The following is a 71,383-nucleotide window of genomic DNA, read 5'->3' as shown; positions in this document are numbered from 1 at the left end:
CGTGATGGCCTAGTTATCGAAGATCCTTATCTAATTTCCTTTTCACAGGAACAAGAAACGGTTGACTTTCGTTTCTGTTTGCCTGCTCGACGACAATGGACAATGTTCCGGCAGGTCGTGACAACCAACACCCTGTCAATCAAGTTTCCAATACGGAATGCTTGAAATGTCCAATATGCGCACCGAGATGGGTACAGACACACCCTAAATTGGCGCACTTAAGTTTCGTTTCCCAAAAAATTCTAGGCACTGCATTATATAACCCTGACCCAGTCTTTTCCCCTGCAGTCACTGATACAGTCCCTGAGGAACAATGGATCTTCGTGAGTAACCTAAACCCCTAATGTATCTGACTAAATATAAATTGTGTGAAGTAGGCTAGGCTACAGTAACAATAACCAATGCATAAATGTGGCATACAATTTTCATGTAATTATATTTGCTCATTGTACATCCTTGCTTTTTTTAACAGTTACCATTATTGCGGTCACAGCAGCAGCAGGTGAGACATTTGCCATGCTATTTAAAAATCGACTCCGTGACAATTAAAAAGGTAATATTATCAATTACCCTGTGTTAATTTCATTTCAAACTAAAAACTGATGATAAGACAATATGAAATTTCATAGAAATACCAATATTGTGGATAGCCTAGTTTAAGTAGGCTAAGCTACCAGCAAAATGCCAATTCAACCCTTGGTTACAGGTGCATAATAAAAAGCATAGCTAGCTACACATGTTAAATCATTTGCCGTTTTCACATCTAATTTTGAGAGATTCCATTTTTTGTTAACATTTTACCCAATAACTTCAATATGCTACTTAGCCAACTGTAGTAAGCTACAATTTAAATGTTTATTTTTTATTTTTACTTTTAAGGGGGAGCGGTGGTCTTGGCTCCAGTTGCCCTAGGAGCTGTAGGGTTTACCGCCGCTGGCATCGCCGCAAACTCTATTGCAGCCGGCATGATGGCATCGGCAGCCACTGCAAGCGGCGGTGGTGTGTTGGCTGGAAGCACCGTTGCCGTTCTGCAGTCGGCAGGTAATGACAGTCACATTTTCATGTGTTTAAATATCATATTTAAAAATCAGTTTACATAATTGTGTTGTGTCCAATACAGTGGCAACCTTACAGAACCATATTGTCAATTAATTGCTATTAGAGTCACAGAATCAATAGGAATATGATCTTGTGATAATCCCCAACTATACTTTGATCATCTCTCTTTATGATCTATTTCTTCCACCTTTATTTTGCACATTAGATCATTGAAGACCTCTTATTTTTAGACAAGACAAGGCTGATACCCTGGTGCCTGAGGTACATTCTGTTTTGAATGCCACAGTGACCGATGTATGTTGTGTTGTTTCCCACTAGGTGCAGCAGGGTTAGCTGGGTCTACAACCGCAGTGGTGGCTGGTGTTGGAGGAGCAGTGGGATGGCTCACCGCTACAGCAGCTGCACTTATCTGGTGATCCAAATATTGATGATTGATAGCTGTCTTGGGACAGCTCTCTTGTCAAAGACAATTTTAATCACAAAGATCACCTCTTTAAATATATATATATTTTTAATCCTTTGTTTAGGGATACATATAAACACTAGATAAGACGGTGAAGGAATGCTTTGTGTTTAGGAAATTGTTATATTGAAGTTCATATCTGCAATATTGTGTGCAATGAAGGCAAATTATGACTGACTTGTTCTGTTTGGACATCTTGCTCAGCTGCACTTTCAAGCCCAGGGCTTTTTTATACCTTTTTACTTTTTCATATTTCAGTTTAATACCTTCTTTATCTCAATCAAAGGTCAGGTGTTGCCAGATATAATGTAAACATCTGTCTGGTGTCTTTGTCTCCACATACACTATGTGTCAGCTAGGGATGGAAATTAGTTTAGTCTCTGCAACATGATGTTTTCCAATTGAGTTGAGTAGGCGGCTTTCTTAAAATCTGTACCTCACTGGTCTGTTGTACAGTGCAGTGGTGTAAAGTACTTAAGTAAAAATACTACTTAAGAACTTTTTTGGAGTATCTGTAATTTACTATTTATATTTTTGCCAACTTGTACTTTTACTTCACTACATTCCTAAAGAAAATAATGTACTTTTTACATTTTCCCTGATACCAAAAGTACTTGTTACATTTTGACAGGAAAATGGCCCAATTCACACACTTATCAAGAGAACCTCCCTGGTCATCCCTACTGCCTCTGATCTGGCGGACTCACTAAACACAAATGCTTAATTTAATATATAGAATTTGAAATGGTTTGTAGTCTTACTTTTGATACTTAAGTACATTTTAGCAATTCCATTTACTTTTGATACTAAATTATATTTAAAACCAAATACTTTTAATCAAGTAGTATTTTACTTGTTGACTTTCACTTGAGTCATTTTCTATTAAGGTATCTTTACTTTTACTCAAGTATGACAATGGAGTACTTTTCCACCACTGGTTCAGTGTCTATGGTTGCATTGGTTTGTCCTTCTTTAGGTTTTAATGGCAGACTACACCAATTGCCGTATTGCAGTCACCAACTGTACAATCCATTGTACTTTGTGATACGGTAATACAAAATTGGGGTATAGGAAATTTACCCTGCCAACTATTAGCCCTCACTAAAAAAACACCACCCCCTTCCACCATTTAACCCCATCTAATCCTACAGCAGACCAACTGTCTAGGGGGACCGAAAACTTACACTCAACACCCCCTGCTATTTTTCTACAGTAAAACCTCGCAATCCCAAGTACTTCTCTGCCTGGATTTTTAATTTAAAGACCCTTTCTCCCTTCGGTCTCAACGTAGACATTGCTCTGAAGCCATTCTTGGGATTATTGTGTTTTTGCTATCCATTGTAGATGTTTCTTGGCCTATGTAGCCAAATTGTATCTATGATCAAATATTATCCATTCATGCTTTTTTATATGTTCTATTTATGTCTGTAAATCAACCAATGAAATCAAGCTTGGTTCAAATCAAGCCACCATGATTACAGACACCTCTGTGTCTCCTTTCAAAGGATATAAATTAGTGGCCTGCAGTGTTTGTCATTATACCCTGATGAATACAGCTTGTCTGTCACACATTGGTTAGAAAATGATCGCATCTGACCTAGAGTGTGAGTCGATCCTTTTCAAGTGTTCTACTCCGCTAGCCATCAACTTGCGTAAACAGGTGTTGTTTATTTTGCCTCTAGTAGGGTGAACAGGCCATAGTTTGGGTGGCGGAGGTCCTTGATGATCTTCTTGGCCTTCCTGATGATTTGGGCTGACCACACTACCCTGTGGAGAACCCTGCGCTTGTGGACGGTGTAATTGACGTACCAGGCGGTGATACAGCCCGACATGATGCTCTCAATGGTGCATCTGTAGAAGTTTGTGAGGGTCTTAGTGGCCAAGCCAAATTTCTTCCGCCTCCTGAGGTTGAAGAGGCCCTGTTGCGCCTTTTTCACCACATTGTCCAGTAGCTACAGCGCATTTGGAAAGTATTCAGACCCCTTCCCTTTTTCCAAAATGTTTTACGTTACAGCCTTATTCTAAAATCGATGAAATACATATTTTTCCTCAACCTACACACAATACCCGATAATAACAAAGCGAAAAGAGGTTTAGAAAATGTTGCCAATTTATTACAAATTAAATTAAAAATACCTTATTTACATAAGTATTCAGACACTTTGCTATGATACTCGAAAGTGAGCTCAGGTGCATCCTGTTTCCATTGATCTTCCTTGAGATGTTTTGACAACTTGATTGGAGTCCACCTGTGGTAAATTCAATTGATTGGAAATTATTTGGAAAGGGACACACCAGTCTATATAAGGTCCCACAGTTGACAGTATATGTGAGAGCAAAAGCCAAGCCATGAGGTCAAAGGAATTGTCCATAGACCTCAGAGACAGGATTGTGTCGAGGCACAGATAAACCCTTTTTTTTGCTGCCTAAACAATGACTGTGCTGTGTACAGCGGCACTTAAGGAGGGGAGTCAATTTGTAAAAAATAAAAGAAACAATGCTATATCTGTGCGCTGACTAGGCTTACTAATGTCCTATTCAGTTTGAGAGGGAGATTGTGGGGTTTTTATAAGGTTTTTTGACATGCTTAACTAACTATAAGCTAGTAGGGCTTCTTATGCATTAAAGTTTGAATTACTGACTCTTGTGAACCTGCATTTTCCATTGTTCTCACTTTTACCAGTGCTCAGGGCCTAACCATGAATATCAGCCTGAAATGTGTGTGTGTTAAAGAGAGCGCTGTACTGTGTGAAATATGTGTGTGTATGCCACAAATGTATCAGTCTGAAATGTGTGTGTGTGTGTGCTGGAAGTAACAGTTAGCTCAGATAAGAAGCTGGGAAGCTGTAGTTAGCCTTGAGCGAGAACAGTGGACAATGTATACAGGTGCAGATATCTCAGACAGTGTTATAAAACTGTCTGACCCCAGTCTCTGGGGTGAAGGAGCGTAATCTACACAGCAACAGCGAAAGGACACCAGAAAGCGCAAAGAAGCTGGGACCAGCTTATGTGCCAACATCAACGATAGGCTGGGTGAGTCTAAACCACGCCCAGTCTCTACTCTGACAGGCCGGCTCGGAAGCGGGAACTATCTCTGTCACGAGTATAATATACTATCTTTGTCAGAAACAAATCAGTTCCTTGTTCCACCCTGCGGGGTGGTGCAGTGAACCCGTATATACGAAAAATGTATTTGCCATTTATTAACTTTTGAATTAAACAATTATTTTAACCAAGTTCAGGTGTGGTATTGTTCCTATCTCAGTTGAACTTTCGCAACCCTAACAAGAGCGTGAAGATGAGGAGGACCGGAGGTATTTACATTTTTTATTTTATTCCACATTAGCTGCTGTCAAGGCAGCAGTTAATCCTCCTGGGGTCCAAAGCTTGCTACTGATTTAATAGATTTTAATTCAAATTAAATGGACATGATTATATAAAACCACGCTTTAGTCCGCAATGCTTTATGCTAGAAACAAGCTGACATGACTAAGATGTGACTCCGATGCATTTGCAATATCTTTGGTTTGTCTCTATGACATTCAGAGGCTGCGCTACAACCTTCTATAGCCGAAGAGCAGTGGGTTTACTGCCATTTTTTTAGGTGAGGGAGCACAAAATCTACAGACAGATTGAATATTGTAATGACCCGGCTGGGTCATTAAAGAGAAAAGAGACGGACTCCAGGTGTACAGGTTAGAACACAGGTTTATTCCTAAACTGGGCTATTGTTCAGGCCACAGCCCACGCCGCTAAATGCCGAACGTACACAATTATACATGTCGAGTTAAGGTCACTCTCATAGGAACAGATCAAGGCCCGAACAGAAGAGAAGAGATATGAGACACTCATCCCTCTTTATGCATTTCCAAATCCCGCGGGATTACCCATCATACCCCCCCAACCTTTCCATCTGTCCTGACATATTTAACCCCTGCTAGTAGCCATGAGAACCATAACACACCCACAAACACAGAACACAATACCGGGTCGTTACATAGCCCCCCCTTTCTAAACCCTAGCCCCTAGGGTTACACAACAAAATCCTTAAAACGACCCGGAGGTCGCATCAGTCTCTTGGGCCTCCCCGTGACTCTCACCGGTGAACCCCCAGAACACTCCTCTGCCCCAATGTCATTTCCAGCGCCCTCCGAAGAAGCAGCCCCCTCCCCAGGCTCAGGTTGCGCTAGAGTCTCCTCGTTAGATTGTTCCCGTGGGCTCACATCAGAGACCTCACTCCCATTCCCTACCGTTTTCCTCCCTCTGTAGGGTGCCAATCGATCCCGGTGGACCACCACCTTCCTGCTCCGTGGAGGGACCTCCACCCGGTACGTCACCTCCCCCACTCTCTCTATCACCAGACACGGCCCCACCCATGCACTGTCCAGCTTTGGGCACCGCCCCTTCTTGCGCGTGGGGTTGTGAAGCCACACACATTCTCCCGCTCCAAAGTGCCTCCCCCTAGCGCGCGAGTCGTAGTGGCGCTTTTGGCGCACCCCTGCGTTCTCGAGTTGCTCTCTTGCGAAGGTGTGAGCCGCTTCTAACCGGTTCTGCAGACGACACACATAGTTCGGGCCAGGCAAAACCCGGTCGTCACTATCAGGAGGGTGGCCAAACGTCAGTTCGGCTGGGGTGCGCAACTCACGACCTAACATTAGTAGTGCTGGGGAGCACGCAGTCGATTCTTGAACAGCCGACCTACACGCCATAAGAATAAACGGTAAGTGGGTGTCCCAATCTCTCTGGTGTTTTGAGGTAACGATGGCCAGCTGCTGTGCTAATGTTCTGTTGAATCTTTCCACCAGCCCATCACTCTGGGGGTGAAGCGGAGTAGTGCGCGTCTTCTCCGCGCCTAACCGTCTACACAACTCTGTGAACACCCGTGACTCGAAGTTTCTCCCCTGGTCGCTGTGAATAGACTGTGGCACCCCAAACCGACTGATTATTCCCCCCACCAACGCATCAGCTACTGTCCCCGCCTCCTGGTCTGGGAGAGCGTAAGCCTCCGGCCACTTGGTGAAGTAGTCCATAGCGGTTAGAATCCACCTGTTAACGCTGTCTGTGGTTGGAAACGGCCCTACTATGTCTACCCCCAGTCTCTCCATGGGCTCCCCTACTGGGGATTGTTGTAGGAGGGCGTGTGACTGACCTGGAGGTCCTTTTTTAGCAGCACACTCGTCGCACTGCCTACAAAAGTCCTCAACATCCCTCCTGTGCCTGGCCCAATAGAAGCCTTTACGCATGCGCTTTAACGTTTTGGAGACCCCAAAATGCCCTGCGCCTACTCCCCCATGAAGCTGCTGTAACACGCTCCCCTGCAGCCTTTTGGGCACCACTACCTGCCACGTAATTTCTCCAGTCGCTGGCTTTTTCCACCCCCTCTGGAGCACTCCCTCAGCCACTCTAAGGACTGTGAATTTAGCCCACAGTCCTTTGGTGACTGGTGATAGAGGGGCTACGTCCCCCCACGGCGGTCGTCTTCTCTCTTCCACCCACCGCAGCACAGGACGCAGCTCTGCGTCCTCCTCCTGGCGACGCCTCCACTCCCCAACGTCCACAGCCTCAAGCTCCCGGCACTCTGTCACACTCAGCTGACTCACCGTGGCGGTGACTCCCTCCTCCCTGCACAGTTCTCTCTCTCGCTCCACCCGTTTGGCGCAGTACCCACAGCCATCCTCAGCACATGGGCGGCGGGACAAGGCGTCTGCATTGCTGTGGCGAAGGCCGGCTCTGTGCTCCACCTGGAAGTCGTAGGGTTGTAGCTCCTCCAGCCAGCGGGCAATCTGACCCTCTGGCTCCTTGAAGGAGAGAAGCCACTGCAGGGCGGAGTGATCCGTCCGGACCACAAACGGCAGGCCCCCCAGGTAGTACTTGAAATGGCGTACTGCTGCCACGACAGCCAAAAGCTCTCTCCTTGTCACGCAGTAGCGTTTTTCAGCCTTATCAAAAGTTCTGCTGTAATAAGCTACTACGTGTTCCCCATCAGGACCACGCTGAGCCAGCACAGCCCCCAAACCCTCATTGCTTGCGTCGGTGTCCAGGATGAACGGACGGTTCGGGTCTGGTGAGGCCAGGACAGGGGCCTCCATCAGGGCCCGTTTGAGGGCCTCAAACGCCCGCTGGTGCTCTTCGGTCCACTGAAAAACAGTGTCCTCCTTGAGTAGCTGGTTCAAAGGAGCCGCTACCCCCGCAAACCCCTTCACAAACCTACGATAGTAGGATGCCAGCCCCAGGAAGCTCTTAACCTCTTTTTTCCCCCCTGGAACTGGCCACCCCCTCACAGCCTCTACTTTGTCTGGCATCGTGCTGATGCCCTCACCACCCAGCTGATGCCCCAGGAACGCCACCTCCCTTTGCATGAAATGGCACTTTCCCGGATGTAATTTTAGCCCCGCCCCCGAGATTCTCTCCAACACTCGCCTAATTGCCCCCAGTGCCCCCTCAAACGATGTGCCGTGCACCAATATGTCGTCTAGGTACACAACACACTCGTCTCTCGGAACCCCCGCCAGCACTCTGTCCATGAGCCTCTCAAAGGTGGCAGGAGCATTACAGAGCCCGAAGCACAGCACCTTGAACTGCCAATGGCCCCTATCTGTGGAGAAGGCCGTTTTTTCACGTGCCCCTGGCGAGAGGGGCACCTGCCAGTAGCCACTGCGCAGATCAAGGGAGGAGAACCACGAGGACCCTCTCACGTGGTCTAGCGACTCATCAATCCTCGGTAGGGGATAAGAGTCTTTAGTGGTGACAGAATTTAGGCCCCTGTAGTCAACACAAAACCTAAGTTTACCCCCTTTCTTAGGCACCATGACGACCGGCGCGGACCATGGGCTATCTGATGGCTCAATGAAATCAGCCCGCAACATGTCAACAATAGCTGTGTCTGCTGCTTCCCTCCTGGCAAGGGGAATACGACGGGGCCGAATTTTAATGGGTCGGGCGTCCCCAGTGTCTATTTCGTGCTGAACTAGGTGCGTTTGTCCTACCTCATCTTCCCCCCAAGCGAAGCTATCTTTAAAGTCCAACAGCAGCTGCTTTAACTGTCTCTGTTGTCCCTCATCCAGACCCTGACAGTTCTTCAGCCACACAGCCTCGACGGCGTCGATAGCTTCCTCCTTCCCCCCGTCGGGCTGATGGGTTGAAGGGGCCAGTGTGTTTTGGGCTACTGGGCTGCCTGTGCTTGCACCATGATGGGGAGTGAAGGCCGTCGCCGCCGGAGACAGCTGCTGGGATGGCACAACGACCAAGGGAGCAGCCGGGATGACCGGTGGAGTTTCTGCAAGCTTGGAGGAAGACGGAGGGACAGCCCTGCCCCCTGCTGGCCCTCCCGAAGGCGACATTCCCACTGTGGGCCCCCCCGACAGCCTCAAAGTACCTGACGCTAAGTCCAACTGAGCCCCACAGTTTTTCAAAAAGTCCATTCCCAGTATACAGGGGTCCTGCACCGCTGCTACCCACACCGGACACCCCACAGTTCTCCCCCCCACAGTCACAGATAGCTGACACTTCCCTAACATGGGGGCTAGCTCCCCCGTGACAGTCCGTAGCTGGACAAGGGTCGGCTCCACCCGCACCCCAACAGGTAGTATGTCTGGTCTCACCAGGGTTACTATAGAGCCCGTGTCGACCAGGGCCAAACATTCCACCCCCTCTACCTTGACGATGACATTGCAGAAGTCCCCAACGGTGGTACGTCCCACCACAACTACCGGACTAGGAAACACGGCGGCAGCTACACCCTGGGGGAGCAGGTCCCCACCCTCTTGTCTGCGCTGCTGGGTACCTCCTTTGCTTACAGTGGGTTCGGGGGCGGGGGGGGTGGGCCCGCGCTGCCCCCTGCGCGAGAACCCGTTGTCGTTTCCCTGGTGACGGGGGAATCTGCCACACTCCCGCTGAATGTGGCCAGGTTGGCCACAACCCCAGCAGACAATAGGAGTTGAGCTGACACTGCGACGTTGCCTGGAGCCCCTCTCCATGACAAGCGAAGCAGTCTTGACTAGCCCGCCCAACTCGTCAACCCACTCTGGTTTTGTGACCCCTGGCACCCCAGCCACCGCTGCTCTCACCTCTGGTTGACTGGTGACTTCCACTCTCACTCCCTCACCCCAGATCAGCTCCCTCTTCCTGGCTATCTCCACTGCAGCCTGCAGAGATGGTGGGTCCGCCATCTGAACATGCTTACCCAGTTCGGTGGAAGAGAGCGCTCTAATAAAACTGTCCCGTGCCAGCTCGTCTTGCACCCCAATCGGCATAGTTGCATAAGCCCGCCTGGTCAGGCTCAGAATACCACTTGCCAACGCCTTTAATGATTCCCCCTGAAGTCTCTTTTTGTTACACAGTTCAATCCGCAGCATGTTGGGCTGCGCGTCGCTGCCGAAACGGCCCCCCAATGCCTCCACTAGCGCACCGTAGTCGCCCCTATCGTCCGGGGCTAGCGTTAGCAGGCATTCCGACGCCTCCTCCGCCAGGCTCAGGGCAAGCTGTACCGCTTTCGTCTCGTCAGACCACCTCCCGGCTCTAGCCAACAACTCGAATTGAGTGAAAAAAACTTCCCATTTACCTTGTCCATTGAACTTTGGTAGTTTAGCCGCTACCGTGGCTAATGGCAATAGGTCGCTGCCATCTCTGTTTACATAAGCAGGCCCAGCCATTTCCGCACCCGGTGACGTCGATATCCCCGTCGCCGTGACGTCTGCTCTCGAGCGATGTGAAGGAAAACCCGCCAGTTCTGCCATCTTGCTGACTGACAATTTAACTCCCGCCAAGTGGCTCTCAAGCCCCTCTACGGCAGTCGCCGCCTGACCCTCCCGACCGGGTACCCCCGAGCTCACAACGGACACTTTGTCCGACTCTTCCTTAATTTTCCGCCTCGCCCCAGGCATCATGACCGTAGATGCGAGTCACGCTAAAGCCAACCCGGCCTATACTGAACAGCTAACTCGCCTAGTCTCAATCCCTTAGTTCGAAAGCACTTCTGACACCAATGTAATGACCCGGCTGGGTCATTAAAGAGAAAAGAGACGGACTCCAGGTGTACAGGTTAGAACACAGGTTTATTCCTAAACTGGGCTATTGTTCAGGCCACAGCCCACGCCGCTAAATGCCGAACGTACACAATTATACATGTCGAGTTAAGGTCACTCTCATAGGAACAGATCAAGGCCCGAACAGAAGAGAAGAGATATGAGACACTCATCCCTCTTTATGCATTTCCAAATCCCGCGGGATTACCCATCATACCCCCCCAACCTTTCCATCTGTCCTGACATATTTAACCCCTGCTAGTAGCCATGAGAACCATAACACACCCACAAACACAGAACACAATACCGGGTCGTTACAATATCATTACAAATAGGTGCATAAAATGCATCCTCCAATTGCAAGGTCATGTCCCAAGAGGGCTTCCGAGTGGCACAGCGGTCTAAGGCACTGCATCGCAGTGCTAGAGGTGTCACTTCTGGTTCGATTCCAGGCTGCATCACAACCTGCTGTGATTGGGTGCACAATTTTCCGGGTTTGGCTGGTGTAGGCCGTCATTGTAAATAAGAATTTGTTCTTAACTGACTTGCCTAGTTAAATGAAGGTAAAATAATGTTATTATTAATACCCTCAAACACCAAGTTAGGCATACCTCATTTCAAAGCAGGCCATTACCACTGTCTATCGTGAATGATAATTATTCAGGTTTTACCGGTGACATTTCCAATCTGCATGTCATTTGATCTCAAATCAGTTTCATGGGAATATGCATTCAGATCTGGTTGAATAACTGTTTTGCAAGCGAATTAAGGCAGATGGAGATGACTATTAGCATTTCCTGTATTCTTATTTTGTTTCAATCAAATGTTACGTTCCCCAGCAAGAAAACCCAAAAATGTCACTCAAACAGAAGGGGGAATTAACAAAGAGTCACTGACAACAACCAAACCTAAACAGGTGGGGTTTTAGGAGGGGTTCTGAAAGACACTCATGGGGGTGTCCACTTAAAGTTACATAGCAACAACTGGGACGTAAAAGACACCCACCATGAGCGCCCACTAAGAGGCAAACAAAAGAAAAACCCACAGCAAACTTAAAGACAGGAAGTAAACCAAAAAGATGTGCAAAACAAAAACAGGGAAAATTAGACAAAGGAATCTTTTTCTAGAAATCAAATAGGGAGACAATTAAAGGTGTTCACCCTCCACATCTCTCAAAACTGGAGCACTGGGCCAGCCATTCTTAAATATCACCTGGGCCAGCACAGGTGAAACACCTTCTGACTAACGAGGTGACACCAAGCCGTGCGCCATACATGCTAACGTGCTAAAAGTCCAACCTCAAAACATAAATGGTAAAACCAAAACCTGTAACACAAAGCATAGTCTGCGTTGTTGAGTTTTGGCTGCATGAGGCAAAATATTTGACTATGCAGCTTCAGATAAGAAATGACTGAGAATGTATTTTTGGTGTAACATATTATAGGCCTACTATATTACAGTAGGCTTAGGTCTATATGCTATTACATCCGGATCTGCTATGTAAAATACTAATTAATCATTGTGTGATCTTGCAGGACATTGATTCAACTTTTTCTTGCAAGACATTGATTAAGCTTTTACTTTACTAAACCAGCATCATTGTGAGAAGTGATAATCTTCTATTTGTAATAATAATAATAAGTGATGAGTAGGACTATTAGATCTAGAATTCATTGAGGATCAGCTATTTCAGTTGTAACTGGTTCTGTTACGCTAAATTTTTTCAGTTGATAAACAATTTTAGCACTGTCTCAAACTTAGACAATCAAATCTAATTTTATTAGTCACATGGGCCGAATACAACAGGTGTAGACCTTACAGTGAAATGCTTACTTACGAGCCCCTAACCAACAGCACAGTTTTAAAAAATACGGATAAAAATAAAAGAGCAGCAGTAAAAAATTAAATAACAATATATACAGGGGGGTGCCGGTACAGAGTCAATGTGCGGGGGCACCGGTTAGTTGAGGTAGTATGTACATGTAGGTAGAGTTAATTAAAGTGACTATGGATAGATGACAACAGAGAGTGGCAGTGGTGTGGAGAGAGGGGGGGGCTTCCTCTGACAACGGCTGGTATAGAGGTCCTGGATGGCAGGAAGTTTGGCCCCAGTGATGTACTGGGCTATACGCACTACCCTCTGTAGTGCCTTGCGGTCAGAGGCTGAGAAGTTGCCATACCAGGCAGTGATGCAACCAGTCAGGATGCTCTCGATGGTGCAGCTATAGAACCTTTTGAGGATCTCAGGACCCATGCCTATTCCCTGAGGGGGAATAGGTTTTGTTGTGCCCGCTTCACTACTATCATGGTGTGCTTGGACCATGTTAGTTTGTTGGTGATGTGGACACCAAGGAACTTGATGCTCTCAACCTGCTCCACTGCAGCCCCGTCGATGAGAATGGGGCCGTGCTCGGTCCTCTTTTTCCTGTAGTCCACAATCATCTCCTTTGTCTTGATCACGTTGAGGGAGAGGTTGTTGTCCTGGTACAACACGGCCAGGTCTCTGACCTTCTCCCTATAGGCTGTCTCGTTGTTGTTGGTGATCAGGCCTACCACTGTTGTGTCATCGGCAAATTTAATGATGGTGTTGGAGTCGTGCCTGGCCGTGCAGTCATGAGTGAACAGGGAGTACAGGAGGGGGCTGAGCACGCACCCCCGAGGGGCTCCTATGTTGAGGATCAGCGTGGCGGATGTGTTGTTACCTACCCTTACCACCTGGGGGCGGCCCGTCAGGAAGTCCAGGATCCAGTTGCAGAAGGTGTTTAGTCCCAGGGTCCTTAGCTTATTGATGTGCTTTGAGGGCACTATGGTGTTGAACGCTGAGCTGTAGTCAATGAATAGTATTCTCACATCGGTGTTCCTTTTTTCCAGGTGGGAAAGGGCAGTGTGGAGTGCAATAGAGATTGCATCATCTGTGGATCTGTTGGGGCGGTATGCAAATTGGAGTGGGTCTAGGGTTTCTGGGATGATGATATTGATGTGAGCCATGACCAGCCTTTCAAAGCACTTCATGGCTACAGACGTGAGTGCTATGGGTCAGTAGTCATTCAGGCAGGTTACCTTAGTGTTCTTGGGCACAGGCACTATGGTGGTCAGCTTAAAACATGTTGATATTACAGACTCAGACAGGGATAAGTTGAAAATGTCAGTGAAGACACTTGCTAGTCAGCGCATGCTCGCAGTACACGTCCTGGTAATCCGTCTGGCCCTGCGAATGTTGACCGGTCTTCCGGTACAGCTGGTGCTCTTATCATTGTTTTTGTGTTATTTGCCTGGAAACGAGCATAGAAGTAGTTTCGCTCGTCCGGTAGGCTTGTGTCACTGGGCAGCTCTCGGCTGTGCTTCCCTTTGTAGTCTGTAATGGTTTGCAAGCCCTGCCACATCCGACGAGCGTCAGAGCCGGTGTCGTACGACTCGATCTTAGTCCCGTATTGAGGCTTTGCCTGTTTCATGGTTTGTTGGAGGCCATAGCGGTATTTCTTATAAGCTTCCAGGTTTGAGTCCCGCTCCTTGAAAGCGGCAGCTCTAGCCTTTAGCTCAGTGAGGATGCTGCCTGTAATCCATGGCTTCTGGTTGGGATATGTACGTCATCGATGCACTTCTTGATGAAGCCAATGACAGATGTGGTGTACTCCTCAATGCCATTGGAGGAATCCCGGAACATATTCCAGTCTGTGCTAGCAAAACTGTCCTGTAGCTTAGCATCTGCTTCATTTGACCACTTTTTTATTGATCTAGTCACTGTTGCTTCCTGCTTTAATTTTATATCCTCTTTTTTAACAATAGCCTGTATAGGAATCAAAACCGCTCTGTTGTGTTTTTTTTTATATTCTGTTTGTCTCCAGTCATGTAAAATGACATAGAATTGCATGAAATGTGTTTATAAAAGGCAATTTTTTCTCGGACTTTTTTTTTAATCTTTATTTTAACAGGGAAAACAGACTGAGACCTAGATCTCTTTTACGGCTGTGCCCTGTGTAAACATGTTGACATGTACAGTTTTAGACATACAGACAAGAACATTTCAAAACATACACTGAAAATAAGATGATTGATTCATGCAGTGCTTTTATTATAATGGGTATATTTTCACCCCCCACTTGTCTGCCGGTGGTCTGCGAATCCACAACCTTCTGGCTACTTTGCCATGTAATGCTTACAAAACGAAGAACAGTTTCTAAAACTGCATATTTATGGCTCTGGTCTTTCCTTGGAGTGAGGGTAAACGGTAGGCATGTTCTCTGCTATTCACTTTGTTTTAGTTATTATTTTGGGTATAGGGAAGGGTCACTTTTTTTTTTCAAGTGTTCAGGGTAGGTCGGGTAAAAATATATATTACTGAAGGGAGGGCCATCCATTTTCATTTCAGAGAAATCCGATTTTCTCCAAGTATCCCTCATTATAAATAATGTACAGTCCCTTAGCCAGCTTATCTAGTGGCAATCTAATGTGTTACCTAACTAGTTAGCTATTGCCACACACATCTGATTAATCTGTTCACTCTTCATACCAATGACAAGGTTAACATCTATCAAGTAGAGATCATATGGGGAAATAAAAACAAGAGATTAAACATTCTCTCAGATTCTCGGTTAGCCAAACCAAACTAGCTACCTAGCCATTTAATTTGCCCCCCTCTGACTCCAGAAATATATAATAATACAGAAGGTAATTAATGTCCAACTTAACCTCTGATCGCGTTTGGCTAAGAACCCAGGATTAAAAATCTCCTTAGGAGTGAAGACATGCACTTCTATTCAAGAGCCATGGTGGAGATTTTTATTTAACCTTTATTAACTATGCAAGTCAGTTAAGAACAAATTCTTATTTACAATGACGGCCTACACCGGCAATGCTGGGCCAATTGTGCGACGCCCTATGGGACTCCCAATCACGGCCGGTTGTGATACAACCTGGAATTGAACCAGGGTGTCTGTAGTGACACCTCTATCACTAAGATGCAGCCTTAGAGCGCTACGCCACTTTGGAGCCCAAAGATTCTGGGTTTGATGGACAACTTTGAGAGAGCCAAAGGACTTTAGAGTTTTGATGACAAGCTCATTTGAATACATTTAATTGGTCAAGGGGTCGTGAAACGTTCTTGCAGACTTAAAGGAGAATCAATAGTATCGATCCATGTAAAAAATAATATATAAAATCACAACATTTGGAGTGACAAGGTTGTCATCTGACAGCGATGATATAACAATATAAATCTATGTAACTGAATTGATTTTGTAAAATGTAACAGAGTAAAAAGCAAGTTACTTCCTTCAGAAATGACTTGTGTAAGAGTACAAGTACAGACCACAGAGAGTAACTAGAAAAGTACTAGTTCCTCCCAAAATGTACTTAAAGCTGCAATATGCAACTTTTTGGGCGACCGACCAAATTTACAAAGAAATGTAAGTTATAGATCTGTAAATACTCATTGAAAGCAAGTCTAAGAAGTGGTAGATCTGTTCTATGTGTGCTATTGTTTTGCTTCCCGTTCTTAAGTTTTAGTTTTTGCATCTTTTACTTTCGGTTTTGTACACCAGCTTCAAACAGCTGAAAGAAAATACAATAATTTCGGTTATGAAAAATATATTTCACAGTGGTACAATAATTCTCTACACAATGACTGCTTGTTTTGTACCAAACTGAAATTCGGCAAACTTTTAGAAGAAGTTTAGCAACCAGGGAATGTCGGCCCAATTTCTGCATATTGTCAACAACAAAAACATTCTAAGAAATGTCTAAAATGGCGCAAAAATGTCTAAAATTGCACCGACAGAGCCGTGCTTCTAGCTCTTAGGAAACTTTGCAGTATTTATTTTTATGTATTATTTATTACATTATTAGCCCAGAAAATGTTTTGTGTTCATACATACAGCCGGGAAGAACTATTGGATATCAGAGCTGCGGTAACTCACCACCACTACCAGCATTATGACCAGGAATAGGACTTTCCTGAAGCGGATCCTTTGTTCGTATTGAACTGATTCCAGAGGCCGACCCAAAACAATGCAGGCGAAGGAGAGGTACTCGGAGTGGTCTTATAGTCCGACTTAGGAGGCACACACACCACCCACCGCTTCCGAGTATATTACTCGCTAATGTCCAGTACCTGGATAATAAAGTTGGTGAGCTCAGGGTGAGGGTTTCTTTCCAGAGCGACATCAGGGATTGAAACATACTCTGTTTCTCAGAAACATGGCTCTCCTGGGATATACTGTCTGAGTCGGTCCAGCCAGCTGGGTTCTCAGTTCATCGAGCAGACAGGAATAAATATCTCTCCGGGAAGAATAAGGGCGGGGGTGTATGCTTCATGATTAATGACTCATGATGTAATTGTGATGACACACAGGAACTCAAGTCCTTTTGTTCACCCGACCTAAAATACCTCACAATCAAATGCCGACCGTATTATCTCCCAAGAGAATTTTCTTCGGTTATAGTCACGGCCGTGTATATCCTCCTTCAAGCCGATACCACGACGGCCCTCAAAGAACTTCACTGGACTTTATGCAAACTCGAAACTACTGTCAAGACGTGGCCCTTTCTGGGTATAGATCGTGGCTTCTACCTCTCTCACACTCTCCTACACCCAGGTTCTGTTATATCAGGTCGTAAATTCCTGTCGGAGACTCCCCCTGGCCATGGAGAAAGAGAGACCACAGAGTGAACAAAGAACTCCTAAATCCCCAAAATGGGAAAACGAAACTATATGTCCACTTGTGAGAATGTGGGAAATGTCTGGACACTTAAGGGACGGGTATGACGAGTGTGTTTCATTTGGTGACCTCACGAAGCACAGGAAACATACATAACTATATCTCTGAATGTGTACATATCTTAATTATGGTGTTTGCATCTAATGCTTGTATAAAATGAATGAGTAAAGATGAAACTATTTGTGAAATGATGTAATGTGATGTTAATTTCTTCGGGGTAGGGGGTAGCATTTTCACTTTTGGATAAATAGCATGCCAAAATTCAACTGCCTGCTACTCATCCTCAGAATATAAGATATGCATATTATTAGTATGTTTGGATAGAAAACACTCTGAAGTTTCTAAAACTGTTTGAATCATGTCTGTGAGAATAACAGAACTTATGTAGCAGGCGAAACCCCGAGGACAAACCATTCAGAATAAAAAAAATTTGAGGTCACTGTCTTTTCAATGAGTTTTCATTGGAACACCAGATTTCTAAGGGACTTGTTTGCAGTTCCTACCGCTTCCACTGGATGTCACCAGTCTTTGGAAATTGGTTGAGGTTATTCCTTTGTGTATCAAAGAAGTACGGCAATCGTAAATGAGGTTCACTTGAAGTAAATTGTTTGAGGCACATTACCAAAAAAGTTGCGTCAGTTTGTTTTCTTTTTGTATTGAACACAGATCATCCCGTCTTCAAATTGATCGATTATTAACGTTTAAAAATACCTAAAGTTGTATTACAAAAGTAGTTTGAAATGTAACTTTTGATATATTTTGTAGTGACGTTGCGTAAGTTGGAAGCTGTGTTTTTCTGGATGAAACGCACCAAATAAATTGACATTTTGGATATATATCGACGGAATTAATCGAACAAAAGGACCATTTGTGATGTTTATGGGACATATTGGAGTGCCAACAAACTAATTTCGTCAAAGGTAAGGCATGAATTATATTTTTATTTCTGCGTTTTGTGTCGTGCCTGCAGTGTTGAAATATGCTACTCTCTTTGTTTACTGTTGTGCTATCATCAGATAATAGCATCTTATGCTTTTGCCGAAAAGCCTTTTTGAAATCTGACACGTTGGCTGGATTCATAACGAGAGTAGCTTTAATTTGGTATCTTACATGTGTGATTTAATGAAAGTTTGATTTTTATATCATTTTATTTGAATATGGCGCTCTGTATTTTCCCTGGCTATTGGCCAGGTGGGACGATTGCGTCCCACCTACCCCAGAGAGGTTAAACCTTTAATGTGAGAGAATTGTATTCCCTTTAGTTTAACTAAGTCATTGGCCTGCCCCCGTGAGCACATACATGATCAGGCGTCATAGAACCGCCTTTTCTACTATTACGAATAAAAGTTCCTCCTAAGAAAATCCTCTTTAGACTGAGCAAACACACAGCGTGAGCTGTGATTGTGAATAGTTTAGACCACGCATACCTTGGTGTACGCTGAGGTGGTACAGGTTTGAGTACCAAAACTAGAAAACTATACCATTGGCTACACGGCTGGAAATGGTTCAACTCTGAGACTATCGATCCCAACAGAATAAGAGCAAATCTTAGATACTAATGTCACACCCTCTATTTGGTTAGGTCAGGGTGTGATTTGGGGTGGGCATTCTATGTTGTCTATTTCTTTGTTTTTGGCCGAGTATGGTTCCCAATTAGAGGCAGCTGTCTATCGTTGTCTCTGATTGGGAATCATATTTGGCAGCCCTTTTTCCCACTTTCTGTTGTGGGATCTTGTTTTTGTTAGTATTTGTTGGTTTAGCGCTACATTACTTTATGTGTCGTTTATCTTTCTTTTTTTTTGGTGTTCGTTTAATAAATTCAAAATGTACGCCTACCACGCTGCACCTTGGTCTCATTCCGACGACAGCCTTAACAGAAGATCCCACCACCAACGGACCAAGCAGCGTGGTCAGGAGGACTGGACCTGGGAGGAAAGCCTGGAGGGAGCAGGACCCTGGACAAGGGCCGGGGAGTATCGCCGTCCGAAGGAGGAGATGGAGGCTGCGAAAGCGGAACGGCGACGTTACGAGGAGTTATACCAACAAAGCAACCACGAGAGGCAGCCCCAAAATGTTTTGGGGGGGGGTGGCACACGGGGAGATTGGCAGAGTCAGGGTTCAGAACTGAGCCAACTCCCCGTGCTTACCGTGGGGAGCGAGTGACTGGTCAAGCACCATGCCTTCAGTGCGCATCCACAGCCCGGTGCGCTCTGTGCAAGCTCTCCGCAGTTGCCATGCTAGAGTGGGCATTCAGCCAGGACGGATTGTGCCGGCTCAGCGCTCCTGGCCTCCGGTGCGTCTCTTCAGTCCAGGATATCCTGCGCCAGTTCTACGCACGGTATCCCCAGTTCGCCAGCACAACCCAGTGCGGCCTGTTCCAGCTCCCCGCACTTGCCGTGCTACAGGGGGGATTCAGCCAGGACGCTTTGTGCCAGTTCTACGCTCCAGACCTCCAGTGCACCTCCACGGCCCAGCATATCCTGCGTCGGCTCTACGAACTATGTCTCCAGTGCGTCTTCATAGCCCAGTGCGTCCCGTGCCAGCTCTCCACACTCACCAAGCTAAATTGGTTATCCAGCCAGGACGTGTTGTGGCAGCTCCCCGCACCAGGCTTCCAGTACGTCTCCTCAGTCCGGTGAGACCTGTTCCGGCTCCACGTACGAAGCCTCCAGTCACGGTCCCCGGTCCGGGGGCTCCAGCCACGGTCCCCGGTCCGGGGGCTCCAGCCACGGTCCCCGGTCCGGGGGCTCCAGCCACGGTCCCCGGTCCGGGGGCTCCAGCGACGGTCCCCGGTCCGGGGGCTCCAGCGACGGTCCCCGGTCCGGGGCCTCCAGCGACGGTCCCCGGTCCGGGGCCTCCAGCGACGGTCCCCGGTCCGGGGCCTCCAGCGACGGTCCCCGGTCCGGGGTCTCCAGCGACGATCTGCAGTCCGGAGCCTCCAGCGCATCCTCAGAGCATGCGCAGGCCAGCTGGCTGGTGTGTTTACGAACATATTCAATCTCTCCCTATCCAAGTCTGCTGTCCCCACATGCTTCAAGATGGCCACCATTGTTCCTGTACCCAAGAAAGCAAAGATAACTAAAGCAAATGACTATCGCCCCGTGGCACTCAATTCTTCACTCACTTCTGTCATCATGAAGTGCTTTGAGAGACTAGTCAAAGATCATATCACCTCTACCTTACCTGTCACCCTAGACCCACTTCAATTTGCTTACCGCCCCAATAGATCCACAGACGATGCAATCGCCATCAATACTGCCTTATCCCATCTGGACAATAGGAATACCCATGTAAGAATGCTATTCATTGACTATAGTTCAGCATTCAACACCATTGTACCCTCCAAGCTCATCATTAAGCTGGAGGCCCTGGGTCTGAACCCCGCCCTTTGCAATTGGGTCCTGGACTTCCTGAGGGACCGCCCCATGTGGTGAAGGTAGGAAACAACACCTACACTTTGTTGATCCTCAACACTGGGGCCTCACAAGGGTGTGTGCTCAGCCCCCTCCTGTACTCCCTGTTCACCCATGACTGTGTGGCCAAGCATACCTCCAACTCAATCATCAAGATTGCAGACGACACAACTGTAGTAGGCTTGATTACCAACAATGACAAGACATCCTACATGGAGGAGGTGGGGGCTCTGGGAGTGTGGTGCCAGGAAAATAACCTCTCACTCAACATCAACAAAACAAAGGAGCTGATCGTGTATTCAGGAAACAGCAGAGGGAGTACCCCTCTATCCACATCGACGGTACCGCAGTGGAGAAGGAAAGCTTCAAGTTCCTCGGCGTACACATCACTTACAAACTGAAATGGTCCACCCATACAGACAGTGTTGTGAAGAAGGCACAACAGCACCTCTTCAACCTCAGGAGGCTGAAGAAATGTAGCTTGGCACCTAAAACCCTCAACTTTTACAGATGCACAATTGAGAGCATCCTGTCGGGCTGTATAATCGGGCTGTATAACCGGCTGGTACGGCAACTGCACCGGCCGCAACCGCAGGGCTCTTCAGAGGGTGGTGCGGCCTGCCCAACGCATCACCAGGGACAAACTACCTGCTCTCCAGGACACCTACAGCACCCGATGTCACAGGGAGGCCAAAAAGATCAAGGACAACAACCACATGAGCCACTGCCTGTTCACCCCATTATCATCCAGAAGGCGAGGTCAGTACAGGTGCATCAAAGATGGGACCGAGAGATTGAAAAATAGCTTCAACTCAAGGCCATCAGACTGTTATATAGCCATCACTAGCACATTAGAGGCTGCTGCCTATATACAAAGACTTGAAATCACTGGCCACTTTAATAAATGGAAAATTAGTCACTTTAATAATGTTTACATATCTTGCATTACTCATCTCATATGTATATACTGTATTCTATGCTATTCTACTATATCTTATTCTATGCCGCTCTGACATTGCTCATCCATATATTCTTAATTCAACATTCCTTTACTTAGATTTGTGTGTATTGGGTATATGTTGTGAAATTGTTAGACATTACTGTACTGTCGGAGCTAGAAACACAAGCATTTCGCTACACCCGCAATAACATCTGCTAAACATGTGTATGTGACCAATATAATTTGATATTGCACATTTAAATACATTTAACATGTTACTTGTAGTGCGTTACTACCCACCTCTGCATTTTAGTAATGCAGTAGGCAAACAATAGCTAGGTTTCCTACCAATTCATGACAGATTTTCATGCAAATATTCTAAAATCTGCATAAAGCAAATATGCGTATTTCCCACCACTGGTGTTTCCATCAAACTGGCTTGTTGCGGATAAAAACAAGTGCTGATGACAGTACACACAAAAGTTACTTTATCGCTTAAATTTTCATGCACCGAATAAAAATATAAAGTTCAATGTGTTTCCATGTATTTTACCTCGACCGATAGTTTTGTCGCAAAAATGTTTGCATTAAATGGCACGTGTGCTTTAGCCAACAAAATTGATTAAATTGTTTTTTCCCCCTCATCAATCTACACACAATACCCCATAATGACAAAGTAAAAACAAGTTTTGAGAAATGTTTGCAAATTTATATAAAAATAATAATTATTAAATATGACATTTACATAAATATTCAGACTCTTTACTCAGTACTTTATTGAAGCACCATTAGCATCGATAACAGCCTCGAGTCTTAGGTATGGCGCTACAAGCCTGGCACACCTGTGTTTGGGGAGTTTCTACCATTCTTCTCTGCAGAACCTCTCAAGCTCTGTCAGGTTGGGCGTCACTACACAGCTATTTTCAGGTCTCTCCAGAGACTTTCGATCGGGTTCATGTCCGGGCTCTGGCTGGGCTACTCAAGGACATTCAGAGACTCGTCCTGAAGCAACTCCTGAATTGTCTTGGCTGTGTGCTTAGGGTCGTTGTCCTGTTGGAAGGTGAACATTCGCCCCAGTCTGAGGTCCTGCGCAGGTTTTCATCAAGGATCTCTGTACTTTGCTCCGTTCATTTTTCCCTCGATCCTGACTAGTCTCCCAGTCCTTGCCGCTGCTACCACCATTCTTCACCGTAGGGATGTTGCCAGGTTTCCTCCAGACGTGAAGCTTGGCATTCAGGCCAAATAGTTTAATCTTGGTTTCATCAGACCAGAGAATCTTGTTCCTCATGGTCTGAGAGTCCTTTCGGTGCCTTTTGGCAACCTCCAAGCGGGCTATATGCCATTTACTGATGAGTGGCTTCCGTCTGGCCACTACCATAAAGATCTGATTGTTGGAGTGCTGCTTAGAGGGTTGTCCTTCTGGAAGGTCCTCCCATTTCCACAGAGGAACTTTAGCGCTCTGTCAGAGTGACCATTGGGTTCTTTGTCACCTCCCTGACCAAGGCCCTTCTCCCCTGGTTGCTCAGTTTGGCTGGGTGGCCAGCTCTAGGAAGAGTCTTGGTAGTTCCAAACTTCTTCCATTTAAGAATGATGGAGGCCACTGTGTTCTTAGGGACCTTCAATGCTGTAGAAATGTTTTGGTACCCTTCCCCAGATCTGTGCCTCGACACAATCCTGTCTCTGAGCTCTACGGACAATTCCTTCGACCTCATGGCTTGGTTTTTGCTCTGACATGCACTGTCAACTGTGGGACCTTATATAGACAGGTGTGTGCCTTTCCGAATCATGTCCAATCAATTGAATTTACCACAGGTGGATGATCAATGGGAACAGCATGGACCCGAGTTCAATTTTGAGGCTCATAGCAAAGGGTCTGAATAGTTATGTAAATAAGGAATGTTTTTTATTTTTTTTATATAAATGTGCGAAACCTGTTTTCACTTAATCATTATGGGGTATGGTGTGTAGATTGAGGATTTTTTTATGTAATCAATTTTAGAATACAGCTGTAAAGTAACAAAATGTGGAAAAAGGGGAAGGGGTCTGAATACTTTCCAAATGCAATGTACGTTTGCTCCCGTTTGTGGCTTGAAGCAATGAGTGACGTATTTAAAGGGTGAATGTGTTCCCCATCCCACAACCCAACCCCTCCCTCGTTCAGTACAAACCATTCCGCAACATAGCAAACGTTCAAGCGAACTGAACGCACCTCAGGATCAAATCCTGTTTTTTATACGGTATGACTTTACTCGCATAAAAACTGTTGGAAACATGGTTATTATGCCAAATACTTACTAATATTACGCAGAGTTAATGATCAATAAAGCTCACCCATTTTGATGTTGTCCATTGACGTTCTTGAAACTGAAGGATATCCGGTCAAACACACAAACCCAGCAATGTGATGTCAGACGTTACACCTCCCTGTATATATGGTCTATTGCTGCGTTCATAACCATGTGGGAAGGGAGAATTTACCACACGACTGGGAAAAATCCACTTGAACGGCCGCTCCAACAGTTCATTAATAGTGGGAAACTTGTCTATCATCCCGAGCTCTGACTCCTCCCACATGGTGACCTCTGATGTTACCGGTCACCTATTAAGGAAATGACCTCGATAACAGTTTTATTGTTGCAGTTAAATGCAACAAAACATTTATAAAAATAAATCTAAAGTGGTTTTTGAACACAATAATTTGTTTACAAGCATGATAGCTGTACTTTTCATTTCTCAACGAGTTCAAAGCACATGAATGCATCCAACTAGTATTTACAACTTCACAACTGTTAACTTTACACCTCCCACTTGGTTTTGAACGCAGCATATGGCTCCTTCCCAAGCAGCCTGTTTCCTGACGCATCCCAACAGGGCTGGGTTTCCCAAAAGCATCGTAGCACAAAGATCATCTTAATTCCATTCAAACTAAATGGACGATCTTTAGTGCTACGATACTTTGGGGAAACTGGAGATCATTTATGATGTTGAAAAATACAACACAATTTTAAATTGTTTGTTTATGATGGATAATTCATGATATTAAAAGATACAACACAGCAGATGTCAACCATTCTAAAAGTAACCTATAACAGACTGAGAACAGCCTCATTCCTTGTTCGATTTTAGTGAAGTCCTCTCCGAGAGACTAGAGGTTTTCCAATCTCTCCCAAAATTTCTCTAGGTGTGTGTTTTTCTTCCCAGTGGGCATACGACGTGGGGACTGAGGAGTATATCTGTCTGTAATAAATCCCTTTTTTGGGGAAAAACTCATGGGTGGGGGAGCCAGGCCCAGCCAATTGTAATGGTTCTCGTGTCTTATATCCAATGAGTGTATGGCCCACAAATCCTATGCACATGTTTATATACACAGAACAAAAATATAAATACAACATGCAACAATTCCAAAGATTTTACTGAGTTACAGTTCATATAAGGAAGTCAGTCAACTGAAATGAATTAATTAGGCCCTAATCTAAGGATTTCACATGACTGGGCAAGGGCGCAGCCAAGGGTGGATCCCAAGTGGGTGGGGCTATGCCCTCCCAGGCCCACCCTTGGCTGCACCCTTGCCCAGTCATGTGAAATCCATAGATTAGAGCCTAATTAATTTATTTCAGTTGACTGTTCACTGACAGATTTGCTGTGTGTTCCCGATTGTACGCATGCCTCGTCATTAAGCAGTTCCAAGATGGCGTAGAGGTCAGACGTCTTGTCTTTGTCCTGTCCCTTGTATATGTCTTTTTACATATTTTTCTTCGCATATCTTTTTAAAATATTTCCCTAAACAGCAACTTCTAAATACTCTCCTGCAACCCACCTCACCCAATGTGACGTGGATCTGCTTTTTTTCCTAAAGTATTTCTATATACTTCGGATCTGGAATCCCTCAACTGAAAAAAAGTGTCATGCTATTTAGTTCCAACAGGATCTGGCTCAAATTGAACACTTGCCATACCAAGCGGTGATGCACCCAGTCAAGATGCTCTCAATGGTGTAGCTGTAGAACTTTTTAAGGATCTGAGGGCGCATGACAAATCTTTTTAGCCTCCTGAGGGGTAAGAGGCATTGTCGGTACAGGAGGGGACTGAGCATGCACCCCCGACTGGACCCCATGTTGAGGGTCAGCGTGGGTGATGTGTTGTTGCTTACCCTCACCACCTGGGGGTAGCCCATCAGGCAGTCCAGGATCCAGTTGCATAGGGTGTTCAGTCCCAGGCTCCTTAGCTTTTAGTGATGCTTGGATGGCACTATGGTGTTTAACCCTGAGCTGTAGTCAATGAACAGCATTCTCACATAGGTGTTCCTTTTGTCCAGTTGGGAAAGGACAGCGATTGTGTCATCTGTGGCGGCAGTATGTGAATTGGAATGGGTCCAGGGTCTTTGGGATGATGGTGTTGATGTGAGCCATGACCACCCTTTCAAAACATTTCATGGCTACAGATGAGTGCTACGGGGCGGTAGTCATTTAAACAGATTACCTTGGCATTCTTGGGCACGGGGACTTTGGTGGTTTGCTCAAAACATGTAGGTATTACAGACTGGGACAGGGAGAGGTTGAAAATGTCAGTGAAGACACTTGCCAGCTGGTCAGTGCATGCTCTGAGTATGCATCCTGGTAATCCGTCTGTGGCCTTCTGAATGTTAACCTGTTTAAAGGTCTTACATCGGCTACGGAGAACGTGATCATACAGCCATCCGGAACAGCCGCAGGTGTATTGTAATGGAATTCACAAATTGGTGAAAGGACCTCAGGGACTTCAGGTCACCCTTGTAATGAAAAATTTCCAAATTACCAGGTTGGGCATCTCATTTAGAATGTGAGATTACATAATAGTGGTCAGATTCATGGCCAGCTGGTCAGATAGAGGTCACAATGACTAACTGGTCATACGGTCAGAAAAATGTAATATTCTGGTCGTTATAAAGACCAACATTTTAAAGGGAATTTGTCAACCAGTTTGTGACGTCACAAAAATACATCATATTGACGTCTTTTCAACCAGATTCTGCCCACTGGGTTGCCGCTTACTTAAAAGGGTAGTCCACACAATTCACAAAATGCAGGCCTATTTGCAGACATAGTACATTCCACACTTTGGGTTGGTTTACCTAGCCACTGTCAAAGATCAAGCATTTTCTATTAAAAAGACTGGAAGTGAATACGTTATTTTACATGTAAATGCCCAAATCAGTGATCTCAAAGAAACGTCAATTCAAGACAATAAACTGATTTATTTAACGAGGCAAGTCAGTTAAGAACAAATTCTTATTTACAATGACAGCCTACCCCAGCCAACGCTGGGCCAATTGTGCACCGCCCTATGGGACTCCCAATCATGGCCAGATGTGATACAGCCTGGATTCGAACCAGGACCTGTAGCGGCGCCTCTTGCACTGAGATGCAGTGCCTTAGACCACTGCACCACTTAGGAATGGGCCCCCATCCACATTAGTTGGCCTACCATTATTTTTATAGCTTATAAATCTGCAATCACAAATGTCATTTCATACAGAAATTGAATTGACCAATAACTACAACCTCCTTGAGAAATTTAAAATATATTTACTTCAGCAAGGCATTGCAATATTCACTGATCTTTTCACATTCACTAATCAACCTCAACACATCCTCTTTATCAATCAGAAATCAATGGAAACATTCAGTAGCCTCAACACTATGCTATAGTCAACTTCTCTATCCTAAAGCTCAGCACATACAGTATGGGACAAAGACACATTTTCAGTATAATCAATTTTATTATCAATGTAATCATAGCGAGGACGAGACCCCAGCGTCAATACGGCTGAATGTTGAGGTCACCCCCTGAACTTAGAGGACACCCATCCCACCGCTCCACCGGCTGCCGTGCCTACACTTCCCACAACCGCTGTGGCCACACTGGTGAGTCCTGCAGCTCCTAGAGGAACCAGAAAAGTCCCATTTATGTCCGAACCACTAGTTAAAATCATGACCACAAGACAGTCCTGATAAATTCAGTTTCCAACTATTTACATTACATTGAAAAATACAATTTCTTGTCTACCTGCTGACTGTAGAGCAGCAACAAGACTCCCTGCTGCTACCCCACCTCCATTGGCCACGGCTGCAGAAGACATCATGCCTGCTGCGGTTGATCCAGCTGCAACCCCACCAGCACCGAACCCCATCGCTCCCAAAGCAACAGGGGCCATGAGCACTGCCGCCGTACCTGTCAGGCCCAAACAAACCTTTTAACAAGCAGACAAAAACACAGGAGTTCTGGGTCACACCTCCCATAAGGAGATATGGCACTACTGTCATGTGCAAGAGAGCAAAATTACAGTGCAGAATGGTCTTCCCACACTGTTGTTTCAATTTTAACAAACATTTGTTTTGACAATGGAGTATTTGTATAGTCCACACTACCGCTGCACTTTCATAGTTCACACTACTGTTAGTTAAGCCATGGGAAGTTCTAGAAGACTCATAGTCGGTCCTCTGAGGAGTAAGACTTGACTCTGCTGCACCAGACAGATCAGATCTCCACCAGACCTGAGAAAGGGCCATAAATCTAGCCTGCCAGAGTAAGTTTCTCTCTATCTAGAGAGATGTACATATACACATATGTTTGTTGATTTGTATATGCTGCTATGTGAATATCCTTTGTTCCTGAGATATATATATATAAACTCAGCAAAAAAAGAAACGTCCTCTCACTGTAAACTGTGTTTATTTTCAGCAAACATAACATGTGTAAATATTTGTATGAACATAAGAGTCAACAACTGAGACAAACTGAGCAAGTTTCACAGACATGTGACTAACAGAAACGGAATAATGTGTCCCTGAACAAAAGGTGGGTCAAAATCAAAAGTAACAGTCAGTATCTGGTGTGGCCACCAGCTGCATTAAGTACTGCAGTGCATCTCCTCCTCATGGACTGCACCAGACTTGACAATTCTTGCTGTGAGATGTTACCCCACTCTTCCACCAAGGCACTTGCAAGTTCCCATGCATAAGGCCCGGTCACGCAGATAAGCAGGGACCTTGGGCATCTTTCTTTCGGTGTTTTCAGAGTCAGTAGAAAGGCTTCTTTAGTGTCCCAGGTTTTCAAAACTGTGACCTTAATTGCCTACCGTCTGTAAGCTGTTAGCGTCTTAACGACTGTTCCACAGGTGCATGTTCATTAATTGTTTATGGTTCTTTGAAAAAGCATGGGTAACAGTGTTGAAACCCTTTACAATGAAGATCTGTGAAGTTAATTGGATTTTTACGAATTATCTTTGAAAGACAGGGTCCTGAAAAAGGGACGTTTATTTTTTTGCTGAGTTTATATCTACGTACAAATATATATTAATACTGTCATATCTATACATGTTTATTTCATTTTAGAAGAAGTCTGTTCCTAAATAACTGAAGAGCGTGTGTGTTAAGACTATGGGTGGTGGTAAAACTCTGGACATGAACATATCTGCATGGTTCTTGCCGGACCGCCTGTAGTGGGGTCAGACCAAAGTAGAGTCAGCATTATGTGGTGGGGTCAGACCAAAGTAGCATTAAGTCACTAATGGGTGAGGGCATGTACAGCCAATCGCACAGATGGCTCCAGCTAGCTGTTTTTACAGTCGTATCTGCAACAGTTCATGCTTAGAAGAATTGATTAAAGGATACTTTACCAGTTCCAACTGCCATGGCAATCACAGATACTAAATAGAGGAACAAGCATACATGTGTCATCATCATTATAGTTAACTAATGCAATATTATTCTTCGACAAAGCAATTACATTGCCAAAACTTACACCAAACAATGAACTATACTCACCAGACACCATTTTCTTGGATTCAAATAGCTAAAAGTGTGATAGAGATTCAGTTAATGTTGTTGTTAGTGACAAAAGATCTGCCAGCATTCTCACTTAGGCTATATCAGAAGGACACTGCTGGTACAACACTAAAACATAGAATACAGCATTATAACAGAATAAATCAAATATGGACATTTTACCTTCCCGTTTTAGGCGTTGTTCAATGGAGACTCTTGGTAGGCTATAATAAATTACAAAAAAGCAGACAAATCAAAATAAGACCACTTCTTGTAAGATCACATTCGGTTTCAAAATGTTTATTATGATCAAGTCCAGAGTACAGTCAATAACTCTGTGGTTGCCTACAGTGAGTCAGAGCTGTAACTGATCTACTGGACAAATACATTTATGAAAGCTTCGGAGTTTAACAGCATTGGCATCCAATATGTTGCATTACCGCCCCCAACTGGACTACAATATCAACCCATTACACTGATACAAAAGGGAAAAGGATTACCAAAGATGTACTACAACTAAACCAAGATAAACCACAGCCTGCCGTTTAAAATGGGAACAAACGAGTCAGTAGGCAGAACAAGAAAGGGGGTGGGCAGAGCCAAGCACCTAGCTCCTATCTGCTTATTTCCGTTAGGGAAAGACTGCTCTGAAATGCACATGTGCAATAACGCAATACGCCTTTGCACTCCTAAACAAAGCAATTTAACAACTTTTACAAAAGGGTAAACTCTACAAAACTTTGTCCACTCTGTTCATAACATATTCTAGTTTTGAGAACAGAAAAATTGTATTGAGATCAAATATTTCATTGATGAGAAAATGTGCAGAATGTCAGCCAAAATCCATCTCGTTCCACCTGCTCTCATATTTGGTAGTGGGTAGAAACACCAAGCGGATGATCCACATTTATACCTCCAGTGAAATATCTGTCATTGTTCTGTGGGATTACTCCACCTCTGATATCATAGCGGTCCACAAACCAACATTTAAAGTCCACCTACTGTGTTGAATGTACGATCAATCATGATATGCCCAATTCTGAACTACCATGAAAATAAAAAAACAGGTGCATCCATGTCAGATCCATCAGTCTGACAGTAGGTCCACTTACTACAGGTGCATCCATGTCAGATCCATCAGTCTGACAGTAGGTCCACTTACTACAGGTGCATCCATGTCAGATCCATCAGTCTGACAGTAGGTCCACTTACTACAGGTGCATCCATGTCAGATCCATCAGTCTGACAGTAGGTCCACTTACTACAGGTACATCCATGTCAGATCCATCAGTCTGACAGTAGGTCCACTTATTACAGGTGCATCCATGTCAGATCCATCAGTCTGACAGTAGGTCCACTTATTACAGGTGCATCCATGTCAGATCCATCAGTCTGACAGTAGGTCCACTTATTACAGGTGCATCCATGTCAGATCCATCAGTCTGACAGTAGGTCCACTTATTACAGGTGCATCCATGTCAGATCCATCAGTCTGACAGTAGGTCCACTTACTACAGGTGCATCCATGTCAGATCCATCAGTCTGACAGTAGGTCCACTTACTACAGGTGCATCCATTTAAGCTCCAATGGGCGACACTGTCAGTTCTAACAATCTGTTCTACGGCCTCTGCAAATGATACATCTTGACTGATCCTTCATCTCTGAGCCTCTCTGTACCTGACATCCACCAAATGTTGCAGTGTTCTCTCCCACAATTACTGCACTTAACCTTCACATTGCTTCCACATTCACTGTAATCATGAGCCCCTCCACACATCTTTTCTTTACATTGAACAGATACATGTCCCATTCTCTGGCATTTAAAACACAGCAGTGCATGAGACAAATTCTCTAATATTGAAATGAAGGAACCCTATCTGTACTTTCCCCAACAAGACTTTGTCAAACCACAGCAGCACTGATAACCTTTCACTTCTTTGACCCTCTTTCCTACTGATCAACCTTTTGGCCTCAATCACTCTGCCTCCCTTCACATTATCTTTAACATCATCTGTGAACATAGATATCGGGACCCCAGTGATGACCGCTCAATCTAGCATAAGCACCAGGGACATGACTTTTAATCTTCTTCCCATTAACCTTTTCCATTTGCAGAATCTAACACACAATATTAATATCTACCATTTCCAATGAACCAAGCTAACTCCCCTTCACTTACCTCTTTCTCTATGGCATTATTTAGTCAGATAGGGTGTAAGTGAGGCCCATTACTATACCTCAAACAACTGAAAATAAATAGTCACCTTGGTGGACTCCCAAATGCTGCTGCTAGGACTGCCCAATTCTGATATTTTTTTAACTTCGTCTTTTGACCAATCAGATCAGCTCTGAAAAATATCTGATACAAAAAGACCTGATGTAATTGCTCAAAATACCAATTAGTAATAAAAACAATTGGGTTGCCTGTGTAAACACAGCCTTCTTGGCTTATTTGGTGTTTGGCAACCAACTTCACAGGTTCTCCTTGATTAGTTAAAATCATGTGCACCTGAGTCAGACTGCTAGAGTGAAATGCCACCAAATGACAATTAGCAGTTAGTGCGTGCAATTGGTAATCAGTGCAGGTGTGGTGATACTGATGGTTTGTTGGGACTGATGTTTTTTTTTTTTCATAGCAGGTTAGAAGTAACGTAGCAGGTTAGGAGAACTAAATCAAATTGTATTTGTCACACGCGCTGAATACAACAGGTGTAGACCTTACTGTGAAACGCTTACTTACAAGACCTTAACACTCTTTGTTTCTTAAAACTGCATTGTTGGTTAAGTATTTACTGTTTTATAAGACAAATAAGCAATAATTAATGTGCAACAAAAAAAGTATAGCGAGGCTACATACAGGGGGTACAGAGTCAATGTGCGGGGGCACCTGTTAGTCGAGGTAATATGTACATGTAGGTAGAGCTGAAGTGACTATGCATGGATAATAAACAGAGTAGCAGCAAGTGTAAAAATGTGGGTGAGGGGGACAATGTAAATAGTCCGGGTAGCCATTTCATTAGCTGTTCAGGAGACTTCGCGCTCCGGTACCGCTTGCCGTGCGGTAGCAGAGAGAACAATCTATGACTAGGGTGGCTGGAGTCTTCGACCATTTTTTGGGCCTTCCTCCGACACCACCTTGTATAGAGGTCCTGGATGGCAGGAAGCCTACTAATACAAAAGGTTAGGATAATTGATGTAGCAAGTGAAGAGAATGAGGTTTAGGTTACTGTTAGGCTTAGCTAAGATGCTACATTACACTTTAGTCATTTAGCAGACACCCTTATCTGTGCATACAGTTTCATACTTTTTATTCATACGGGTCCCGTGGGAATCAAATCCACACCTCTTGCATTACTTCATGCTCTCGCACAGGGGATTATTTCACTAAACAGTTTCCCATGCATTGTCAATAAGGTTTCTAAACTAACCCAGATGTAATATAATTCCGGCCACTGGTTGGTTTTCTGGCAATACTCTGATTTCCCCATAAAGAACGCTATAAACAGGAAGAGGTGCATATTATTCTGGCCACATGTTGCTTGCGGTCCAAACACTTAAAAGACACACCCTCGTCTTATGCCCTTGGGGTAATCCCCGAAGCGAGGGTGGTCCAAATCAAATTTTATTTGTCACATACACATGGTTAGCAGATGTTAATGCGAATGTAGCAAAATGCTTGTGCGTCTAGTCCCGACCATGCAGTCATATCTAACCTAACAATTTCACAACAACTACTTTACACACACGTGTGAAGGAATGAATAAGAATATGTACATAAAAATATATGAATGAGCGATGGCCGAACGGCATAGGCAAGATGCAGTAGATGGTATAGAGTACAGTATATACATATGAGATGAGTAATGTAGGGTATGTAAACATTATATAAATGTGGCATTGTTTAAAATGGCTAGTGATACATTTATTACATACATTTTTTCATTATTAAACTGGCTAGAGAGAAGTCAGTATGTTGGCAGCAGCCACTCAATGTTAGTGATGGCTGTTTGACAGTCTGATGGCCTTGAGATAAACAGCTTCTTTCAGTCTCTCGGCCCCCCTTTGATGCACCTGTACTGACCTCGCCTTCTGGATGATAGCGGGGTTAACAGGCGGTGGCTCAGGTGGTTGTTGTCCTTGATGATCTTTTTGGCCTTCCTATGACATCGGGTGGTGTAGGTGTCCTGGAGGGCAGGTAGTTTGCCCCATCGGTGATGCGTTGTGCAGACCTCACTATCCTCTGAAGAGCCTTACGGTTGTGGGCGGAGCAGTTGCCGTACAAGGCGGGGATACAGCCCGACAGGATGCTCTCGATTGTGCACCTGTAAAAGTTTGAGTGCTTTTGGTGACAAGCCAAATTTCTTCAGCCTCCTGAGGTTGAAGAGGTGCTGCTGCGCCTTCTTCACAACGCTGTCTGTGTGGGTGGACCAATTCAGTTTGTCCGTGATGTGTACGCCGAGGAACTTAAAACTTACTACCCTCTCCACTACTGTCCCGTCGATGTGGATAGGGGGCTGCACCCTCTGCTGTTTCCTGAAGTCCACGATCATCTCCTTTGTTTTGTTGACGTTGAGTGGGAGGTTATTTTCCTGACACCACACTCCGAGGGCCCTCACCTCCTCCCTGTAGGCCGTCTCATCGTTGTTGGTAATCAAGCCTACCACTGTAGTGTCGTCTGCAAACTTGATGATTGAGTTGGAGGCGTGCATGGCCACACAGTTATGGGTGAACAGGGAGTACAGGAGAGGGCTGAGAATGCACCCTTGTGGGGCCCCGGTGTTGAGGATCAGCGGGGTGGAGATGTTGTTACCTACTCTCACCACCTGGGGGCGGCCCGTCAGGAAGTCCAGGACCCAGTTGCACAGGGCGGGGTCGAGACCCAGGGTCTCGAGCTTAATGACGAGTTTGGAGGGTACTATGGTGTTAAATGCTGAGCTGTAGTCGATGAACAGCATTCTTACATAAGTATTCCTCTTGTCCAGATGGGTTAGGGCAGTGTGCAGTGTGATTGCGTTGCCTGTGGACCTATTGGGGCGGTAAGCAAATTGGAGTGGGTCTAGGTTGTCAGGTAGGGTGGAGGTGATATGGTCCTTGACTAGTCTATCAAAGCACTACATGATGACAGAAGTGAGTGCTACGGGGCGATAGCTAAGGTAACTGAACTAAATGACTATCTTGGGAACAGGAACAATGGTGGCCATCTTGAAGCATGTGGGGACAACAGACTGGGATAGGGATTGATTGAATATGTCCGTAAACACAGCCAGCTGGTCTGCGCATGCTCTGAGGACGCGGCTGGGGATGCCATCTGGGCCGGCAGCCTTGCGAGGGTTAACACGTTTAAATGTTTTACTCACGTTGGCTGCAGTGAAGGAGAGCCCGCAGGTTTTGGTAGCGGGCCGTGTCAGTAGCACTGTATTGTGCTCAAAGCGAGCAAAGAAGTTTAATTTGTCTGGGAGCAAGACATTGTGGTTCGCGACGGGGCTGGTTTTCCTTTTGTAGTCCGTGATTGACTGTAGACCCTGCCACATACCTCTCATGCCTGAGCCGTTGAATTGTGACTCTACTTTGTCTCTATACTGACGTTTAGCTTGCTTGATTGCCTTGGGAGGGAATAGCTACACTGTTTGTATTCGGTCATGTTTCCGGTCACCTTGCCCTGATTAAAAAGCAGTGGTTCGCGCTTTCAGTTTTGCGAGAATGCTGCCATCAATCCACGGTTTCTGGTTGGGGAATGTTTTAATAGACGCTGTGGGTTCAACTTCACCGATGCACTTGCTAATAAACTCGCTCACCGAATCAGCGTATTCATCAATGTTATTGTCCGGCGCTATGAGGAACATATCCCAGTCCACGTGATCGAAGCAATCTTGAAGCGTGGAATCCGATTGGTCGGACCAGCGTTGAACAGACCTGAGCACGGGCGCTTCCTGTTTTAGTTTCTGTCTATAGGCTGGGAGCAACAAAATGGAGTCATTGTCAGATTTTCCGAAAGGAGGGCGGGGAAGGGCTTTATATGCGTCGAGGAAGTTAGAATAACAATGATCCAGAGTTTTGCCAGCCTGGGTTGCGCATTCGATATGCGGATTAAATTTAGGGAGCCTTGTTTTCAGATTAGCCTTGTTAAAATCCTCAGCTACAATAAATGCAGCCTCAGGATATGTGGTTTCCAGTTTACATAGAGTCAAATGAAGTTCTTTCAGGGCCGTCGATGTGTCTGCTTGGGGGGATACACACTACTGTGATTATGATCGAAGAGAATTCTCTTGGTAGATAATGCGGTCGGCATCTGATTGTAAGGAATTCTAGGTGAATTCATGTCTTCATGTCTTTCGGAATAGGACAAAGTAGGTGAAGAAAAGGAATTCAGTTCCTGTATGTTGTTATGATCACACCACGTCTCGTTAATCATAAGGCATACACCCCCGCCCTTCTTACCAGAGAGATGTTTGTTTCTGTCGGCGCGATGCGTTAAGAAGCCAGGTGGCTGTACCGACTGATGACGTATCCCGAGTGAGCCATGTTTCCATGAAACAAAGAACATTACAATCTCTGATGTCTCTGGAAGGCAACCCTTGCTCGGATTTTGTCTACCTTGTTGTCAAGAGACTGGACATTGGCGAGTAGTAAGCTCGGGAGCGGTGAGCCCGTCTACGGAGCCTGACCAGAAGACCGCTCCGTCTGCCCCTTCTGCGGCGCCGTTGTTTTGGGTCGCCGGCTGGGATCCGATCCATTGTCCTGGGTGGTGGACCAAACAGAGGATCCGCTTCGGGAAAGTCGTAATCCTGGTCGTAATGTTGGTGAGTTGACATTGCTCTTATATCCAATAGTTCCTCCCGACTGTATGTAATAAAACCTAAGATTTCCTGGGGTAACAATGTAAGAATAACACATTAAAAAAATACTGCATAGTTTCCTAGGAACGAGAAGCGAGCCGGCCATCTGTCGGCGCCAGAACGATTAGCCAAGCAAAGGAAGTTACACTGCTTTGCGAGTGTACAATTAAGTTCACTCCGGGGCCTGAAACACTCCATAATTCAATTAGCGACGATTGTACATCAGCTAAAAAAAAGTAAGCGAAAACATAAAAACAACAATGGAGAATTCAACATACAAGTGTAAGTAAAAACAAATGCAAATAAGTTAAATGTTCCTACTACGTAAAAAGTTAATGTTTTCGTTTGGTTATCTTTTGGAAATTGTAGAAATAAAACATTTTCCTTCAGAAGTCCCAGCTAGGCAGGCTAATGTTAGTTAGCTAATTAATTTGCTAGCTATCATACAGTAGGCATATATTAATAATTATATATTTAATATAAGTAGACATGCACTCATAATTGACTGTAGCACATATAAAGCGTGCATATAAAGCACCTACAAGCTACCGGTAGCTGAAAACACCAATCATCGCGTAATGAACGAGTGATGAATTTCTGGCCAAGGTTGGTCCATTTAAAAATCATTATATGGGGTGAGATAAGGGACATATAAGCCTAGGTAACCATACCACCTGACATGATACCAACGCCTTACTGACGTTTGCGTGACGCCTGCATCGCTTGTTAATGAAAATCATAATGTGCATGGTTTATATTAATTAAATCTTAACCATTAATGTTAGAAACTTACAATTTTCCCCGTGCAAGCAGACATTCCAACGTAGCTACCTTGAACTATAGTGTGGCCTACGGCTTGTGTATTTCCTGTTATCGCTAATGGCCTAGAAAAGATGATGCCCAATCTATAGATAGTCTTTCCCTCAACACCTGTATACAGATCTAAATGTTGTTAGCCAATCACAGACTGTTGTTACCAGTTCCACATCAGACAACCAACAAGAGTTATGTCCACGGCCTTCAGAGGAGTTTATAGGTGATTTTCGGGATCCTTGGGATGTCCATACGTCTATCAAGTATACATTTAAATTGGTTAAGTTTAGTGTTAGATTAGGGTAAGGACGTCCCAAGGAATCTGGATAGCAGTGGCCGTTCATAGAGTGAGAGACTGGCACGGTATTTGAGAGCTAGGCGGCAACACAGACATTATTATTTTTTTTTTTATATATATATATATATATAAGTGGCAGAAGCAATTTTGAGTGTCTGCCCCAGATTGTTTCCTTACTAGAGACAATGGAAAATAATTACCACAATGTCCTTGATCCAATTGAAGAGTAAGTAGGCTATATTTAAGTTGTGATCATTAGAAAATATTTAGGTCTACTGTGTTAAGGCAAATGTGGTTTATTTGAAAATAATGATTCTTTGTTGATAACGTATTGTCAAAAAGCACGTAGGCAATATTATTTACTGTGTCGATAGCGGAGTAGGCTAGTGTACAATAACGTAATTTGATGTGCTAGTATTATTTATTTTAATGGATTAAATAAACTGTAAATGAAAACTACTTTTTCACTGAAAAAAAGGAAACGAGGTACAACATGCAACTTCGATCAAAGACCTAAAATCATGCCTGACTATCACAACGGTATCTTAATATAGTGTGGTTACAGTAGTAGCCTATTATATAACAATGTAACTATGTGCTGGTATTATTTATCAATTCAATTGTAAATGTGGATGGGTACGCTATTTCATTCAATGATTACGTTATTATACAAGGTAGATACAGGAGTAGTCCATAGTCTACAATAATAATGTAATTGAATGTGTATCATTTATTTCATTGATTAATACAATTGTAAATTGGGAGGGGTAGGCTACTTCATTCAGTGTATACTGAATATATTGCTATCTCTAGGAGTATGTTAATGATGGCTTTTCAGCTGTTGAACTATGGCAATGTCAAACTCATTTCTAAATATGTTTATTTTAGTCTAGATGTGATGAGCCAGAGAAACCAATCAGCTTCACTGCAGGTGCTCAACCCACCCCCCTCAATGTTCTCCCTCCACAAGTAACCACATCCTCTTCTCCTGTTGAACTACTTTGCCACCACACTAGAAATGACTGTACATTTACCCATGCCCATCTCAGTGTAACATGATCGATCCAAGGCCTCAGCTGAATGCCTAAAATGTGAGAAATGTAAGCAAGATGCTATTGTGTGTGTGTGTATGGATGGACTTCCAAGTAAAGACTTGAGAAGATGGCAAAGGAGATAGTGATGAGAGTGAGAGCATACAGTATGAAAATAAAGACCCCTTGGGATCAAAAATAAGTGTGGGGTGCCTCATGTCTCCTTTATTCCCATTTGAGGATACTACGGTCACCCCTGGTGGAGGTTCTTGGAACACCAGGCAGATGTTTGAGTACAGAATCAAATGGTGTAAACTTAACAGGCTGAACTTGTTGAGTACACTCTTTGAGAAAGGGGTTCCAACAGGGTTCTTTGGCTGTCACCAAAGGTGAAAACTTTTTGGTTCCAGGTAGAAGTATTTTTGGTTCAATGTAGAACCCTCTGTGGAATGGAGCCCAAAAGGGTTCTCCCTGGAACCAAAAATGGTTATCCTATGGGGACAGCGGAAGAATCCTGTTAGTTTGTAGATAGCACCTTTTTAAAAAGGAGTGTAGGCCTATATTGCAGTCGTGGTTCTGTAGATATCTGTGATAAATTTATTGGTGGTGAGTTAAGAACCAGAAATACTATGAAACATCCCCACTTTATTAAGCACACATTTGCAAGCAGGAAAGTAACCTGTGTGTTGAGGCATGTGTGATCACTCAACATTGACAGGACCAACAACGAAAAATATAGTTAGGGTTTGGCCGTCAATGTAAATAAGAATTTGTTCTTAACTGACTTGCCTAGTTAAAAGGTTCAATAAAAAAAAGATGACGTCTAACTTGCACCGTTATGCAATTATTAGTAGACTAGATACGCTGCTGCTACATTGACCCCCATCCATTTGTTTTTTACAATGCTGCTACTCGCTGTTTATTATCTATGCATAGTCACTTCACCCCTAGCTACATGTACAAATTACCTCAACTAACCTGTACCCCCCACACACTGACTCTGTACCGGTACCCCCTGTATATAGCCTCATTATTGTTATGTTATTGTGTTACTTGGTAAATATTTTCTTAAACTCTTCTTGAACTGCACTGTTGCTTAAGGGCTTGTAAGTAAGCATTTCACGGTAAGGTCTACACGTGTTGTATTCGGCGCAAGTTTGATTTGAAATAGCTAATTCACGCTATGGCCTGCTATATGGAGGGGAGCCGCAGCAGTTAACTGACGTAAACAATGCAATTGCATACAATAACAATGCATATACTGTAGTATACACTTTGATTGACTTAGTGTTTTTCTTTTGCTGATTTTGTATAACGGACTTTGAGGTCACTGATACTCCACCTGATGTGGTGGAAGTTGTCAAACCAGATCAGAACGCCTTCGAAGACCACCTTCAGGCAAGGACTGAGAAGGATGTGGAGGTTTTTGACCAGGTAAAAATGATTGTCCGCTGTTAATTTATTTTCTGGCCTTCAAAGATATTTCAAATACATTGCTTATATATGAAATATAATTTCATTTATTTCTATTATCAATCAAGTTGAGTCTGAACATGGACAGGGCGCATGAGAAGGAGAGCCACCTGAGAAGAATCAAGGGGACCAAGTGCTTCGACATCTGGGTGAATAACTTGGACTGGAAGAAGGACGAAAGGAAGACGAGACCTGGGAAAGCTTGGTGCTCTTTCGCTCCTAGCTGGGGTCAACATCCGTTAAGGTGAATATAAAAATCTCAGATGATAACTACAGTTGAAGTCAGAAGTTTACATAAACAAGTTAATGACTCCAATCTAAGTGTTACAACCACTCCACAAATGTCTTGTTAACTTCTTATGGCTGCAGGGGCAGTATTGAGTAGCTTGGATGAAAGGTGCACAGAGGTGCCCATAGTAAACTGCCTGCTCCTCAGTCCCAGTTGCTAATATATGCATATTATTATTCATATTGGATAGAAAACACTCTGAAGTTTCCAAAACTGTTTGAATGATGTCTGTGAGTATAACAGAACTCATATGGCAGGCATAAACCTGAGAAGAAATCCAAACAGGTAGTGGGAATTCTGAGGCTGGTCGATTTTCAACCAAGATCTTATTGAATTCACAGCGAGATATGGATGAGTTTGCACTTCCTACAGCTTCCACTAGACGTCAACAGTCTGTAGAACCTTGTCTGATGCCTCTACTGTGAAGGGGGGCCGAATGAGAGGGGAATTAGTCAGGTCTGCCATGACCTGACCATGCTCTGACCATACGCGTTCACATGAGGGAGCTCTGTTCCATCGCTCATCTGAAGTCAAATGTAATTCTCCGGTTGGAACGTTATTCAAGATTTATGTTAAAAACATTCTAAAGATTGATTCAATACATCGTTTGACATGTTTCTACTGACTGTTACGGAACTTTTGGACATTTCGTCAACTTTTAGTGAACGCGCTTCCTGACGTTGGATTTGTTTACCAAACACGCTAACAAAAATAGCTATTTGGACTTAAATGATGGACATTACCGAACAAAACGAACATTTGTGGAAGTGGGAGTCCTGGGAGTGCATTCCGACGAAGATCAGCAAATGTAAGTGAAAATTTAAAATGCTTTTTATGAGTTTTGTTGACTGCACAATTTGGCGGGTAACTGTATGGCTTGCTTGTGTGGCTGAACGCTGTTTTCAGATTATTGAATATTGTGCTTTCGCCGTAAAGCTTTTGAAATCTGACACAGCGGTTGCATTAAGAACAACTGTATCTTTAATTCTATGTAAAACATGTATCTTTCATCAAAGTTTATGATGAGTATTTCTGTTATTTGACGTGGCTCTCTGCAATTTCTCTGGATATTTTGGAGGCATTTCTGAACATGGCGCCAACGTAAACGGAGGTTTTTGGATATAAATATGAACTTAATCGAACAAGACATATATGTATTGTGTAATATGAAGTCCTATGAGTGTCATCTGATGATCATCAAAGGTTAGTGATTAATTTTATCTCCATTTCAGCTTTTTGTGACTCCTGTCATTGGCTGGAAAAATGACTGTTTGTCTGTGATTTTGTGGTGACTTAACAATCGTTTGTGGTGCTTTCGCTGAAAAGCCCATTTGAAAATCGGACACTTTGGTTGGATTAACAACAAGTTTACCTTTAAATTGGTATAAGATACATGTATGTTTGAGGAATTTTAATTATGAGATTTCTGTTTGAATTTGGCGCCCTGCACTGTCACTGGCTGTTGTCATATCATCCCGTTAACAATGCAACAGTTTGGGCCGCCTGGCTCTTTGCGAACTAATTTGCCAGAACTTTACGTAATTATGACAACATTGAAGGTTGTGCAATGTAACAGGAATATTTATACTCATGGATGCCACCCATTAGATAAAATACGGAACGGAATAAACGTTTTGTTTTCGATGTGATAGTTTCCGGATTAGTGAAAGGTATATGGTTTAGAGAGAAATAGTCGACGCGTTATAATTCCTGTAATAACTTGCGGCTGAATTTGAAAGAGGTTCCTTCGTTATTTTACCGTTCATGTCTTCCATAGAGAATGTCTTGATCTACTTCAAATAAGGTCTGTTTCGTGCAGGCTTAAACCGCCTCAACGTTTTGATACCCGTGTAAATCTCACTAGGATAAGGTAACGTTTGTCAACATATTTTCATAAATCCACTCTACAAATGATTTTATCTTCGCTTATATTTAGCCAATATTGATCAGAGTTACCTTGTCCTATGGATATCTACACAGTTATAAAATTGGCACGGTGATGTAAGCCTACACGAAACACAGACCTTATTTTAAGTGAATCTAAAAATATCCTATGGAATAAATGAAGGATCCGCTTTTCAGATTTTGCTAGGTGTCATGGGAATTATGACTCGCACTTTGGTTGTCAATTCTTACCATGCCCATTATTAAAATAGGATTTCCTGCATATAGAAATTAAAGTTTTTGTTTTCAACATTCATCACAGGTAACTTACTCTATTTTTATTCAAACAGTTGAGAGTATTTGTCTCCTAAGCAGACTCTTCAGTATCATTGTCACAGAGCTGTGTGCGTGTGTGTATTTATGTATTATATTAAGTTAAAATAAGTGTTCATTGTTCATTCAGTATTGTTGCAATTGTCATTATTACAAAAGTGTGTGTGTGTGTATGATATATATATATATATTTTGTTTTTTAATGTTTTTTAATTAATTAATCGGTATCGGCTTTTTTTGTCCTCCAATAAATCGGTATCGGCATTGAAAAATCATAATCGGTCGACCTCTAGTGAGAACACCACTGGGTCTCTATGTATTCTCTCACCTGAATAGTCTATGTGAAGCTGGTCTTCTTCACTGAACACAAATGTGCAGCCTTGAAAGTTGCTATCCAGTCTGTAGCCATTCAGGGGCAGTGGGGGGAATGGTGGGGTCTCCTTTTGGTGAACTATGTGTCACGTTGTGATTGGAGGCTGCTAGTAAGACAGGAGGCTTTAAATGTAATCTAATGCATCTAACATAACTGCTTACATAAACAGCAAGGAAGACAACTGAACAATTACTACACTAAGAACGGTTTCATAGACATGCGTTAAACCTAGCCCTAGACTAAGCAATGCCTCTTAATGCAGATCTCCGTTGACAGGAACTTCTTAGTCTAAGACGAGGCTTCATCTCTGACTTTGTAACCGGCATGTAGTGTGTCACAAACAGCTGACTTTTCACCCTACACTCAAACTGTGTGGTTTCTCATTTTTCCTCATGGACCTGTCACCCTTATGCTGACCTCTCCTGTCACTTTGTCCCTGTTCAAAACTGTTTAGAATAAAAATAATGAGCAATCATAACTTTAGCTAGCTACTGTAAAAGGCATGTCTTAAACTACGTCACAGCTTTGAATAAACGTCCTTGTCTGGTCTGATAGGCAACTTACCGTCATAGTTGTAAAGGTAACTGGAGACGAAGTTTGAGTCCTTTTTCCAACTTGGAGGTCAGTGCTTTACTACTTGTCTTGGCCAGACGATGTACATCCCTCACTGTTATCTTTGGCAGCTCTTGCAAGCGACTTGAGTAAAACACTGCCATGGTTGGTAAGGGAGGGCGTTGGCTAATTGCTAGCCACCTTACTAGTTAGCGCGTTAATAGCTAGCTAAGAGAAAAAAGACACAGAACACAATCGAATTGCAAAAATCACTAACTGAACGGATAAACTGAATTTTCAACAACCATTATTTAAAAAAAACTATAGGAATATGATTAATATACTGAAATAATGATAAAACGAGTGACTTCGAGCCTAGTATGACTACAATCAGGCTGACAGGCTGCTATCTATTGGGTAGGAAGTGGGCGTTGCTACGTTGTACAAAAGATCTATGGAACTAATAGGAGCTGGCAGGGTGGGAAATTCCCTAAAATAAGGCGTTTTTCGTGATTACTTCAAAACTACGGCAAGTTGCTGGGAAATATGGTCATATTATGAAACTGGTCTCCACAGCGGAGGCAATGAACTAGTTATCAGAAAAAAATAGTTAATGTCATGTGTCAAGCCGACTGTTGTCATTGGTTGTTTCTTTGGAGCTAGCTAAGTTAACATTAACTAAACATCGAACTATTGTACATCGCTATATTACGTACACTTGACCTTATTTTAGCGCCCCCAAAATGTAATACTTCCAGATCAACTGTAATATGAATACCATTGTAAAGCACAATTTCTCCCCTTTCCAGCAAAATCAATAACGAGACCTTCATGCTGCCCGCCTCTGTATGATTGAAGATAGCAATGGAGCTCCGACAGGTCTTTTTTTAAATGTCGGGTGGGGAAGCGGAAAGCGAGAGATATGTCATTTATTATATATTTTACCTTTATTTAACTAGGCAAGTCAGTTAAGAACAAATTCGTATTTTCAATGACGGCCTAAGAACAGTGGGTTAACATGTGGGGAAACAGCCTTTTTCACCCGATTTGTCCATCTTATAACCTCTAAAATGTAAATAAAACACTATATAAAGAGTTCATGTCTCATTACATACCTATTTTAAGGTTTATGTCGAATTTGAATCGTGTTTCAGGTGGCGCAAAATTACTTCACAAGTTAATTGCGGTTGTCACGGTTTTTCAGTCATGATGGTGCGAAAAATGAACAATTGATTGAATTAACTATTGACGAGTAATTAACTTCACTCACCATTGATAATTTCTTGTTTTTAATCTGCGAGTTGCCGGTCCTGGTGGAAAGAGGCTGTATGGCACAGAATGAGTTGCGCCGTGACACATCACAATTTAAGATACAGCGTCAGAGGGGTCAGTTTTTTAAACTTTTCTCCAATACTATTGGTCGATTACCATGTCAATCAACGCTAAACAGAAAGTTAGTTGACACTTCGGATTTTAAAGCCAACACAGACGTTACAGTCTCATTGGTTTTCATTCCAGCCTCGTTAAAAAATATTAATGTATTTAACCTTTATTTAACTAGGCAAGTCAGTTATGAACAAACTCTTATTTACAATGATGACCCCGGACGACACAGGGACAATTGTGCGCCACCCAATGGGACTCCCAATCACGGACGGATGTGATACAGCCTGTATTTGAACCAGGGACTGTTGTGACGCGTCTTGCACTGATATGCAGTGCCTTATTAGACTGCTGCGCCACTCGGGAGTTTGAATGCCGCGGTTGCCTAAAATGTGTACGGATTGGGGTTAGTCACCGTTAGGTGGTTATTGTGGTGTACAGTAGGCTACGTTACCGTTTACATACTATTAGTTCATTTTAGAATACTGTAAACTAACAGTATCCTTTCAGTTGAGCGTACTAGCTGTTTGCCTGTCTACCGGAAGTTGATGCTGTTGTTATGCAACCTCTTGCTATCTAGTTAGCATAACAAATGACTAGTTAGACATTTTATGACTTCGGGTGTGTTCTTAAATTCAATCTGGAGTGCAGGAGTGCGTTATCGTCAGATTATTCGTTTGTAAATTCAGAGCGCACACTGGATGCTCCGGCGGAGGAATAGGGTCGATTTGAGCGTACTGACCATACAACAGCAGTCAAGCACCCAAGCTAACGTTGGCTAGCTACTTCCAGACACAAATGAGACCACTCTGACCATTTTACTCACCCTAGCAGAGCTGGCAGGCAGTTTTCATGTTATCTAGAGCGTTGGTGACTAACTGTGCTGCTGGCAACAATTTAATTACGCTTTTTTTTGCTGACGTTTACTGACAAATGCCATATTCAATAGGGGGTGTTGGGGCTCGTAAATTCATTATTCTGCGCTCTTGTACACTCAAGAGGAGAGTGCTCTGAAATCGGAGTAGATAGCCAGAGCGAATTTACGAAAGCACCCGAATGACCATTGAGAACGCACAACGACTATACTTAGCTAAGAGTGACGGGAATAATCAAGTCAATAAACGTTGGTTAGCCTATAGTTAATATACTGGCAAGTTTGATGTATAAGTAGCCAACTAACATACTGGTACATAACGTTACTGCTGTAATGATATGCTATGTGGTTCGTAAGGACAGCATAGCTAACAAATTGTCAGGCTACATAACGTGTAAGGTAACTTCTTTGAAAAGTCATTACTTTATTACATTGTTCAACATTTTCTTAACATTTGTCATAATTAGCAATGCATTTGTATCTGCTCTCGTTGTAGATCGGCTGCATATTTTCCGCCATTTTCTTCAAATCTGAAAACAATGTGAAGCCACGCCCATCTCCTGAAGAATTACATTATGCTCCCTAAAGTACGGAAATAGTGTCTTCTGCGTGTATACTTCATATTTTTGCAAATTTAGTACGACATCCGGGAACTTTTGGCATACTAACTATATCCATACTATGACCAATAAGCATACTATATTGCGGTTAGTATGAGTATTCGAACACAGCTATTGTCCTTATCCATACCATAGCTGCTGCTATGGATATGCCTTTTACTTGAGAGCTCTGTCTTCTTTTCCAGGTCTCCCTTGACAAAATGAGGTTATTTTTGACTTGGTAAAATAATCTAACGGTTGTGTGCACTCTCGCAAGATAGAATTGTGTGGTTTGGTGGCAGATTTTCAAAAGAAAATAGAAATATACAGTATATCATCAGCACATCTCAATCAGATGAGATACACAGCTAACCCAAATTTAATTTCATTCATAAATGTGGACACTAATTATTGTTAATATTCCAATTCTCTAGGCCCTCCATTCCAAAACCTGAAGCCCCCTGTCCTCAGCAGGAAAGACCAGGAAAAAGTGTTGGCTTAAGGTACAACTTCCTATTGAGGAAATGTAAGATAACTCAATGTCATATTTAGAGTTACTGACATGAATAGCATCATATACAAGCAATCTATCAAATGTATTTTATAAAGCCCCTTTTACATCAGCAGTTGTCACAAAGTTCTTATACAGATACCCAGCCTAAAACGCCAAAGTGAAGGCAATGCAGTCGTAGAAGCACAGTGGCTAGGAAAAACTCCCTAGAAAGGCAGGAACCTAGAAAGAAACCTAGAGAGGAACCAGGCTCTGGTGGGTGGCCAGAACTCCTCTGGTTGTGCTGGGGAAGATTATAAAAGAGTACAGCCATTTAGACCAGATCGTTCTTCAAGATGTTTAACGTTCATAGATGACCAGCAGTGTCAAATAATAATCACAGTGGTTATAGAGTGTGCAATAGTTCAGCACCTCAGGAGTAAATGCCAGTTGGCTCTTCATAGCTGAGCATTTAGAGGTTGAGGCAGTAGGTCCCGTAGAGAGAGACAGGATCAAACAGCATGTCTGGGACAAGGTAGTACCTTCGGTAAGCCCAGAGCAGGTAAGGGTTCCATAGCTGCAGACAGAAACAGCAGAGACTGGATCAGCAGCACGACCAGGTGGACTGGAGACAGGGAAAGCCAGAAGTCGTCATGCCAGGTAGTCCTGAGGCATGGTCCTAGAGCTCATGTCCTGCATCCTTTATTTAACTTGAGTGTAGACTAAGCCCTAGAGGTTTGTAGCTTCACATGATTTAGCCTACTTGTCAATCCAGATCTGAATATTTGATATCCTTTTTATTATACACTGTTGATAGTAATTTTTTTCTAAAGCTAATCACTGAATGTCCTACTTCAAGGATGTGGTCAGGTTGACACTTCGAAGTCATAATAACACCGAGTGTTATTGGCGCAGCGGTCTAAGGCACTGCATCTCGGTGCTTGAGGTGTCACTACAGACACCCTGGTTCAATTCTAGGCTGTATCACAACCGGCCGTGATTGGGAGTCCCATAGGGCGGCGCGCAATTGACCCAGCGTTGTCCGGGTTTGGCCGGTGTAGGCCGTCATTGTAAATAAGAATTTGTTCTTAACTGACTTGCTTAGTTTAAATAAAGGTAAAAAAATATATAAAATGAAGTCTGCTGCGTGGTTGTCAGATACACAAACTTAATAAATTTTTTGTATTGTATTTATTATGGATCCCCATTAGCTTACTCTTCCTCGGGTCCAGCTAAATTAAGGCAGTTATACAATTTGAAAAACATTACAATACATTCACAACACATTGTGTGCCCTCAGGCCTCTACTCTACTACCACATATCTACAACACAAAATCCATGTGTACGTGTGTGTACAGTGCATATGTTATCGTGTGTATGCCTGTGTTTCCCTTCACAGTCCCCGATGTTCCTTAAGGTGTATTTTTATCTGTTTTTTTAATCTAATTTTACTGCTTGCATGAGTTACTTGATGTGGAATAGAGTTCCATGTAGTCAAGGCTCTATGTACTACTGTGTGCCTCCCATAGTCTGTTCTGTTTAGGTTAGTGTGTAGTCAAGGCTTTGTCATTAAAATTATATTGTGCCTATTTTTCAGATCTGCCAACCAGGCTCGGTGGGTGACAGGTAACAATGATTCAACCAAGCTGCTCCAGGCCTGGAGTGGCATGCTGGAACTTCCAGAGGCTTGTAGACCTGAAGCAGTATGATGTGGTCCAGGTAATTATCACACACACGTATACACACTCACTCAATCACTCATTCTGTTTTGTTGTATAATTATTTTAACTTAAGAAAATTGTTACTCTCTCTTTTAGATCTGACATCCCTATTAGCTCAACCACAGTCCTCAAAGCTGAAGTCGTCTGCCCCTGCACCTGCTACATCGGCCACGACAGGTGATGCAGGTAATCATCACATGCATGTATACACCCATGCACACTCTCCCTCACTTGGGACTCTATTCAATCACATCTGCTTTAGCCGACATCCACATAGCGGTTGTTTTGGCAGTGTCTGAGCTGGAACTGTGTTAGAGCTGTCAAATTCACAAGCGTCTCCTGGCATTATACCTAAAGCGGACATTGCCATTGCCTGCATGGAGTCGCATTAATAGAAATCCCATGCAGCCCTGTTTACAAGTTAGAACACTGGAGTTTGAGATGTAATCTACACCTCGATTAGGCTGATAGAAATCCTCATTATTTAGTTTTAATGATTTTGAATTTGAGCGTCGTGAATTCTATATAACCTACACTTTCTCGTTCTGAACATGTAACGCGAGTAGAACGGTGTAGTTTCGTGACAATGATCAAGAGCTGCTGCTTACCGATTTGACAGATCAATACACTTACACCTCAGACACCGCCAAAACATCAGCAATGCAGGTGTCGGCTATCGCCGCTTACTCTTGATCTGATTGAATCTAGGTCTTACACTCATTCAGTCTGTTTAGTTGTATGATTATTGTCAGTTAAGAAAATTGTGCCTCTCTTTTAGATCTGCCACCCCCAGCAGTTCAGCTGCAGTCCTCTGCTGTGGTATTTCATTTACCGACTGCACCAGTTCCTACCACACTGGCCGTGAAGGGAGAAACTTTTGAGGATTCCCAAATGGATACAGGTAATTCAGAATTATGTTGCATATGCTCACTCACACCAACAGATGTGCACACAGACATGTTGTTGAGCTGTATACTTACTCTCACTTTGTGCATCTCTCTTTCAGATCTGCCATGCACTCCACCACTGCCTGACAGACTCATCTCTGAGAAAGCAGAGATGGGTGGCTGACATGGAAAAATAAAACACAACACACACTCTCTCTCTCTGTCATACACACTCACACACATTATCCCCAGTGTAAATGAGTTGTAATTACTTGTTTATTTTATGTTTGCTCAATTTTATTTTAGGATTTGAGATATCTACTCCTACATATCCATTCTCAATATCTACATAATTACTCTAACTATCAAATCAAAGTGTTATTGGTATTGTAAAAGACTTGCTTAATTTGTACAGTTTGAGGAAATTCTGTGTGCTTTTTAAAAACATGCCTCCCTCTCACACACACACATTAGACCCAATGTAAATACATTGTTTATTTTATGTATGCTCTATTTTGTTTGAGGATTGTCAAATCAAATCAAAGTTTATTTGTCACGTGCGCTGAATACAACAGTGAAATGCTTATTTTCAGGCTCTAACCAATAGTGCAAAAAGGGTATTAGGTGAACAATAGGTAGGTAAAGAAATAAAACAACAGTAAAAAGACAGGCTATATACAGTAGCGAGGCTATAGAAGTAGCGAGGCTACATACAGACACCGGTTAGTTAGGCTGATTGAGGTAGTATGTACATGTAGATATGGTTAAAGTGACTATGCATATATGATGAACAGAGAGTAGCAGTAGCGTAAAAGAGGGGGTGGTGGTTGGGACACAATGCAGATAGCCCGGTTAGCCAATGTGCGGGAGCACTGGTTGGTCGGCCCAATTGAGGTAGTATGTACATGAATGTATAGTTAAAGTGACTATGCATATATGATAAACAGAGAGTAACAGCAGTGTAAAAAGAGGGTTTGGGAGGGCACACAATGCAAATAGTCCGAGTAGCCATTTGGTTACCTGTTCAGGAGTCTTATGGCTTGGGGGTAAAAACTGTTGAGAAGCATTTTTGTCCTAGACTTGGCACTCTGGTACAGCTTGCCATGTGGTAGAGAGAACAGTTTATGACTGGGGTGGCTGGTGTCTTTGACACTTTTTAGGGCCTTCCTCTGACACCGCCTGGTGTAAAGGTCCTGGATGGCAGGCAGCTTAGTCCCAGTGATGTACTGGGCCGTACGTGTACCAGTATAACTTTAGTACGTTGCCCCGACCCGGGCGCGAACCAGGGACCTTCTGCACACATCAACAACTGACGCCCACGAAGCATCGTTACACATCGCTTCACAAAAGCCGCGGCCCTTGCAGAGCAAGGGGAAACACTACTTCTAGGTTTCAGAGCAAGTGACGTAACTGATTGAACCGCTATTAGCGCGTACCCGCTAACTAGCTAGCCATTTCACATCCGTTACATACGCACTACCCTCTGTAGTGCCTTTTAAAATATATATATATATATATTTCACCTTTATTTAACCAGGTAGGCAAGTTGCGAACAAGTTCTCATTTACAATTGTGACCTGGCCAAGATAAAGCAAAGCAGTTTGACACATACAACAACACAGAGTTACACATGGAGTAAAACAAACATAATGCAGTAGAAAAATAAGTCTATACAATGTGAGCAAATGAGGTGAGATAAGGGAGGTAAAGGCAAAAAAAGGCCATGGTGGCGAAGTAAATACAATATAGCAAGTAAAACACTGGAATGGTAGATTTGCAGTGGAAGAATGTGCAAAGTAGAGATAGAAATAATGGGGTGCAAAGGAGCTAGCTAAATAAATAAAGTAGGGGAAGAGGTAGTTGTTTGGGCTAAATTATAGATGGGCTATGTACAGGTGCAGTAATCTGTGAGCTGCTCTGACAGCTGGTGAGGGAGATGTGTTTCCAGTTTCAGAGATTTTTGTAGTTCGAGGCCGAGCAGTTGCCATACCAGGCAGTGATGCAACCCGTCAGGATGATCTCGATGGTGCAGCTGTAAAACCTTTTGAGGATCTGAGGACCCATGCCAAATCTTTTCAGTCTTCTGAGGGGGAATAGGTTTTGTCGTGCCCTCTTCACGACTGTCTTGGTGTGTTTGGACCATTCTAATTTGTTGTTGATGTGGAAACCAAGGAACTTGAAGCTCTCAACCTGCTCCACTACAGCCCCGTCGATGAAAATGGGGGTGTGCTCGGTCCTCCTTTTCCTGTAGTCCACAATCATCTCCTTTGTCTTGATCACGTTGAGGGAGAGGTTAATGTCCTTGAACACCACGGTCAGGTCTCTGACCATCTCCCTATAGGCTGTCTCATCGTTGTCAGTGATCAGGCCTACCACTGTTGTGTCATCAGCAAACTTAATGATGGTGTTGGAGTCGTACCTGGCCGTGGAGTCATGAGTGAACAGGGAGTACAGGAGGGGACTGAGCACGCACCCCTAAGGGGCCCCTGTGTTGAGGATCAGCGTGGCGGATGTGTTGTTACCTACCCTTACCACATGGGGGCGGCCCGTGAGGAAGTCCAGGATCCAGTTGCAGAGGGAGGTGTTTAGTCCCAAGGTCCTTAGCTTAGTGATGAGCTTTGAGGGCACTATGGGTGTTGAACGCTGAGCTGTAGTCAATGAATAGCATTCTCACATAGGTGTTCCTTTTGTCCAGGTATGAAAGGGCAGTGTGGAGTGCAATAGAGATTGCATCATTTGTGGATCTGTTGGGGAGGTATGCAAATTGGAGTGGGTCTAGGGTTTCTGGGATATTGGTGTTGATGTGAGCCATGACCAGCCTTTCAAAGCACTTCATGGCTACAGACGTGAGTGCTACGGGTTGGTAGTCATTTAGGCAGGTTACCTTAGTGTTCTTGAGCACAGGAACTATGGTGGTCTGCTTGAAACATGCTGGTATTACAGACTCAGACAGGAGAGGTTGAAAATGTCAGTGAAGACACTTGCCAGTTGGTCAGCGCATGTTCGGAGTACATGTTCTGGTAATACGTCTGGCTCTGCGGCCTTGTGAATGTGGACCTGTTTAAAGGTCTTACTGCGGAGAGCGTGATCACACAGTTGTTCAGAACAGCCGATGCTCTCATGCATGTTTCAGTGTTACTTGCCTCGAAGCGAGCACAGAAGTTATTCAGCTCGTCTGGTAGGCTCGTGTCACTGGGAAGCTTGTCTGGTAGGCTCGTGTCACTGGGAAGCTTGTCTGGTAGGCTCGTGTCACTGGGAAGCTTGTCTGGTAGGCTCGTGTCACTGGGAAGATTGTCTGGTTGGCTCGTGTCACTGGGCAGCTCTCGGCTGTGCTTCCCTTTGTAGGCTGTAATAGTTTGCAAGCCCTGCCACATCCGATGAGCGTCGGAGCCGGTCTTAGTCCTTTATTGACACTTTGCCTGTTTGATGGTTCGTCAGAGGGCAGAGGGCATAGCGGGATTTCTTATAAGCTACTGGGTTAGAGTCCCGCTCCTTGAAAGCGTCCGCTCTACCCTTTAGCTCAGTGCGAATGTTGCCTGTAATTCATGGCTTCTGGTTGGGGTATGTACATACGAGCACTGTGGAGATGACGTCCTCGATGCACTTATTGATAAAGCCAGTTACTCGTGTGGTGTACTCCTCAATGCCATCAGAAGAGGCCCGGAGCGTATAGAGTGACCAATAGTTACTGTATTATGATTGTTTAGTGTTTTATTTACTCAACAAGTAGTGCCCGAAAGAGGGATCGAACCATGTCTTAAAAGCAGCCCTACCAGTAGTAGTTCATGGCTACAGACTGTAGATATTCTTGATGTGACTAGATGAAGCTGTACTGATAGCCACAACCGTTGTCAGCGTCGTGTGTATAGGTGGCAGGGAAGTCAGGCGCAGGAGAGTTAAACGAAGTGTAAATGGAGACTTTTAATAAATGTCCACATGACATGCTCCAAACACGAGAATATACATACATCAAATAAACATGGGTACGAGGACCCGTCGCGCACCTACACACCAAGAATCAACACTTGACATAAAACAATCTCTGACAAACACATGAGGGGAAACAGAGGGTTAAATACACAACAGGTAATGAATGGGATTGACAACAGGTGTGTGGGAAGACAAGACAAAACCAATGGAAAATGAAAAATGAATCGATGATGGCTAGAAGACCGGTGAAGTCGACCGCCGACCACCGCCCGGACAAGGAGAGGCAACGACTTCAGCAGAAGTCGTGACATTACCCCCCCCCTGACGCGCGGCTCCAGCAGCGCGTCGACACCGGCCTCGGGGACGACCCGGAGGGCGAGGTGCAGGGCGATCCGGATGGAGGCGGTGGAATTCTTTTAACATGGAAGGATCTAAAACGTCCTCCACCGGAACCCAGCATCTCTCCTCCGGCCCGTACCCCTCCCAGTCCACGAGGTACTGAAGGCCCCTCGCCCGACGTCTCGAATCCAAAATGGATCGAACAGAGTACGCCGGGACCCCCTCGATGTCTAGAGGAGGCGGAGGAACTTCACGCACTTCAGCCTCCTGGAGCGGGCCAGCCACCACCGGCCTGAGGAGAGACACATGGAACGAGGGGTTAATACGGTAATTAGTGGGCAATTGTAACCTATAACATACCTCGTTCACTCTCCTCAGGACTTTAAACGGCCCCACAAACCGCGGACACAGCTTCCGGCAGAGCAGGCGGAGGGGCAGGTTTCGGGTCGAGAGCCAGACCCTGTCCCCTGGTACGAACACCGGGGCCTCACTGCGGCGACGGTCTGCGCCAATTTTCTGGCGCCTTATGGCACGCTGAAGGTGGACGTGGGCTGCCTCCCAGGTTTCCTCAGCGTGCCGAAACCAATTGTCCACCGCAGGAGCTTCGGTCTGACTGATGCCAAGGAGCCAGAACCGGCTGATACCCTAATACACATTGAAAAGGGGTAAGGTTAGTGGAGGAGTGACGTAGCGAGTTCTGGGCCATCTCTGCCCAGGGCACGAACTTCGCCCACTCCCCCGGCCGGTCCTGGCAATAGGACCGCAGAAACCTGCCCACATCCTGGTTAACTCTCCACCTGCCATTTACTCTCGGGGTGAAAACCTGAGGTAAGACTAACCGAGATCCCCAGACGTTCCATGAACGCCTTCCAGACCCTTGACGTGAACTGGGGACCCCGATCAGACACTATATCCTCAGGCACCCCATAGTGCCGGAAAACATGTGTAAACAGGGCCTCTGCAGTTTGTAAGGCCGTAGGGAGACCGGGCAAAGGGAGAAGACGACAGGACTTAGAGAACCGATCCACAACGACCAGGATCGTGGTGTAACCCTGTGAAGGTGGAAGATCAGTCAAAAAATCCACTGACAGGTGCGACCACGGCCGTTGAGGAACGGGTAAAGGTAGAAGCTTACCTCTAGGCAGGTGTCTAGGAGCCTTGCACTGGGCGCACACCGAACAGGAGGAAACATAAATCCTCACGTCCTTAGCTAAAGTGGGCCACCAGTACCTCCCATCAAGACAGCGCATCGTCCGACCTATCCCAGGATGACCAGAGGAGGGTGATGTGTGAGCCCAATAAATCAATCGGTCGCGGACAGCAGACGGAACGTACAGACGACCAGCTGGACACTCAGGAGGAGAGGGCTCTGCACGTGACGCCCGCTCAATGTCCGCGTCCAGCTCCCACACTACTGGCGCCACCAAACACGACTCTGGGAGTATGGGAGTGGGATCCATGGGCCGCTCCTCTGTGTCATACAGCCGAGACAATGCGTCTGCCTTGACGTTCTGGGAGCCTGGTCTGTAAGTAAGCGTAAACACAAAACGAGTGAAAAACATGGCCCACCTTGCCTGGCGAGGATTTAGTCTCTTCGCCTGCCGGATGTACTCCAGATTGCGGTGGTCAGTCCAGATGAGAAAAGGGTGATTAGCCCCCTCAAGCCAATGCCTCCACACCTTCAAGGCTTTTACGACAGCTAACAGCTCTCGGTCCCCCACATCATAGTTTCGCTCCGCCGGGCTGAGCTTCTTCGAAAAGAAAGCACAGGGGCGAAGCTTCAGTGGCACACCCGAACGCTGAGAGAGCACTGCTCCTATCCCAGCTTCGGATGCGTCCACCTCTACTATGAATGGCAAAGAGGGATCCGGATGAGCCAACACAGGCGCCGAGGTAAACAGAGCCTTCAGTTGTCCAAAAGCCCTATTCGCCTCGGTCGACCACTGCAAGCGCACCGGTCCCCCCTTTAGCAGTGAGGTAATGGGAGCTGCAACCTGACCAAAACCCCGGATAAATCTCGGGTAGTAATTGGCAAACCCTAAAAAACGCTGCACCTCCTTTACCGTGGTTGGAGTCGGCCAATTACGCACGGCTGTAATGCGGTCGCTCTCCATTTCCACTCCTGAAGTGGAAATCTGATGCCCTAGGAAGGAGATGGATTGCTGGAAGAACAAGCATTTCTCAGCCTTGACATATAGATCATGCTCCAACAGGCGACCAAGCACCCTGCGCACCAGGGACACATGCTCGGCGCGTGTAGCGGAGTATATCAAAATATCATCGATATACACCACTACACCCTGCCCGTGCAGGTCCCTGAAGATCTCATCTACAAATGATTGGAAGACTGATGGAGCATTCATCAACCCATATGGCATGACCAGGTACTCATAATGACCTGAGGTGGTGCTAAATGCCGTCTTCCACTCATCACCCCTCCTAATACGCACCAGATTGTACGCACTCCTGAGATCCAATTTTGTGAAGAAGCGGGCCCCGCGCATTGACTCCATTACTGTATTGATCAAAGGTAGCGGGTAACTATATTTTACCGTGATTTTATTGAGATCTCGATAATCAATGCACGGGCGTAAACCGCCATCCTTCTTCTTCACAAAAAAGAAACTCGAAGATGCGGGTGAAATGGATGGCTGAATGAACCCCTGACGCAGGGATTCAGAGATATATGTATCCATAGCCACTGTCTCCGCTTGCGACAGGGGATACACGTGACTCCTGGGATATGCAGCGTCTACCAGGAGATCTATCGCACAATCCCCCTGTCGATGGGGTGGTAATTGAGTCGCCTTCTTTTTACAGAAGGCGAGTGCCAAATCGGCATATTCTGGGGGAATGCGCACGGTGGAGACCTGGTCTGGACTTTCCACCGTAGTAGCACCAACGGAAACCCCTACACACCTACCTGAGCACTCTCGCGACCACCCCGTGAGAGCCCTCTGTGGCCAAGAAACAGTGGGGTTATGATAAGTTAACCAGGGTAGGCCTAGCACCACAGAATACGCAGGGGAATCAATAAGGAAAAGACTAATCTTCTCCTTGTGACCCTCCTGCGTTATCATAGACAAAGGTGCGGTGACCTCCCTGATAAACCCTGACCCTATTGGTCGACTATCTAATGCATGAATAGGGAAAGGCATATCCACAGAAACAATAGGAATCCCTAAACTATGAGCTAAATTTTTATTAATGAAATTCCCAGCCGCGCCTGAATCTACTAGCGCCTTATACTGGGAATGCAGGGAAAAATCCGGAAAAGTGACAGAGACAAACATAAGTGCAGCAGAGGGCTCTGGATGAGTATGGTGCCTACTCACCTGGGGTGATGCCAGAGTGCCCTGTCTGCCTTCTCTATTCCCAGAGGAACCAACCCGGCACCGATCAGCAGTGTGATCTCTGCGATCATAGATGGTGCTCCAGCGGGTACCCCCTCCGGTCTCCCTGCGCACCATCCCTCCCAATTCCATAGGTTCGGGAGAGAGAGTGCGGGAGGATGGAACAACCAGACCCCGATCTAGACGTCCCGAGTAGCCAGCATGTTGTCCAGCCTGATGGACATATCCACCAGCTGGTCGAAGTTGAGGGTGGTGTCTCTACAGGCCAGCTCCCGACGGACGTCCTCGCGTAGACTACAACGGTAGTGGTCGATCAGGGCCCTGTCGCTCCATCCAGCGCCGGCAGCCAAAGTCCTAAACTCTAAAGCGAACTCCTGAGCACTCCTCGTCCCCTGCCTCAGATGATAGAGGAGCTCACCCGCTGCTCTGCCTTCGGATGGGTGGTCGAATACCTTCCGGAAATGGCAGATGAACTCCTCAAAATGGACCAACGCCGTATCCTCTCCACACACAACGTTGGCCCACTCCAGGGCTTTCCCGGTGAGGCATGAGACGAGGGCGGAACTTTTCTCACGGTCTGATGGTACTGGAGAGACCGTGGCCAGATACAAGTTCAGTTTTAGGAGAAAACCCTGGCAGCTGGCAGTATCTCCATTGTATCCCGTGGGTAGGGATAAATGGATCCTGTTCTGTTCAGGAGGAGGAAAAGCGTTCAAAGGAATTCCAGGTGGTGGTGGTGGAGGTGCTGGAAAAGCTCCCTGTCTCTCCCAGCGGTCCATATTCTGGACAATGCGATCCATGGCAGCGCTCAGACTGTCAATCTCCTCCGCTTGTTCCATGACGCGTTCCTCTACCTCCATTAGCGAAATGCCTCCTCCTGCTGACTTCATTTTTATGGTCAGAGATTCTGTCAGCGTCGTGTATATAGGTGGCAGGGAAGTCAGGCGCAGGAGAGTTAAACGAAGTGTAAATGGAGACTTTTAATAAATGTCCACATGACATGCTCCAAACACGAGAATATACATACATCAAATAAACATGGGTACGAGGACCCGTCGCGCACCTACACACCAAGAATCAACACTTGACATAAAACAATCTCTGACAAACACATGAGGGGAAACAGAGGGTTAAATACACAACAGGTAATGAATGGGATTGACAACAGGTGTGTGGGAAGACAAGACAAAACCAATGGAAAATGAAAAATGGATCGATGATGGCTAGAAGACCGGTGAACGCCCGGACAAGGAGAGGCAACGACTTCAGCAGAAGTCGTGACAACCGTACAAACCACCAGTATAATAAATGGCAATAAACAAATATAAAAGCCATATAATTTACACAATATGCCATCATCTCCTCACAGAAGCCATGTTTTTACGGAATGGCTCAGCGCCCATGTTTATAAAGCGAGAGGAGGTTGTCCATTTTTGCACTTTAGGTTAACATTGCATAGGCTGCGTTTAGACAGGGTATCCAGGATTCTTGGGATGTCCCTACACCATTTAAATGTATATTTAGAATGGTCAAGGTTAGGGTTTAGGGTTTAGGCTAGGAACATCCAAAGGAGCTAGATTTGCATTAACCGTTTACACAGGCTGCCCAGTTCTGATCTTTTTTTCACTAATTGGTCTTTTGAACAATCAGATCAGCTCTGAAAAATATCTAAAATCTTGGTCAAAAGACCAATTAGTGGAAAATAGATCAGAATTGGGTTGCCTGTGTAAACGCAGCACATACAGTAACTTGCATGAGAAGCAAGCAAAAGGTACTTCATAAAATATTCCTAGATTAGAAACAAAAGAATAGAACAAACAATGACGTCAATAACATGCAATACATATTCCGTAAACATGTTTTCAACCTAAGATAAATGTGATATGCTGAAATGATACAGGTACAGTCTACTGTAGGTTTATAAACACCCCTCCCCTCAACGTTATAAATACTGTATTGCCAAATATGTGTATAATACAATATAATGCATTTATACATTTTGGGGTTCTGGAGTTTCATCATGATGTTGCTACAATTCACAGATTTGTAAACTCCATAACTATTGTATAGTCTATATTTGGGTTGATTTTTGGATGTAAATGATGGTTTTCGGAACTTTAATGCTATGGTAAAGTTCCAATGGAGCCGTTTCCATCTAAATATTAAATCATTTCTGGGTAACAATTAAGTACCTTACTGTGATTGTATTCAATTAAAATTAAACAAAAATAGCTTCTTAGCAAAGAGACATTTCTCAAACAAGAATTTTGCTTGTACAGGCAGTCTTTTCAAACATTTCCAACACTAAAATGGTATTATAATTTTCACAATTTCACAGCATTATTACAACATCATTGCAGGACTGGCGATAGACCTCCTTGCAATTGTGTGCAGATTCTATTTGAAGAATTGCTGTAAAATTATATTTTTCCTGGTCTGACAGAGTTAATTAGATACAATTCCAGTTCTTTTACCTTGGTAGGTCAAGATCTGGATATGTATGTACAGCACTTTTTGGGCATACGATATTTGACGTTTTGTTTTACATCTACTGGCACTATCTCTTGTGATGACACATGACACGGGTGAAAATGGCATGCACTCCCTCTATGCTTCTCCCATTGTCATGTGATTCTCTCCCCAGAAAACTGAGGGCACTGAAAAGGACTGTCTCGTTCAAATGCACAATGCTGTTTTATTGTCCTTTGGGTTAGGGAAGAGAGTGAAATCCAGACTACTTGGTGGCAGCGCTAAAGTCTTTAGTGTTCTCCTTAGCAGGCTTCTGCTGGGGCAGTTTCTGAGCCACACCATATGGCACATGAGCTGCCACGGTCCCCAGCTGCGTAGCTCCCTCCACATGGAACATCTGATCGTCAAAGAATATGTGAGGCCGGATCTTCTCCAGCATTGGCCCCTTAGGGGCCCCAGCAAGGAAGAGGGCCTCGTCTGTCTCCAGGCCCCAGGATCGCAGTGTCTTCAGGGCCCGGGTGCCTGAGCTGGCTGCGCTGCGTGCCGTCACCAGGTAGGTACGGATGGGGCAGTCCAGACGCTGATCCTTGGCATAGAACTTCTTTTGCAGTTTCCCCAGAGACTCCAGGAACCCTTTCAGTGGTCCCTGAGAGGAAGAGAGAAGGAGAGAGAGGGAGTTGCTGCACTATGGGCCCAAACACTTAACATGTGTCACTTAAAATCTACAGTAAATCTACAGAGACACCAAACCTCTTCTGCCCGCACTAGATTCCTTAATCCATATGAAGTACAGAGGGATATTGCTTTGTCAATTTACAAACTATTTCGATTTTGCTGCATATCCATTTGTGTTTTAATGTGTTATGGAATAATACGTGGACATACATGATCAAGAAGCGTGTTTTCGTGTGTCTTCTCATGCTCAAAGAACTTGTCCAGTCCGTGGGCCTTAAAGATGCGCTCTGACTCGTCAGAGAAGAGCACTGCGTCCCCATCGAAGGCCACCCGCAGCTGAGTCTCTGACACTTCTGTTCTCTTCTCTGGTGGATTAAACATGGTGGCTGCTGCGATCCCTGAGAGAGAGATAGAGAGGCAGAGATAAAGGGAGAGAGAGAGAGACAGAGATAAAGGGAGAGAGAGTGAGAGAGACAGACAGGAGATTAGTCCAGACAGGAGATTAGAGGGAGATTAGTCAGTATCACTTGATCAAGGTAAGTTTATTTTGCTGTATTAAACAACTAGATAACTGTGTTACGAGACAGATCAAAGTGTCCATCGATAAGACGGACAGTACATTCTTAGAGAAAAAGGTTATTCGGCTGTCCCCATAGGAGAACCCTTTTTGGTTCCAGATATAACCCTTTTGGGTTTCATGTAGAACTCATGTAGAACTCTCTACGTGGAACCCAAAATGGTTCTATCTGGAACCAAAAAGGGTTCTTCAAAGGGTTATCCTATGGGAACAGCTGAAGAACCCTTGTAGGTTCTAGATAGCAGCACCTTTTTTTCTAGGAGTGTAACTAACAAGACTATGCACTTACCCTCCTCCAGGGCCTCTCGGACCTTCATGGGGTCAGCAGACAGGTACAGGTTAGTGTGGTAAGCCTTCAGGTACCCAATGGGACTGTTCCCACCCGTCATACAGAAACGCTCAATGAAGAGCTCTGCAGAGGAAAGAGAGAAGGGCATAGAGTCAATGTTATGTTTTTTTATTTAACTAGGCAAGTCAGTTAAGAACAAATTCTTATTTTCAATGACAGCCTAGTGGGTTAACTGCCTGTTCAGGGGCAGAGCGACAGATTTGTACCTTGTCAGCTCGGGGATTTGAACTTGCAACCTTTCGGTTACTAATCCAACGCTCTAACCGCCAATAAGAAAACAACAACACTGGACAAGCCCTGGATGAATTAACAAATAAAGGCTGCCATCAGTAAAACAGATGTTCAACAGATTGGGGGAAAACATTGAAATGGAGAAAATACAGAAACACTGTGCAAATGCTTATCAAGGAAGCAAAGAAAAACTACTACAAAACTGAAATCCAGGACCTAAAGAAGAGGAATGGAAGGAATGGTGGGACTTCATTAACAAAGGACTAGGGTGAAAGAAAACATCAGGAGTGAGAATACAGGTTGAGGGAACTGAAGACAACGATGCGGCTGATGTTTTAAATGGCTTATTTGCTGAGGCGTGGACAAGCACCACACGTCTTGCCATCTTCCCCCTGCGCATACCTACAAGGCAGGTTGAGCTGTGCAGCATTGGCTAAATAAAGCAAGGTCTGACCAGACTCAGCCCACGTAAAGCGGGTGGGCCTGATGGCATTCCAGCCTGGCTACTAAAAGAGCATGCAGAAGATCTAGCCCCTGTTATCACACACATAGTTAACACCACCTACTGGCAGGGGACTGTTCCTGCTGCCTGGAAGACTAACAATGTGTGTCCCATACCTAAAGTGTCAAACCCATGTACAAAGAGTGACTGGAGGCTGATCTCTCTAACTTCATGCCTTGGAAAAATCCAGAAGAGCTTCATCATAAAAAAGTGCACAAATCAGTATGCCTATCTCCTAAAGTCCAGCACTACTACCGCCCTTGTGAAAGCCACACACTCCTGGCTGGCAGCTACAGATTCCAGAAAACCAACAATGGTGAGGGTGTTAATAGCTGATATGTCCAAAGCCTTTGATCGAGTAGATCACGCAAAGCTCCTGCAACATCTGTCTGACATTGAACTGTATCCAAGGTTACTAGCCTGGCTCCACAGCTACACCACCAGAAGAAGGCAGAGGGTGAAGGCAAATGGCACATTTAGCCCTTAGTCAGAGGTCACCTCTGGTGTGCCACAAGGGGGCATGGTTTTACCATATCTGTTTCTCCTTCAGATGTCCATCAAAAAAAGTTGTCTTCAGTGACACTCTGGACACTATGCAGACAATGTAGGGCTGTCCTGAGCCATACCATTAACCAGCATCCAAGAGGACACTTCCATGGGCTTGAAGGCAAAGCAGCTGGAAGAGTGGACCACATCCAACAACATGCTCCTGAATGGGAAAATGTCTGTGGAAATGTGGATATGTTTTTCTAGAGACCATCCACAACCTGCACCACTAATCATAGTAGGACAGAAAGTACCAGTGGTAACAACAACCAAGTATCTTGGTTTTCATCTAGACTCTAATCTCAGTGACGCACATGTGGAGCAGTCAGTGAGGAACGCCTCAAAACCCCTGCACTTTGACTGTTCTTGCCAGAAATGGCCTACCCACTGAAGATCTGGTCACAGTATACCCTACACTGTTTAGGCCTTGTCTGGAATACGGTGGAGTGCTGTTAGTTGGATGCAGTAAAAAGCAACAGGCCCAACTAGACAGGGTGCAGAGGAGGGCCTTGGGGATCACCTCCAGAGGTGGAGCAGTCCAACCACAGCTCCCCTCACTGCAGAGCAGGCGAGAGCAGCCTGCAGTGCATCTGGCGAAAGACAGTGCACACTCTTGACCATGCATTGAACAACCTGCTCCCTCCAAAAATAGGTAACTGCACAAACAGGGTCCTGAGAAACACAAACAGGCTCCTGAGAAACAGCCACGAACTGTCCTGTATAACTGTCCTGTATAACTGTCCTGTACAACTGTCCTGTACAACTGTCCTGTATAACTGTCCTGTACAACTGTCCTGTACAACTGTCCTGCATAACTGTCCTGCATAACTGTCCTGTATAACTGTCCTGTATAACTGCCTGCACAAACCGCCTGTGAAACGCCACTCTACTGTCAGGTTTTGGCCAGGACTGTTCAGGATTTGGTCACTAGATGTCCCCATTGCACCTTTTTTGTACCTTTTGTTTTTCCTTGCTCTAATTATTGTTTGCACCTGTGTGTCGTTCCCTTGTTAGTATTTAAACCCTGTGTGTTCCTCAGTTCCTTGCTCAGTGTTTGTATGTTAGCACCCAGCCCCAGCCCCAGCCCAAGCCTTGTTCTGAACATATGATTCTCTTATTGGATTTTCCTGAGGTTCTCTGGTTTAGTTCTTGTGTATTTTTGAGTAGTCTTTTGAGGTTTGTTTTTCCCTGCTGTTTTTTCCACTTTGTGGAGTTTCTTTGTATTTTGGAGGATATCCATTTCGTGCTTCTTGGCTTTATGTTTGGACATTGTGGATTGAGATTCTTTGCCTGAAGATTTTGTTGTTAAATTAAACCACCATCTCTAGTACTGCTGTGTCTGCCTCATCTTCTGGGTTCTGACGATTATTAGTGACTGTTTCTCGCACCGGGTCCTGACATCTACCCACTGCTATCAGACTGTATAATAACTCTAGTTCTTAAATGTTTCCCCCCCAAAAATTGTCTTTTTACAATCACATTTTAACATTTCAATTTCCATCATGAAAAATGTCCTGTGATGTTTCAAGTGTTCTGTATTCTATTTATGTCACGTATTATGTATTTTAAATTAGTGTTTTGCAATTATTAGTAGGGATGCATGATATAGTCGGTAAGCATATCGGAATCGGCTGATATTAGCTAAAAATGCTAACATCGGCATCGGCCCGATGTCTAGTTTCACGCCGATGTGCAAAGCAGATGTCTGCGCACTGAGGAAGTGAGGCCACGGACAGACAGAGCTGAAACTTCACTGCTTGACATGTATGATGAAATCCTGATTGAGACTGGACAAATTAACAACGAAACATCACAGCAAGTGAAATAAATACGTTTTGATTATGTTTTACTGGTAATGGGAACTTTTTGGTCAGTGTGTGTGTGTGTGTGTGTGTTTGAACTATTTAACTGTACTAGAATGCTTAAAAAATAATGTTTTATATCTGTTATCGGTATCGGGGTTTTTTTGGCAAGGAAAATATCGGTATCGGCCAAAAATGTCATACCAGTGCATCACTAATTATTAGTAATGTAAATTCTGCACTTCCTCAGTTTTATCTGTAAGCAAGAATAAATAAACTGAAACTTCATCATCAGTGCATCAGAACAGCCCTCATCTCCTGGTACCCTTAAGCCCAACCTACTATCAGGGCATCACACTGAATTTGAATGAAAGATGTACTCATTCACAGCACAATGGCCAGGTTGTACACATGTGTGCACGTGTTTATGCACGTGTGTGTCTGTGTGTGTGATTAGGCACTCACGGTGGTGGTTGATGGTGTTTATGAGTCGGAGACCGGCGTGTGCGTGGCTGTTGGTCATGAGCACAACGTCAAAGAGCTCCTCACTCTCAGGGTACAGCTCCCTCAGCCGAGTATTCACTGCCTCCAGAGCCTGAGGTCATGTCAAACAGAAGCTCTCAACATACACTATACATCATTCACATTGAAGAACATGGTCGGCAATGTCAAAGCTCTGGGTGTATTTCTGTCTGTCTGTGTGTCTTTTTTTCCCCTGACCTTAACGAAAGGAAAAGCAGGGCCAGGGGCGAAGGGCTCCATCTCATGCTCTATCTGGTACTTGAGGTAGTCCTCCATGCCTTTCTGTTCGTAGATCTGCTGCTCCTTATCCATGTTGAAGAGGACACGCGATGACACCGCAATGGTGATGGCATTCTGAGGCTTTGGCTGTTGGATGAGGGAACACAATGCTTAATACCTGAACACACAATACAACACACACATTAGCACACAGAAATACACACAAGTAGGAAGGGCGATTCAACGCCAGGAAAGCTCAAAAATATTTTTGGTATCTCAGATTGTTCTGGCAATTCTCACATATAAACTTCATTGGGAGGAAGTATGTTTTATATGCTTTTTTGTATATATGTAATACCCTTGTTAGAACCAAGTATTGAGTTTATTCTTGTTAGAACCAAGCACTGAGTTTATTTGTTATAATTAATTGGCATTAGATTTAAAAGGGGATTGAATTGCTCCCGAATTGTAATGTGGTTAATGCATTTCTTTTGACGAAATATTTCTTTAATGTATAAGTGAATAGGTTGGTTTACTTTTAAGTTTAAGTTTGACCAATAAGGTCGGTTGTTAAGCTGTGGCCAATGGGAAAGTTGACCTGGTTAATGGGAGGCCTGGGAAAAAAAGAGAGGCGGAGAGACATTGAGAAAAGGATGGACATTACATTATGACCGTTGGTGAAGAAAAATTAAACAGAAGATGATAAAAATAGAACAAAACCCATACCTACCGAGTTGATGGGAAATACCGATTTTATTTTATAAGAGAGTTGTTATAATTGTGTTAAGAAAGACTTAGTAAAGACTGAAGCTACCGTCTCATCGTGGAAGTATTTGACAGCCTTGAGGTTAGCCTAGCATCGTGTGAAACCGAGAGAGAATTGCTTGGGAAAGATTAACGAGTTCATGTTCCCATGGGATATGGGTTACTGCTAAAGAGTACTGTCTGCATTGATAGCTGTGCTTGCTGTGGATCTTGTGATGAAATCTGCAAGGAACTGCCATACTACACTGAGGGAATATCTACGAGTAGTGAGTAACCACAACGGTGGGGTGCTTCGGGACGTTATGTGTGTCGTCATTTTATTTCAGCTCCAACGCGCGCCAACGGGGTTAAGCAAGCTTGAAATCGTTTGGACATGGGTTGTGCCTGACTCATTGGGGTTCATTATTTTTATTTATTTTGATGTGGTGCTTTGAAAATGTAATAATATACATTTTGAACCTTATGTATTGTAGCGACCCGCACAGACAGCTGTGTGTTATGTGTTAGGCTAGTAGGTGGTTGTGTTCGCGGGGTCCGACATGTCAATCAACCTGCTATCTGCCAATCACGGGAATGCCTGGAATGTTCTGATGCCGGGCATCCTGGCGGTTGGCGGAGTGGCGTGGAGGGGGGTTGGGCAGGGGGATGGAGCATTGGAAGCTAAGACCAGGTTTTGCCTTTGTTCTCTCTCTTACGTCTGGGCTTCACAAGAGAAGGTCACGATTGGCTTGTGGGTTATCTTTCATTTATTTGGCGTGGGCTACGGCCAAACAGTAGCCTGTGTAAAGTTGGTTTAATAAACCGTCCATTCGTAAACTCAATCCTCTGTCTGGACAGTTGTTCTTTTATGATCTAGTCAGGTCATTACATTGGTGTCAGAAGTGAAAACGGTGATAAAAGTTAGCCAGCTAGCTAGCTGACTTCTGTGGCTAGCTACCGTAGGTGAGAACGGGGGTGAAAATGCTTCGAGGGAATCCGAAAGTGAAGGTGGAGGTAGGGGACGATTATGGCCAAGGAGGTGCGTGTGCATGGACGTCGGGGGTTCTGGCTGAGGAGATCGCTAGGGCGTCGGAGCCCAGAGGCCGCTTGAGGGAGGACGTTAGAGTGATGGCGGCTGAAGCGGGCATGAGTGCTTCGTCGACTGTGTTTCGCGCGGATTTTGGTGGGCGGGCCGAAGTGGTGACGTCGACGCGGCGGGACGAGGAATCTGGGGCTCAGGATGTAAACAAACATGGCGGCGCCCAGTCCCCGGCTGCGTCCGTATCTGTTAAGACCCCGAAGTATTCCGGTAAGGCGGATTGGGAAGCTTTTCATGCTCAGTTTGAACTGTTAGCTCATTTTAGGGGGTGGTCGGATGAAGAAAGGGCACTGCAGTTGGCTTTATGCCTCACGGATGAAGCTCTGGCCTGTTTGATATTGATTAGCCCCGAGGACAGACATGATTATGGTGCTTTAGTGGGAGCACTGAGGAGGCGCTATGGACAGTGTGTACAGCCCGGGCTACTGCGCTCCGAACTGAGTAATAGACGCAGGCAGCCTGGAGAGCCTCTACGGGTGCTAGCTAATGACATTGAGAGCCTCTCTCGGCGGGCATATGCTCATATGCCCCCCTCCGTGCAGAGCGAGCTAGCACGGGACCAGTTCATACAGGCGCTCTCTCCTACGGAGCTGCGCATACAGACCCAGCTGGCTCATCCTGAGTCATTGCAGATAGCCTTGGAGATGGCTTTGGAGAGGGAGCTGGTATGGGCTGGGGCTTTGGTGGGGGTGCAGGGAGACACACCCTCTGTGCGAGCTGGGGGGCAGAGCAGCCCGGAGCCGGAAAAGCCTGCATGGGTGGCTGAAATGACAGAACTCATTCGTGCTGTGTCGCTACAGGCGGCACGAAACACACACCCTGGTCCCAGGGTCTGCTGGGGTTGTGGCCAGCCAGGCCATCTGCGCCGATATTGCCCCATGTCCCCCAGAGCTCAGGGAAACGGCTCGGGGTCCGCATAGACCGGGTAGTGCGGACCCCTGGCTTTCTATCCCAACCACCATCATCTTCAGGAGGAGCCCACCGGCACAGACGGGGAAGCAAGGCTCCACTTCCCCCAGAAGCAGACGAGAGCAAGCGGATGGAGCCTGTTGTTGTGGTGGGCCGGACCTGTGTTGGGGACTTTTGTCATGTCCCTGTCACTGTGGAGGGGGTGCCCTGCTCCGCCCTGGTGGACACTGGGTCCACAGTAACCCTGGTGAGGCCGGATATTGTGCCAGGTTGGACTCAGTGTGAGCCTACAACTGTGCAGCTCCGCACAGTCACAGGTGAGCTGGCACCCATGAAAGGGAAGGGAATAATGACTCTGACAGTAGGGGGCAGGACTGTGCGTCATCCTGTGTGGGTGGCGGCTGTGCAGGACCCTTGTATCCTGGGGTTGGACTTTCTTAGGAGCACAGGCTGCCAGTTAGACCTAAATAGGGGCACACTGAGCTTCCAGGGAGGGCCGGAAGTCACCATGGCCCCCCCTAATGTCACAATCACTCAACCCAACAAACCCTTTACTCCAACAGTTAAAGCAGCAGAGACTCATGGCTGCCCCCCCTCCCCCACAGCTGTGTGTGACTTTTCCCCAGCCCCACTGTCACCTACTGCGGTGTGTTACATTTCCCCAGCTACCTCCATGACACAGCCCTCTGTGAGCCCAGGCCGCGTCCCCCCAGCCCAGCTACCCCAGATGGGAGAGGAGAGGACACTGTCTGCAGTGAGGGAGATATGGGGGAGGAACTGTGTTGGTCTTGACCCCGAGCAGCAGGAACGGTTGTGGCAGTTGCTGTTTGAATTCAGAGACAGCTTTGCGCTGAGTGAGGAAGAGGTGGGTCAGACTCATCTGGTGCAGCATGAGATCGACACAGGTGATGCTCGACCCATCAAGATGCGTCCCCGCCGTATCCCGCTGGCACGCCAGGAGGCGGCAGACAAGGCTGTGTTGGAGATGCAGCGGGCAGACTTCATTGAGCCCTCAGACAGCCCCTGGGCGGCGCCAGTCGTCATGGTTCCGAAGAAGGGGGGCAAGCTGAGGTTCTGTGCGGACTACAGGCGGCTGAATGAGGTAACCAGGAAGGACTCATACCCCATACCACGTATCGATGAGTCGCTGGACCTGGTTAGGGGGTCCTCCTGGTTCTCCTCACTAGACCTCCGCAGTGGCTACTGGCAGGTGCCCCTCTCCCCAGAGGCCAGAGCCAAAACTGCATTCTCCACTAACAGAGGACACTGGCAGTTCAAGGTCCTGTGCTTTGGCCTGTGCAACGCTCCAGCTACTTTTGAGCGTTTGATGGACAGGGTGCTGGATGGCATCCCCCGACAGCAGTGTCTGGTATACCTCGATGACATCCTGGCCCATGGCAGCTCCTTCCAGTCAGCCCTGGGGGCGCTACGGCGTGTGCTGGAGAGGGTGGCTGCCGCAGGTCTGAAGCTCCACCCCGAGAAGTGCCACTTCATGAGGAGAGAGGTGTCCTTCTTGGGCCACCGAGTGGGGAAGGAGGGGATCAGCACCATGGAGGACAAGGTAAGGGCTGTCAGAGACTGGCCCACCCCCACCGACCAGCGTCAGCTGAAGAGCTTCCTGGGCCTGGCCTCGTACTACAGGAGGTTTGTACGGGGCTTCTCAAGCGTTGCTGCTCCACTGAACCGCCTGCTGCCGAAGGACAAGGCTTTCACTTGGACAGTGGAGTGTGAGGAGGCGTTCAACACCCTCAAACGTGCACTGATCGAGGCCCCCGTGCTCGCCCCCCCTGACCTCACCTTGCCCTTTATCCTGGACACAGACGCGAGCAATGTGGGCATGGGTGGGATGCTGGCCCAGGTGGGGCCAGAGGGGGAGAGAGTGGTGGCGTACTTCAGCAAAACATTTGACAAACATGAGCGCCGCTACTGTGTCACCCGGCGGGAGCTCTTGGCTGTTGTGGCTTCCGTCAAACACTTCAAGTACTACCTGGGTGGTCTGCCCTTTACTGTAAGGACTGACCACTCTGCTCTCCAGTGGCTCATGTCTTTCAGAGAGCCAGAGGGGCAGGTGGCACGCTGGTTGGAGGAGCTTCAGCCGTATGACTTCACGGTGGTGCACAGGGCAGGGGCACGCCACTCCAACGCCGACGCCATGTCCCGTCGGCCCTGTACTGCAGACGGCTGCCGCCACTGTGAACGGAGAGAGGGACGGGAGAGAGAGCTGTGTGCAGAGGGGGTCTGTGCCACAGTGTGTCGGGCGAGCGGGCCTGTCTGCTGTGAGCTGCAGACTGTCGACGTGGCTGAATGGCGGCAGCAGCAGGGACGGGACACAGACCTACAGCCAGTGCTACAGTGGGTAGATGCGCAGGTGAGGCCACCATGGGAAGAGGTGACAGCGCTCTCACTCGCGACCAAAGGGTTGTGGTCAAAGTTTGAGAGACTGCGGCTGGCTGATGGCGTGCTGCAGCGGGCATGGAAGGAGTCAGCTACGGGAGAGGAGAGATGGCAGGTGGTGGTCCCAAAAGCATTGCGGGAGGTTGTGCTCCAGAGTACTCATGGCGGGGTGGGGACTGGACACTTTGGGGTCACAAAAACACTGCGCCGTCTCCGTCAGGGCTTCTACTGGGGGCAGCACAAGAGGGATGTGGAGGACTTTTGTCGCCGCTGTGACAACTGCACAGCGAGAAAGGGCCCCCCAGGCCGCTCTCATGCTCAGCTCCAACAGTTCCCAGTGGGGGCTCCCATGGAGAGGGTGGGAGTGGATGTAGTTGGGCCGTTCCCCACCACAGACAGTGTAAACCGCTGGGTGCTCACGGCCATGGACTATTTCACAAAATGGCCCGAGGCCTATGCTCTGCCTGACCAGGAGGCAGAGACCATCGTCGACGCCCTGACAGCGGGGATGTTCAGCAGGTTTGGAGCTGCAGAGTCCATCCACAGCGACCAGGGCAGAAACTTTGAGTCCCGTGTGTTCGCCACCATGTGTGAGAGGCTGGGTATGCACAAGACCCGCACTACTCCTCTCCATCCTCAAAGTGATGGCCTTGTGGAGCGCTTCAATAAAACGCTTGGACAGCAGCTGGCCATCGTCTCTTCCAAACACCAGCGTGACTGGGACAAGCACCTGCCTATGGTCCTCATGGCATGCCGCTCCGCTGTCCAAGACTCCACCTCCTGCACGCCTGCCCTCCTCATGCTGGGGAGAGAGATCCGCACCCCTGCGGAGATGGCGTTTGGTCGGCCCCTGGATAGCCCTCATGTTCCCCCGGGGCCGGAGTATGCCCGGAGACTCCAGGACCGCCTGGAGACAGCCCACACCTTCGCCAGAGAGCAGCTGGTGAATGCAGGTGTGAGGCAGAAGAGGAACTATGACGTGCACACCCGGGGAAGGCACTTTGTGGCTGGGGAGCTGGTCTGGGTCTACAGCCCGCTAAGGAAAAAAGGCAGATGCACCAAGTTGGACAGTCACTGGGTGGGACCCTGCAGTGTCCTGGAGAGGGTAGGGGAGGTTGTTTACCGGGTGCAGCTTCCTCCCAGGGGCTGAAAGGTGGCACTGCACCGGGACAGGTTAGCCCCATACAGAGGGGCCTCTTCTCCCCAAACCCCAGGAACCCCCACAATTCCCCTCTCTGGCAATGCCATTCTCCAGGCACCCACCCCCAGGTGCCGCAGACAAGGCTCCAGACAGCCCACTCCCCCTGTCTCCCCCCCTGGGTCACCGCGTGGTTCCCCAGAGCCACGGACTGTATTACCCGTTCCCGCTTCCTTGTCCCCCATGTCCTTGCCTTCATCCCCTGGTTCCCAGAGGGGCACTCTGCGACCATCACGGCCACACAGGCAAAGGAGACCTCCGGGTCGCTT

At 45.6% G+C, this 71,383-nt stretch overlaps 3 protein-coding genes and 1 long non-coding RNA gene across 16 annotated transcripts; 2 read left to right on the top strand and 2 right to left on the bottom strand.

Annotated features, from left to right (window-relative positions):
• Window positions 1–237: 237 nt before the first annotated feature.
• Window positions 238–2,020, top strand: LOC120059861 (interferon alpha-inducible protein 27-like protein 2A). Its single transcript, XM_039008914.1, has 4 exons — window positions 238–323; window positions 473–502; window positions 880–1,041; window positions 1,378–2,020. The coding sequence occupies exons 1-4, from the start codon at window positions 314–316 to the stop codon at window positions 1,473–1,475; spliced, it is 300 nt and encodes a 99-aa protein (XP_038864842.1). The 5' UTR covers window positions 238–313; the 3' UTR covers window positions 1,476–2,020.
• A 25,134-nt stretch (window positions 2,021–27,154) lies between these two features.
• On the bottom strand, window positions 27,155–44,664 carry LOC120060265 (interferon alpha-inducible protein 27-like protein 2A). Of its 2 annotated transcripts, none has more exons than XM_039009443.1 (6): window positions 44,572–44,664; window positions 29,602–29,642; window positions 29,419–29,446; window positions 29,271–29,300; window positions 27,659–27,823; window positions 27,155–27,532 (listed from the first exon to the last, which is right to left on the bottom strand). In XM_039009443.1, exons 3-6 carry the CDS (start codon window positions 29,426–29,428, stop codon window positions 27,432–27,434), a joined length of 306 nt encoding a protein of 101 aa, XP_038865371.1. In that variant the 5' UTR covers window positions 29,429–29,446; window positions 29,602–29,642; window positions 44,572–44,664; the 3' UTR covers window positions 27,155–27,431. The 2 variants fall into 2 exon arrangements, with proteins under 2 accessions (XP_038865371.1, XP_038865372.1); XM_039009444.1 differs by lacking the exon at window positions 44,572–44,664 and adding an exon at window positions 42,705–42,826.
• A 325-nt stretch (window positions 44,665–44,989) lies between these two features.
• Window positions 44,990–49,767, top strand: LOC120060264. Of its 12 annotated transcripts, XR_005478207.1 has the most exons (7): window positions 44,990–45,090; window positions 46,055–46,145; window positions 46,592–46,683; window positions 48,246–48,367; window positions 48,466–48,555; window positions 49,148–49,270; window positions 49,376–49,767. It is a non-coding gene; the product is annotated as an uncharacterized LOC120060264 (long non-coding RNA). The 12 variants fall into 12 exon arrangements; XR_005478208.1 differs by lacking the exon at window positions 46,055–46,145 and having other exon boundaries at window positions 46,592–46,660; XR_005478209.1 differs by lacking the exon at window positions 46,055–46,145.
• Window positions 49,768–59,612: 9,845 nt separating this feature from the next.
• On the bottom strand, window positions 59,613–66,662 carry LOC120059976 (cytosolic 5'-nucleotidase 1A-like). Its single transcript, XM_039009054.1, has 6 exons — window positions 66,570–66,662; window positions 64,750–64,917; window positions 64,495–64,624; window positions 60,889–61,011; window positions 60,233–60,420; window positions 59,613–59,993 (listed from the first exon to the last, which is right to left on the bottom strand). The coding sequence occupies exons 1-6, from the start codon at window positions 66,660–66,662 to the stop codon at window positions 59,613–59,615; spliced, it is 1,083 nt and encodes a 360-aa protein (XP_038864982.1).
• Between the last annotated feature and the right edge of the window lie 4,721 nt (window positions 66,663–71,383).

The sequence above is a fragment of the Salvelinus namaycush genome, chromosome 15, assembly GCF_016432855.1.
Source record: "Salvelinus namaycush isolate Seneca chromosome 15, SaNama_1.0, whole genome shotgun sequence".
In the NCBI taxonomy this organism is placed as follows: Eukaryota; Metazoa; Chordata; class Actinopteri; order Salmoniformes; family Salmonidae; genus Salvelinus; species Salvelinus namaycush.
This window is presented reverse-complemented; position numbering and strand designations above follow the sequence as displayed.

What these genes read in the sequence shown, in the direction of transcription:
- LOC120059861 (XM_039008914.1), top strand. An exon ending in TGCGGTCACAGCAGCAGCAG is followed by an intron (nt 503 to 879) that starts GTGAGACATTTG and finishes TTTACTTTTAAG; the next exon opens with GGGGAGCGGTGGTCTTGGCT. An exon ending in TGCCGTTCTGCAGTCGGCAG is followed by an intron (nt 1,042 to 1,377) that starts GTAATGACAGTC and finishes GTTTCCCACTAG; the next exon opens with GTGCAGCAGGGTTAGCTGGG.
- LOC120060265 (XM_039009443.1), bottom strand. An exon ending in TGCCATGGCAGTTGGAACTG is followed by an intron (nt 27,824 to 29,270) that starts GTAAAGTATCCT and finishes TGGGCCTGACAG; the next exon opens with GTACGGCGGCAGTGCTCATG. An exon ending in TGCTGCTCTACAGTCAGCAG is followed by an intron (nt 27,533 to 27,658) that starts GTAGACAAGAAA and finishes TGGTTCCTCTAG; the next exon opens with GAGCTGCAGGACTCACCAGT.
- LOC120059976 (XM_039009054.1), bottom strand. Translation starts at nt 66,662, where the DNA reads ATGCCCGCTTCAGCCGCCATCACTCTAACGTCCTCCCTCAAGCGGCCT. An exon ending in CTGCTTTTCCTTTCGTTAAG is followed by an intron (nt 64,625 to 64,749) that starts GTCAGGGGAAAA and finishes ACATGACCTCAG; the next exon opens with GCTCTGGAGGCAGTGAATAC. An exon ending in CCGAGAGGCCCTGGAGGAGG is followed by an intron (nt 60,421 to 60,888) that starts GTAAGTGCATAG and finishes TCTCTCTCTCAG; the next exon opens with GGATCGCAGCAGCCACCATG.